Consider the following 72,089-nt stretch of genomic DNA (forward strand, 5'->3'; position numbering starts at 1 on the left):
AGCATTGCTGTAGGGATTTGTGTTCATTCAGCCATAAGAGCATTAGTGAAGTCAGACACTGATGTTGGGTGAGAATCTCTGGGCACAGTCCACATTGCAGTTCATTCCAAAGGTGTTCAGTGGGGTTGAGTTCAGGCCTCTGTGCAGGCCGCTCGAGTTCTTCCACACCAACCTTGGCAATCCATGTCTTCATGGACCTTGCTTTGTGCACGGGCCATTGTTATGCTGGAATATTTTGGGCCTCTTAGTTTCAGTGAAGGGGAATTCTAATTTTACAGCACATAAAGACATCATAAACAATTGTGCGCTTCCAACTTTGTGGCAACAGTTTGGAGAAGCCATTCATGGCTTTTAAACCCAAGCCTCATTTTTTGTCTCTTAACATGACTAATCTCTGTTCACTCTAACATCAGTGTGGAAATAATTTCTGATTCATTCAGTCAATTCTGTTGTCTTGGATAACTTTCTTATTATTAATGTCTTTTTATCAGGTCTTTTAAACTATTTTAAAACTTCATCTGTTGTCACGTGTACAAAGTGTGTAAGTGCTCTTCTCTGTTTTGAGGATGCTGTGATGGAGAAGGAGCACCACATTTTGACAGCCTGCATCTGATTACAAACTTAATCGATTAGGCTTATATCCATTTTGCTATGGCGTTACTATCCAAACCCTTGATCAAATCATGAGAAATGGACACCAAGTTGGCAAGGTTTTAGACATATTTATGCAGACTGACTGCAAACTGGCTCCATACCAGACATGAAAAGTAACCAAATAGGGTATGCAACTTCAAGGTCTTTCAAATAACAAGCTATTTCCATTGTTAATCGATTTCCAACAGTTTGTTGCACACTAGCTTATTAATGAGTAGCAGACTTTTATATATCGACATGTTTGCCAGGCCGCTCGGTTAACCGGCAGCTAGACTAACCGCTTCTCCAGTTTGCTGGATCTGATCTGCTCCCGCTCTCCTCCATAATGGATATGTTAGTGGGCTGGTGCAGTGCCAGCGGTGACTGCAGAGAGATTGATGTCCACAGCCTGTATGGTGTCGACAGCAAAGCAGGGCACGGTGTTTCTAGCCGTGACAGGCCTCAGGGGGAGTATACGAGATGGAGGGCTCCACAGGCCATGTGATCCTGTCCTTACTCTTATGGTCCAATTTTAGCCATTAGGGTGGTCAGTGCATACTAGAAAGCTCACACAAAGTGAAAGAAAGGGATACTGAGAAAAAACAGTAAGGCAAAACATGTAAAGTAAAGGGATTTAACACATTGTCTAAGAGGAGAATGGGCCAAAAATGCCCTGAATCCAAATGCAATGAAAATCTGCTACATCATTTCAGGACATTTTCTGCAGCAAATTCTAAATTATTTGCACATTAATGGCAGTGTTTAAACATTTCTGCTGGCTACCATCATCTCTCTCTCTCTCTCTCTCTCTCTCTCTTTCTTTCCCTCCCTCCCTCCCTCCTACTCCAACAGGCAGCAGACCTCAGACCTCCAGCATATTACACTGTTTCCCACTGGACTCCATTTCAGGCATTCTCTCGCCCACACACGCTCTGGTGCCCAACCTTCCACTGCTTGAAGGCCTAGGCCTCGGGTCCAGCCTGGGGCCACTTCACACTTGAGTACTGTACTGGATAAAAAAACAAGACCAGGTTCTTTTCAGGAGAATTGGAGATTTGTTGTTAAACGGGTACCCCCTGTCATTTTTCCAATGTATTAACCTGTAACCTGTATTATCCCAGTCCTCTGGTCCTCCCAGTGCTTCTTTGCTTCTATGCTCTGTCTAGGAGATATTGATAACACTAAATGAACCCCTAAATTTATCATCTCACAATGAATACTGAACTGAGCTACCATGCAATATGCATGCAGGATCATCTTTTCTCTAAATCAGAACCATGAGCTTGTTTCAAATATTCATTTATATATATATTATTATTATATATATAATTTCCACTGAATGTTGAAAGTTGAAATCTCAGCACATTAAAGTCACTACTGCTGGGTACATGAGCAATGCCCTTAACCCGTTTCTGTTTCAGGGGTCATATCATGGCAAACCCTGTGCTCTGACCCCAGCTTCCTTCCAAGCTGAGATATTCTACATACACTACCAGTCAAAAGTTTGGAGACACTTGACTGAAATGTTTCTCATGATCTTAAAAATCTTTTGATCTGAAGGTGTATGATTAAATGTTTGAAATCGGTGTTGGAGACAAAAAAAAAAACATAAATTTCTTTCATTAGAAAACTAACATAAATATATTTTTAAATGGATGACTTGGAGTGAAATGTTCCAAAAAGCAGCTAATAAGAGTCCAGCGTAGGTGGGAACTCATTTAATACTGTTAAAAAAGCATCTCAGGGAAATTCCTCAAGAAATTGGTTGAGAAAATACCAAGAATACATTTCTGGAAATTCTAAGCAAAAAAGGTGTCTACTTTGAAGATGCTAAAATATGAAATTATTTTGATTTATTTTGGATTTTAAGGGGGGGGCGGGGGGGACACTCCAGTTTTCTCCTATCTCTCAAAAACATTCCAGTGGGTGGATTGGCTACTCTAAAGTGCCTGTAGGTGTGAATGAGTGTGCAGATGGGGCCTTGTGATGGACTGGCATCCCATCCTGGGTGTATTTCCCTTCAGTGTTCCTGGGACAGACTCCAGATCTACTACAATTCTGGGGATAAAACAAAACAGGATAAAGCAGTTGTGGAACATGAATGGATGAAATAATTATTCATTAAATATAAAATGGCAGGTTGTGGTTTTTGGCAGCATAGTGCTGCAGAGGGTAGTGTTAGTGCCTCACAGGTCCATGGTCTTGGGTATAAACCTGAGCTCAAGATAAGCTGGTCATATACTTCAATCAAAAAAGATGTTTTTGAGGAAGAAAAACACAGTGGTTTCTTTTGTTCTAAAACCTCCCTCTGTCCTCAGTTGGTCCAAATATCACATGGTCACTTGCTCAAAGTGGCAGTTTAATTTTATTGTAATTTCCTTGTCTTTTGCAGCTGTAATACATTTGAGGAACACATTATTTCACCTTCCTTTTCTGACCTTTTTTGGTGTTAAATAAACCAACACTACAGCCCACATGTTTCACTGTCACATTGTCACATCTGTGCCTCTGACACCACTGCTCTTCTTTATTTGCCCGCTGTTTGACGGGGTTGCCAAATGCATTACAAAAACACAAGCCAAATCCTCAATATAAGTTAATTTCAAACACTTTACACTGATTTGAATATGTAACGGAATGGAACGAAATATTTCCCCAAATAGTTATTTTACAAAGGTCCTAAAGTGATCTTATAATTTTAGAGATACATAAAGAACAGGTATGCGAATGAGTAGACCAGTCTCACTGATGTACAACATAATACATTGATAAAGTAATGTACACAGTTAATGCTGAGGCAAAGCATTCAACCAATTGCAGCAGATGGGAGTAATCTATGTATTCTGGCAACATCATGATGTCACACATGGGCTCGGCTGTCAACGCCTTTAAAAAACTTTTGCCCCCTGGTGGTGCAGTGACCTAAAGACATCCATCCATCCATTTTCTGTACCACTTATCGTACACAGGGTCATGGGGAGCCTAAAGCCTATCCCAGGGGACTCTGGCATAAGATGGGGGACACCTGGGACACAGTGCACTCATTGCACACACACACCCACTCACACACTATGTACAATTTAGAGATACCAAATGACCTACACATGTCTTTGGACTGGGGGAGGAAACTGGAGTACCTGGAGGAAAACTCTGAAGCACAGGAAGATGCAAACTCCACGCACACAGGGTGGAGGTGGGGATCAAATCCCCAGCCCTGGAGGTGCAAAGCATACTTGCAAGTTTTAATAGCATAAAGGTTAATAAATGCTTGCTAGCGGATCTTATTTGTCAAGTTCTTTTGACATGGGTTTCCTCCATTTCTTCATTTTCCTTCTACCTACAAGAGGACTGGCTACACTAAACTGCCCCATAAAGGCTTGAATCTGTGTGACTCATCCCAACCAATGTGTATTTCTGCTGTTCTGTGAATTGGCTCCAAATATACAACAACCCTGACCAAGTTCAATCATTTCCTGAGGCTGAATGAATTTGTCATTTTTACATCCAACCAATTTTTAAGTCTCCCTACTGTTCTTAACATCGCCTACCCAAGAGTCTTTAGGGGGGCTGGCTATCTATTCCAAAGAAGAAGCTACCCAGCCCAAGTTCTCAGAATTCTCCCACATTATTACAAATCCAAAATAACTCTCTATCATTTAGTTGAGAGTGTGATCTACATTCAAAAAACAGGCTTGGGGAACTCGAAAACATTTAAATGCACACACGCACACACACACACACACACACACACACACACACACACACACACACTTGAACAAAACTAGTATGTAGAGCAGACATGCATTAATCCACTTTGACATGAGGAGCAGTGCAGGTGATGGTCAGATAACACTGCAGGTGTATCAGTAATCTTAACCTTGGCAGGAGAAGTCAGGCACCGCTAGATGGAGGAAGATTTAGTTATGCCAGAAATGTTTTGGACAGAAAAGCTGACTAATCATTTATATAGCTCATCTATAAAGGCCATAATATTTTTGTATTTTTTTTTAAAAACAAAGTTTATGTGCACTTAATCATCCATTGTCTAGTGCATTGTCTAGTGCATTGTCATCACCTTGCATCCCCATGTAATCTGAGGGGCATTGTCCGTTTTCCATTGTCCTCAGATCAATTCTCTTGAGAATGAGCAACAGTGTTTTATTCACTAGTAATCAGTCAATACCCCAGACTGAGTGATGGAAACAGACAGAGGATGGCTGCACTGAAACACAGGACGTTCTGTGTTCAGCAGAACAAGATTTGATAGTGGATCTAAAACTAGCTCAATCATGTCTGCTATCCTGCGTCCAAGGTAAAACAGCTCTTTTTAGTCTATCTTGGAAATTGCATTGTGACTGAGCAAATGCTATCATTTTAAAATAAGTCATGCTTCCATCCTGCTAAAGTACTGGCCTTCACACTGTCTCCACTGCAGTGACAGAGCTCTGGGGTGGATATCTTCCAAACTCAGTAGGATAAATCAGGGATTTGGCCCTTTCCACCATAGATAAGGCATTTCACTCTAATGACACTCCTGCCAATTCCATTGCAGTACGAAAGCTATCTTAAGACAGGCAGAATGGGCTTTTTTGTGAACACCCAGGCAATCATGAAGAAGACCCTGACTGAAATTGACATTTAGAGCCAGAGACATGATGCCTTCAGGGGAAATTAAGATATTTTTACATTCATAATACAGTTTTCTTCTTTGACTGAGACAGACTGAGTGTAAGTTAATAACAAACATTCATCAGTAATCTTAACCTTGGCAGGAGAAGTCAGGCACCGCTAGATGGAGGAAGATTTAGTTATGCCAGAAATGTTTTGGACAGAAAAGCTGACTAATCATTTATATAGCTCATCTATAAAGGCCATAATATTTTTGTATTTTTTTTTAAAACAAAGTTTATGTGCACTTAATCATCCATTGTCTAGTGATGGAACAATGCAGTAGGGAATCTGCCTCTTAATTTTATACAAAACAACAGAAATAAATTAAGGCTTGCTTTGCCTCCTTCAAGATTTAAACAGAGACACTTGTTACTTTACTCGCCCCCCCCCCCCCCCCAACTGAATGTGTGTGTGTCCATGGTGGCCTGCCATGTACTGGCATGTATTCTACTAGGTATTCATATCTGATGCCCAGTGTGCCAGGGATCCACCAGTGGGCACAGTGTCAGCAAAAAGAATTGATAAACATATTCCCATTGTAGCCTTAGATTCATGTTCCTGACTTACAAGAGTGGAACCAAATCTAATCACTGTGTGATGGTTTTCTGCTGACCAAAGTTGCAAAGATTGGTTATTTGAGTTGCAAAAGACTTCCTGTCAACTCAAACCAGTCTGGCCATTCTCCTCTGATTTGTCTCATCTACAAAGCATTTCCACAGACTGCAGACCAGTCAGTGAACACATGCTGGCCTTTTTCAGCAGGGTAATGCTCCCTGCCACACTGCAGAAACTGTTCAGGAATGGTTTGAGGAACATGACATAGAGTTCAAGGTGTTGACTTCCAAATTCCTTAGATCTCAATCCAATGCATCTGTGGGATGTGCTGGACAAACTAGTCTGATCCAAGCAGGCCCCAGATTACAACTTACAGGACTTAAAGAATCTACAACTGACGTCTTAGTGCCAGATACCACAGCACACAATCTGACGTCTTGTGGAGATCATGCCTGACAAGCCAAAGCTGGTTTGTTGGCACAGAGGGGACCTACACTATCTATATCTATCTATCTATCTATCTATCTATCTATCTATCTATATATATATACACACACACACACACACACACTCAGCAAAAAAAGAAATGTCCTCTCACATTCAGCTGCTTTTATTTCCAGAAAATTTCTTAACATGTAAATATTTGTATTAACATAAAAACATTCAACAACTGAGATATAAACTGAACGAGTTTCACAGACATTTGATGAACAGAACTGGAATGATGAGTCCCTGAACAAAGGGGGATCGATATTAAAAGTAACAGTTAGTATCTGGTGGCCACCAGCTGCTTTAAGTACTACAGTACATCTCATCCTCATGGACTGCATCAGATTTGTCAGTTCTTGCTGTGAGATGTTCCTCCACTCTTCCACCAAGACATTTGCAAGTTCTCGATCACGTCTGGGGGGACACATGGTTACATGTAATTTTCCACTGCAAGGACGATCAGCTGTCCTTCCTGTCTCCCTGTCGCACTGTCTTAGGCGTCTTACATTACAGACATTACAGTTTATTGCTCTGGACACATCTGCAGTCCTCATGCATCCCTGCAGCAGGTCTACGGCATGTTCACGCAGGTGAGCAGGAATCCTAGACATCTTTCTTCTGGTGGTTTTCAGAGTCAGTAGAAAGGTCTCTTTAGTGTCTTAAGTTATTGTAACTGTGACCTTAAATGCCTACCGCCTGTAAAATGTTTGTGTCTTAAGGACTGTTCCACAGGTGCATGTGCAATAATTGTTTATGGTTCATTGAACAAGCATGAAAAACATTGTTTAAACCCTTTCCAATAAAGATCTGTAAAGCTTATTTGGATTTCACAAAATTATCTTTAAAATACAGTCTCCTGAAAAAGGGACATTTCTTTTATTGCTGAGTATATTAGTATTTAACTCCCTTTTTTTTAATTATTGACCATTATTTATATCATCTAGTATAAATAGCACTAATGATTAGAACGAACAGAAAATGCTATACAAACCAGCATCCCGAACCTCCATCCTCCTCCTCCTCTACAATAATGCATGGACTTCACTGTGTTCATACTGTAATTAGGCTCTGCCTTGCAAAGAAGCATCATATACAGTCAGGAGTGTGTCTCTAGTCTATTTACTTTAAAGCTGGACTCAGCTAATTACTTTCACTGCACAACTAATTATGTCTCACTTCAAAGCCTCTCCTGATGTGGCTTGAGTTCCCCTGTTTACAAGGTGGACTGAATCGTGACATTTATGGATACGCGAGTAATAACCATGTTTCCTCAAGGAGAACGGGCACACAGAGCTTGATTAGTAGATGAACATAAATCTTGTGCTCTTCATTCCTCATCTTTTGTTGTTGGAACAGAAGACAGTCATAAAAGAATCATTTCCAAAAGAAGGCCAGTTTTAACACTTGCTTTATGCTGATAAATCTTAATACAATAAGGAGCCCAAAAGACATCTCACAACAGCTAGTGAGTAATCCATTTTCTCTATCTAAATATTTATTCCATCTGATCATTTTGCAGTACTAACATCAGCAGCTGCCACAGTGTTCTTTGTTACAGTTTCCAGGGCTCTATTAGCATAAAAATCAATCGTGTGTGTAGGTAAATGTGGCCCACCAGCAGAGTTTGGCAATGCAGAGGAAGCACATCAATGACAAATGAGCCCGGGCTTGCCATTTTTAATCAGAGATATGATTACAGAGACTGCATTTGAGAGCTACAACAGATGGAATAGATTTATCCTGTTTAAGTTCATGATGCCTTATCAATTTGATGCTGGTGTAATTTATAGATGGCAAAGGGGACAATCAGTGATTCAGAAGATTTAAGACAAGCTGGATGATAGAGAACTCGAGAAGCAAGGCTCATCTGTCAGTCATCTTGAGAAAACAGGTTTTGAACCATCACTGGAAACAAGCGCAGTCATTATAGCAGAAGCAATAATCCTCTTTGATCCTGCTGAAACGAATAAACTGTCTTCATTTAATGGCTTAAATTCTGTAAAGATGGTGCAAACCAAACACCTTTAAAAACATATTCTGTTGGTCTGGAACAATTTTTCATTCTGAATAACCAAACTGGGCAGGAATTAAAAGAGCACTTTTGCTAATGTGAAATTTGCAGTGGTGTTCTCTAATTCATTCATTCATTCATTTGTTCGTTCGTTCATTCAATCATTCGCTCATTTATTCTCTCATTCATTCATTCATTCATTCACTCATTCATTCATTCATTTATTCTCACATTCATTCATTCATTCTCGTTCATTCATTCATCCATTAATTTATTAATTCTCTCATTCATTTATTCTCTCATTCATTCAATTATTAATTCTCTCATTCATTCATTCTCTCATTCATTTATTCATTCATTTATTAATTCTCTTTCATTCATTCATGTTCAGTAACAGCTTTGTCCTGGTCAGGGTTGCAGTGGATCTGTAGAACACACCAGAGTCCATGTAAGTAGACAAACTAATAAAGAGCAAACACAAAACAGGTGAGCACATTCGAGGAAGAAACCAATGATAAGAAAGTGGCAGAGACAGGACCGAAACCAAGACAAAAGCACATGGAGAACAAATGCACATGGCACAGCTCCCATTATGTATATTGGGCAGAAGTAAACAAGCTGCCAATTAAACTATTGGGTTTTTATATGCACAAGTATACAATCTGCTCAGAATAAATGTCATCGCACATTTCTAATTTATAACTGTAGATCTTAGACCTCATTTACTCAGTACTTTGTGGAAATAATAATAATAATAATAATAATAATAATAATAATAATAAAAACACATTAGAGGTTTCTATTGTGTCAGTTGGATTTTTTTTAATGGAATTTCCGATTTTAATTTATAGTTTGTTGTGTGAGAATCTACTATATGGGTAAATAGTACCATGTAAATGGTCCCAATGGTTTAACAAGTGACCAGTTACTGATTGTGATGTAATTAATGGTTTTTTAAAAGGATTTAACAGATTTGGATGGTCTTAATGATGATCTGAATGCAATAGGCTTTGTGCTGTAGGCCTAATATTCAGATGTGTATTGATCCCACATTTTAGGATGGCTGCATGGGACCCATCATTGTGATCTAGACTATTACAATAATAATAATAATAATAATAATAATAATAATAATAATAAAATGACATTAATTACACACAAATCATGTTCTAGATTTCTATCTGAATGAAGAATAAATTAACCCTTTAAAGGTTTCATCTAGTGTTGCCAGGGTTTTTTTTTTTTTTTTGGTCATCTTTTGCAAAGAGTAAATCCATAGTCTATTATGTAACTATACGGGCTGTGGTTATTAATAAATGTAGTGAAATATGAGGTGAAATTAGGTATGAGAAGAATGTAGGTATGGTAACTATTTAACATTTGAAACACCAAATGAAACACCAAATCATAAAAATAATAATAATAATAATAATAATAATAATAATTTGCTATTTTATTTAATTATCCATACAGTGTGTTTTCGATTACAGACAGTACTGACAACACGTAATAATATAGGAACATTTAATAAACAAGACTTTGGTGTTTAGGGAAACTGCACAAATTTAATATTGCTTCATTTAAATATATTGTTTGATGTTGGTTTGTGAATACTGCAATATATATGGCAATGGTATTCATTATTTTGGAGCTTAACAAAGGATTTGGGAAAGTGTAAAGCTTCTCTTCAGTCTTGGGGTTCGACAAGATTATGGGAGCTACATTACCTTCTTAGAAGGGTGCTGTGCAGGTTAGCAAGCAGTCCCACAACACACTTTCTGACAGTATATTACTTATTTATTTGATACACTGAACATACAAGCCAGACACACGGTTTCTAATCACTTCATACACGAAGGGTAATAAATGTTCTCATACAACTTCAATAATTAGTACAGGCTCAGTGCAATTACACAGTACAGAGATATTTTATCCTGCTCTAGCGGACTACCTTATAACTAGTGGCAGCAGCTAATTTAGTCATTACAAAGGTCAGATTTTGAGTTTTGAGCAAAGCTGCTGTTTTGCATGGTTTTGTCATACAGACCTAGCAGCCCTGCTCTGAGAGAAAAAAAACTAAACAAAACAAAATCTCCTTTAGCTTCTAGTTATCCTGCTGAATTTCTTTTGTTCATTGCTGAGGAAAAAACCCACAGTAGCAGCATAGTGTTTTCTATACTTGGACTATTACGTAAAAGTGGAACTGTGTAATTAATTTCTGTCCACAGTTTACATCTCATACACTGCCAGTATCCATTCTGACCAGCCTGCTTAACGTGAACTCAATTAAATAGCATTGCAAATTCATGCATTTTGGGATTTGGTTCCAATTTCTGCTTCATTGCTTTATTTTATTAATAGCCTGGTACATCAGCTCATTAGCAAAACCCTGTGCAAGATTAACAAAAGGATGTGTTGGAGAAGGGAAATATACTAAAATGTGCAACTCCAGGAGCTGGACTGGGATTTACTGGCTTAGTATGAGTTGTTTACAGTGATGGTGCCATTTAGCCTTTGTACCTCTTAAGACTTAAACTAAGAAAGCATGCTTTTAACCATTTAAAAAATGTTTGAATCCAGTTTCATTTTCAAAGGGTTTCTTTGATGGCACTGGTTGCATTTTGCTCTTAAAGGTTAACCGGTTTAATTTGTTCAGCATAAAACTGGCAAATACACAAAATGTGGTTAACTAGCATCCACGCTAATGACAGAAGGGCATTCTAATGATGTAATACTATTTTTTTATTAATAATGTGCTTTAAATCTATAATTTGGGTAACATGTCATAGAATTATAGATTTAAAGTGACTTCGTCAGCCAATATCAAAATATCATGAGAATGAGAGAACTTACTTTCCTTCTTCCCAGGATCTTCAGGAAATGTGAATGATTCAACTTCCTGTTGAACGTGACTTGTGGAATATTCCAAATATTTCATAGGGGTGAAAGGGTACTCAAGAGCATTGAGTAAATGTTATGCAATATGACTGAAATGTGCCTCTTTTATTTTTTTTTATTTTTAAACCTATAGTATACAGGATGACTCATGGAAAAGGATGTTTGAAGCATGAGATGTTAAATGGATTTGAACAATATGATTTATACATTTAAGTGATTATATTTCAAGGTAAAGTGTAGTTGTTATTATGGACTGCAATGGCAAAAATAAAGGGGAAAGTGCTGTAAATGGTAATTTATTTATCTGAAATGTTTGCTGTGAAGGACACTTTAGCTGTTTCAAATGGCTTTTACTTTTCATATTCATATTTGTGTATTATATAAGTGTAATATCACTGGGACATAAATGGTACCAACATTAAAGGAATCACCCTACGGCTTGTGTGGGTTCGTCATTGGGGATGGATAGAGACTACAGGCTGAGTGGAGTTTGACAGATTAGACAGATTTCAGAGAGAATTATCTTTCACGGATATTTCATGTGTCATCTCTTCATGTAGTTTGATTAGCTGTTATAGCTGTTGTAAAAAATAAATGTCAGACTAAGCAGATCAGACTTTTCAATTATTCAGTTTTTCTTCTATGTTCTATGTCAATCTCAGTGATAATGTTAACAACTGTCAAGTAAAAAACAACAACAACAACAACAAAAAAGCCTTATAGCTGAATCCTGCTTGACCAGTAAAACTTTTTGATTTGAAATATGGCTTAAAATGGTAAAGAACAAACTCTGATTTGTTTTATGTTCTAGATTAAAAGATTGGTGTGTTATAGGTAAGTTTCAATGAGATTAAATAAACTATTTGTAGAGATATGTAAAGGCAGTGAATTGTGTATATTAATGCACTTCATACTTTAAGTGTTCAGGACGTTTATGTAACCTAAGCGATATTCATGATCTCAGTGTGAAGTAAAAAAAAAAAAAAAAAAAAAAAAAAAAAAAAGAGAGAGAGAGAGAGAAGAAGGAATTTACAGGAAAAAAGCTGGGGAAAAATCGAGAAAATGACAGCAAGGTCAGCCACCCTTTCCCTCAACAAAGTTTTCCACCACAGTTGTCATTTTGCACTAAACCCTTGTGACACCCCTATGCAATATAAGAGGGATCATACAGCTTCACCCGCTGACTTTGATCAGTGAAGCTCCCAGGCCTCTCAGAACAAAGTAAGGCCTCCTGAGTGGGCCAAGATAATTAGGGCATTTAGGCATCGTCAAAGTCATTTTGACAACACTGATGTGGGAGATTGATATTCATGCTCCACTTACCACCTTCTCCACCTGAGCGTGGCGTTTACTTCCCCATGCAATTAGTACCTGATGGTGAGGAGAGATGACAAAAGTGGAGCTGGGGCCATATTAGCATTCAGCGGCATGCGTGCTACAAGCTCCCAAACAGTATAATTCGACAGCTATTTTGGCCTGTTTGATACGGTCAATTTCATATTTTCAGAAATGAAAGATTTTTACGTTTAGCTGTATTACTTGCTATTGATAGGTATTTTGAGTTTATGAATAGCAAAATGGCCAGGCCTGCTTTACGTGCAAAGTTTAGACAACTCAAGCAAGAGTTAGCAAAACACAATGCTCATAACAATCAGAGGGCCAAGAAAAGAAGCCTGTAATCTACAAGATTGGCCTTAATGTTTTAAAGCAAGAGGTTGGTAGCTAGAAAGGTATGCAAATTTCCCCTCTTAAAAGTATGCAAATGAAATGCATAAAAAGGTATTTGCTTCTGCCTTATGAAAGCTGAATGAGGACTACAATGTATCTGAAGGAAGTCACTTACAGAACCCAATCATGTAATGTCTTTTTCTAACGGTGTAGCCACAGTGCCATCCAGTGGCAAAGACTCTGCCAAAGTAAGGTGAGATAGCGGGAATGGAAACAAATAAAAATCTTGTCACTTTATTCATTCATCTTCAATAACTGCTTTATTCTGGTCTGGGAAGACCGGACATGAGGCAGGAATATAACCTGAATATAGCCAGGAATATAACCTGATGAAATGCCAGTCCATTTCAAGGCACACATTCACACATCCATTCACACCGCAGGGCAACTCACAAAAACTGACAACTTTGTGGGAGATGGGAGAAAACCTGAGATCCTGAAGAAATCCACAGAGACACATGAGAACATGCCAATCTCCGCACCCAAGCTCAGGATCGAACTGGGGACCCTGAAGCTGTCGGGCAGCAACACTACCCACTGTGATGCCCTGTCACCATGCTCGAGAACATTAAAAGAACAAATGAAGACTCCTGTAGTTCATATGTTTAGTCAGTTTAGTCATCTTTTTTATTACCTATAAAAAAAAAAAACAAACAAACAAAAAAAAAAACACAAATCCCAACAACCATTCTGTTATCCAAAAAAAAAAAAAAAAAAAAAAAAAAAATTATAACATATAAAAAGTATCCACCCTTATTATCTACCCTTTGCTACCCAGAGACCAGCTAAATGACTGCAATGAATTTTTTCACTAAACAGTCATATCTAACAGTATTTATATAACGGCTACCATTAGAGAGCCAATGGAATGTGCCAACTGAAACTGATTCATGAATAATTTAAAATGGCTGCATCATTCAACTATATCATCATTAAGGTCCCAAATACACACTCACTCTCTCTCACACACACACACAAACATAAACAAAACAAAAGACATTACAGTGTAGACAAAGCTGTTGAAAAAAAAAAAAAAAAAAAAAAAAAAAAAACACAAACAAAACTTAAACAAATATATATATATATATATATATATATATATATATATATATATATATATATAAAGAAATGTCTGGGCAGCATTTTTTCTCTTTTGGTTTCATGAGAACAAACAACACACTTTCAGTTTCCATAACAACAGTAATTTGTGTGAGCATCTAAAGAATACAGATATATATTTACTTATATAAATATATCACAACAAAATAGGCTAAAACTGTTATAAAAACATTATTGGGTACAAAAGACATAATACCAAAAAGAAGTTTATACATATAAACCTCAATAATTTAAATGATTAAAAAAAAGGAAAAACAACAAAAATATTCTCACATTATTTTTTAAGCCCTGATCAAGCGTCTTTCCTGCTTGAACTTTTTTTTTCTGTATCAGTGAGGAAGACGCTGAGATGCTAAAGGTAATTCACCAACAAAAAGAAATATTGTATAAATACTACAAAAAAAAAAAAAAGAAATTAAAATGTACAGTACCCAGTGTGGCAACTCTACAGAATAAGTTAGGATGAAGCCATTTACAGTTATTTACAGAGTTCGTAGAACAAATGAACACTTTAGTGAGTGGAAATGAGAACTTCAGGTGGAAATGCAGGAGGTGAGTGGCAGTGAAGGTGGCAGCAAGCGCCCAGCACAGTGAAGGAGAGACAATCAAATGCATTCGTGCACACAGTCATCAAAGCAGCAGTCGCCCGCAGAGCAACTTTCTCAACACAAGGAGGAAGAAAAAGAGCTTTGGCAGCAGACAATTGAAGATCTGAGCAAGGCATGGAGAATACTAAGGCTTTACAGTCCAGTCCGCCCATGTGCTCTGTGGTCTCTGCTGTTAGTCAACGTCACTGAGATCGCTGCTCGGCTCGTCCTGCACTCGGTTCAGGTGGGTCATGGCCCGTGTGAAGGCGATCTGAACGGCTTTGCGGATGGCTGAGGTGCGGCCCTCCATCATTTTGATCTTGTCGATGGTTTTGTCGATTCCAAGAGGAACCATTTTGGATTTAGGAAGCCATTGCCTAGGCAGATGGAATTACAATATGTAGACATGGTAGTTAAGTACGTGCACATTACCATCAAATCATTATGGTGTTTGTATGGCGGTTTTGGAAAACCTATCAGACGTCGCTGTGCCTAAATTCAGCAAACTGGCATAATGAGGAAAAAAAATAAATCAGCTTTTGACCAAAACCTGTTTCTGCCTAACATACATTTATATATCGGTCTAAAGAAAACAAATATATTTCACCAAAAAAAACTTAGATTTCTAAAATTCATGTTCGGTCGATAAGGAGACAGTTTACCAAACACAGCTGTACAAACAGTCAGACTGCCCAAACCTGCTTTAAGTACCAATTTCCTAGCAAAGTGTGCTCTCCTTACAGTGTGAATCTCATGCTTTGATCAAGTTGCTGGTTTCATGCCATAGCTAAACGCGCAAAAGCCACCCCTTACACAAGGGGTTCTCAACATTTTCTTAGTTAGGGACCCCTTTAACTGTTTAAAAATAAATAAATAAATAAATAAATAAATAAAAACTAAATAGACCAAGTCAGTACAGATTTACATTATGTGCACAGAAATTTGGGCTATGTTAAGGAGCAAACTTTTTTTCTTCAATCCATAGAGCTTATACTTGTCCTTAAATTCCAGTCGACATTAGTTGTAGGCATAATAACTTTGATAACTGCAACAAAATTATAAAATCACCCCCCATGCTTCCCTGACCCCACTTTGAGAATCATGGCCTGATGCTGTTGGGGGGGGGGGGGGGGGAGTGAGTGAGTGAGTGAGTGACTGAGTGAGTAAATGAGGATTGTTCTGCCACTAAAATCACAGACATTTCAAAGCTTACCAGCTGCGTTTGTTGTCGAAGAAAAGGACGAGGTGGAGCTTCTCCTCGGACTTGTACTGCATTTGCTCTCCAATGCGGAGCACGTCCAGTGGCGGGATTGGTATGGACACCCCGTTGTGATTGCAGCCCACCCGAGGCATGTGAGGGTCGATTATCTATGAGGGGAAAAAAGATGTACAGGAGATAAATGTGATGCCTTAAAGCTGGGTATTTGTGTCCTAATGGCTTCAGTGCATTAAATCAATGAGGCTTTCCTTCTGAAGATATGTGTGTGTCTCCTGTGATGACACGATGCATTTCATCACATGATCAGTCTTAATTTAAAGCATTGATGATTCAATGAAATATATTAGCTTTGACATGTGCAATAGTATAATGACATGATATTAGTAACAGAAAAAGAGCTGGTATTGGATTTGAGTGATTTAGGGGTCAGAACTCAGCGAATCTTTATACACTTAGGATCCATTGCTATATTAAAAGGTAGAATGCTGCCATCTAGTGGATAATAAAAAGCTCAACACTTATTTGGGCAGCTAGTGTATAAAAACAAGTAATTACATGCATATTATCATCCTTTAAAACACCTGGAAACAAACACAAGTGCATTGATTTCATGAAGACACACTGTGCAAGGGTGTGTAGTAGGTTCCCCACTCATTTTGTTTCCGGGATGGAGGAAATAGTTAGCACACGGTCACACACTCACCAAGGCAGGGTAGGACGGATATCCACTACATTTCGCCCAAACTAATTTGAGAGGTTCCAGAACCACTGTTGCAGCATTAGCAGGCATCCACATACTGCTGTTCCCAACTTCTATGGAAGCAGGAATAACGACAATGTGGTTAGCAGGGATTCACTGCAAACAGAGCACAACACTTCCAAAGACATGCTTCTACATAGAGGCAGAGCACTAACAACACAGCGACATGCAAACACCACAACACACACCGGAACATGACGCAGTAACGGAATATAAAACACACTGTGAATAAATGTTGTTTTTCTTAAGTAAACATTCGCACTAAATTATAGCTGATGTTTAAGGATGCTTTCACATATTCAGCATTTTGCTCATTTGAATTGAACCCTGGTGCATTTTTACCCGAGGGCAAGGATCGTTTTAGCAGGTCAGAACACTCAGGTTCAGACAAAAACAACGGCTCCAAGAGTGTTTGAGCGATGTGGTGATGGAAGTGAGGAAGTGACATTAAGTCAACCCAATTACAGGAAGTAGATTTTAAAAAATGCTGGGTATTCTGGGTTACACTGCATTTTTCGAACATATCAACCTGCTAATCTGAGCTGCAAAGAAGAAACTGAAGCAAAGGACAGAGCTGTAGCAATGCTATGTGTTCTGGATACATGGACCAATGAATATAATGAGAAAATAATCACTCTGTAAAATATACATACATGCAAACACATATTTTATTATTTTATACATACATTTATATATATATATATATATATATATATATATATATATATATATATATATATATATATATAGAGTGATTATTTTCTCTTTTTATATGAATATATATGAATATATGTGATTTCTACACAATCTTGGCAAAGTAAAAAGTCTCCGTATTTCTTACCAATGAATGAAAAAAATTTCATGAACACATTTTTCAGCTCTACATGCCCCTCAGCGTTTTTGCTTTTGATTTGTTTTGTTTTATTATGTGCTGTGTGAAACCACACTGAACAACAAAAAAAGTATTTTGGTCTGATTCACGCTCTGCAAACAAACTAATATGTGTGTAAATTCCCTAAGAAAACTACAGGGTGTCCAAAAAGTCCACATAGACAGGGGAATTAACACTTTTTAATCAAAATGTAACTTTATTTACAAAATTGGCATTTCTTTGTAAGCACACACAAAGTCATCTCTCCCGGTCATGATTCATGATGAACTTGTGGTGTTATGTATGTAATTGTGAATCTAGTGTTCTGTATGTAATTGTATGTCTATCGCAACCTTGTGACAGCTTCCTGTTCCAGCCATGAGAATGATTTCAATAATGTTCTTCTTTTGTCAAAGGCATTCTTGAATCTGAATTAAAAAAAAAAACCCATACATACATACACACACACACACACACACACACACACACACACACACACACTATTATATATATATATATATATATATATATATATATATATATATATATATATATATATATATATATATATATATATATATTCAGAATTCAGATTCAAGAATGCCTTTGACAAAAGAAGAACATATTGAATGTAGACCATGTAGAGTGGAATCTACTATTGCCTAATGGTAATCAAACAACCTCAAACTTCTGAACAATGCTAATAGATAATTTGTACAGGGGCATCCAACCAACAGTGATCCCTTTCACTCGACTACAGCCCACACTGTAAAATAAAGATCATCACTAAGAGCTCAGTTTAGTGTTAAATAGCACAAACATACACAGCTCTCCACGTCCAGAGCTGCCTACTCACCAGCAGCGAGTCTAGCAGCTTTGGCGAAGTTCCCAGTCTCAATGCAAGCGATGAGCTCACTTTTGTCGTCCACAGTGTTCCTGCGCACAAGAGCTGGCTTCCCCTTTCCACACTTTGGAAAGCCCAGAGCGCCGCTGCTGAGAGAAAGAAAGCTTATTGTTAGATCTGTAGTTGGTGACACACACAGACCAAAGATAACTAAACTCACTAACATCACTAAAATCATGATCACAATGTGCAAAGTTTTTGCTGAGCAATGAAATGCTGATATCCCAGTTTAAGGATACAAAGACATGGCTTGTTTATTGGTTCTGAAGAAGCAAAACAAACCAGTCAAGTGGAACAAGGGTGTGTCAGTATATCTAAACATGCTAATCAGCCTTTTATCTACAAACACTTTTCAATATACAGTGCGGGAATGAGTATTGGATGCATCAACATTTTTTTCAGTAAATATATTTATAATGAGGTTATTCACATGAAATTTTCACCAGACTTTGGTATTACCTCAAGAAATCCAGACATATAAAGAAATCCAAACATTAAAGTCCATAAATGAAGTTATGTGTAATAAAGAGGAATGACACAGGAAAAAAGTACTGAACACGCTAACTGAAATGTGTTTAATACTTAGTGGAGAAGCCTTTGTTTGTTATGATAGTTTCAAGATGCTTCCTGTATGAAGAAATTACTCGTCCCAGTATTCTTTAAATCTTGTTCAATTGGATTCAATTCAGGTGATTAATTGGGCCATTCTAACACCTTGATTTTTTTTTCCTTTGAAACCAAGTGAGAGTTTTCTTTGGAAATGCTTTGGATCGTTGTCCTGCTGGAAGGTCCACCCATGTCTCATCTTCATCATCCTGGTGGATGGCAGCAGATTCTTCTCAAGTATCTCCCGGTAAAGGGCTCCATTCATCGTTCCTTCAATTATATGAAGTCTGCCAGTACCATACGATGAAAAACAGCCCCACACCATGATGCCTCCACTTCCAAACTTCACTGTTGTTGTAGTGTTCTTAAGGTGATGTGCAGTGCCATTTCTTCTCCAAACATGGTGTGTAGTGTGACAGACAAAAAATTCAATTTTGCTCTCGTCTGACCAGACTACACGCTCCCAGTATTTCAAAGCCTTGTCCAAAGGAGTTGTAGCAAACTTTAAACGAGCTTCGACATGCCTTCTCTTTAGTAATGGAGTCTTGCGGGGTGAGCGTGAGCAGTGAAGTGCATTGCCTATTGTTTTCTCTGTTACAGTGGCACCTGCTCCAAGTGTTTCTGGAGCTCTTTCCGAGTGGTCCTTGGCTCTTGGGCTACTCTTCTGACTATTCATCTGACTCCCTGGTCAGAAATCTTGTGAGGAGCTCCTGTGCGGTTGATGATGGAGTGATGTTGCTTCCACTTGTGGATAATGGCCCCAATGGTGCGTACTGGAGGATTCAGAAGTTTTGAAATATGTCTGTATCCGATTCCATCAATATGTTTCACAACAATAAGGTTGTGAAGGTCTATAATAAATATAAAATATAATTACTTTCTAACTTCTTACAGATTTCAGCTGGTTCCTTGCCTTGGAGAACTGCTTTTCGTTAGTGTGTTCAATACTTATTTCCTGTGTCATTCCACTTTATTACACATAAATTTATTTATGGACTTCAATGTTGTGAATACTTTATATTTGCGGATTTCTTGAGTTAATACTGATGTCTGGTGAAAATGTCACGTGAATAACCTCATTGGAAATATATTTACTGAAAAAAATGTTGACGCGTTCAATACTTATTTACCCCCCACTGTCATTGTAAGTACAGGAAAGCAAATTCTCTCCTTCAGTCTTACTCATATTTAGAATTTTAACTCAAACAAAATCCTTAAGGTGCAAAATGATTAGTTGTATGCACACAATGCATCTGTTCAGTGTACTAATACCAGCCTATTTCAGCCCACAGTAAAAACAGAAGCTCGATGCACCAAGGAGGGTGAAATGTCAGCTTAATTATTTGACAATACAAAAGCTATTGTTATTGTCAAAACAATTAGAAAGACATACGATGCAAAACATAATCCATTCTTTAAACAAGCAAGACACAGCAAGTCTGTGTGTGTATTGATTTTTTTTTAAAAAAGCAACATAGTACACAAAATTTAACAGGACATTTCTCAAGCACATTTCAGAGAATCAGCTGTTCAGGCAAAGTTCTTCTGAAGTTATAGTGAGTGACACCAGCTGATATTCACATTAATTCATATCATGTGAATACCAACTACTCTCATCTCCTACAGCATCATAATCACCTCGTAAGCTGATTAAATACTTTTATCTAAAACATTCCGTTTCTCTGAAGATGCTGTGTACTGTGCTGCCCCTTCACTATCTGCATTTATTATGAAAGAGAGAATACTGCATATATTATTACAGAGAGGAAAGAATTTTCAAACAGTGCTTCCGAGTTTGGAGACACTCTAATAAAACTGTTCTCATGAATGTTTTAGGAAATGCAGTGCATGTTATAAATTCTGATGATGCAAGTCACTGTCATCATAACTAATTAAATTATCTACAGTATCTCACAAAAGTGAGTACATCCCTCACATTTTTGTAAATATTTGATTATATCTTTTCATGTGACAACGCTAAAGAAATGACACTTTGCTACAATGTAAAGTAGTGAGTGTACAGCTTGTGTAACAGTGTAAATTTGCTGTCCCCTCAAAATAACTCAACAAACAGCCATTAATGTCTAAACTGCTGGCAACAAAAGTGAGTACAAATTGGGCCCAATTAGCTATTTTCCCTCCCCAGTGTCATTTGACTTGTTAGTGTTACAAGGTCTCAGGTGTGAAAGGGGAGCAGGTGTGTTAAATTTGGTGTCATCGCTCTCACACTCCCTCATACTGGTCACTGGAAGTTCAACATGGCACCTCAAGGCAAAGAACTCTCTGAGGATCTGAAAAAAAGAATTGTTGCTCTATATAAAGATGGCCTAGGCTATAAGAAGATTGCCAAGACCCGGACACTGAGGTGCAGCACGGTGGCCAAGACCATACAGAGGTTTAACAGGACAGGTTCCACTCAGAACAGGCTCCGCCATGGTCGACCAAAGAAGTTGAGTGCACGTGCTCAGCGTCATATCCAGAGGTTGTCTTTGGGAAATAGACATATGAGTGCTGCCAGCACTGCTGCAGAGGTTGAAGGGGTGGGGGGTCAGCCTATCAGTGCTCAGACCATACACCGCACTCTGCATCAAATTGGTCTGCATGGCTGTCGTCCCAGAAGGAAGCCTCTTCTAAAGATGATGCACAAGAAAGCCTGCAAACAGTTTGCTGAAGACAAGCAGACTAAGGACATGGATTACAGGAAGCATGTCCTGTGGTCTGATGAGACCAAGATAAACTTATTTGGTGCAGATGGTGTAAAGCGTGTGTGGCGGCAACCAGGTGAGGAGTACAAAGACAAGTGTGTCTTGCCTAGAGTCAAGCATGGTGGTGGGAGTGTCATGGTCTGGGGCTGCATGAGTGCTGCCGGCACTGGGGAGCTACAGTCCATTGAGGGAACCATGAATGCCAACATGTACTGTGACATATTGAAGCAGAACATGATACCCTCCCTTCGGAGACTGGGCCTCAGGACAGTATTCCAGCATGATAAGACCCCAAACACACCTCCAAGACGACCACTGCCTTGCTAAAGAAGCTAAGGGTGAAGGAGATGGACTAAACCCTATTGAGAATCTGTGGGGCATCCTCAAAAGGAAGGTGGAGGAGCACAAGGTCTCTAACATCCACCAGCTCCTTGATGTCGTCATGGAGGAGTGGAAGAGGACGCCAGTGGCAACCTGTGAAGCTCTGGCAAACTCCATGCCCAAGAGGGTTAAGGCAGTGCTGGAAAATAATGGTGGCTACACAAAATATTGACCCTTTGGGCCCAATTTGGACATTTTCACTTAGGGGTGTACTCACTTTTGTTGCCAGCGGTTTAGACATTAATGGCTGTGTGTTGAGTTATTTTGAGGGGACAGCAAATTTATACTGTTACACAAGCTGTACACTCACTACTTTACATTGTAGCAAAGTGTCATTTCTACAGTGTTGTCACATGAAAAGATATAATGAAATATTTACAAAAGTGTGAGGGGTGTACTCACTTTTGTGAGATACTGTATAATGCACTGAATTGTGCATTACTTGCAGGGCTTAGCGTTGTCTGAAATTTTCTCAACAGACCCATTTGTGTGTGTGTGTGTGTCTTTATGTCTATGCATGTGTGTGTCCGTCTGTATGAGTGTGTGTCTGTCTATGCATGTGTGTGTGTGTCTTTATGTCTATGCATGTGTGTGTCCGTCTGTATGAGTGTGTGTCTCTCTATGCATGTCTGCGTGTGTGTCTGTCTGTCTGTGCGTCTGTACGTCTATGCATGTGTGTGTGTCTGTATGTCTGTATATGAGTGTGTGTCTGTCTATGCGTGTGTGTGAGGGCACACAGCTAGGTCATGTATATCCTCAGGCTAGAGTTCAATTCATAGTAGGAAAAAACCCTCTTTTATAAGCTTCAATAAGTCTATTACTGGTAGCGAATAAGGTTGATTTAGGACAGTGGCAGTGCTGATGCAGTCTGATGCAGTTTTGATAAAAGTAGTCCTTTTATAATGATACAAGGTGTTTACAAGTATGTCTTATACAGGGCAGCTGTGACTCAGGTGATAGAGCGGGTTGGCGGTTTCCTTGGGCAAGACACTGAACACAAAATTTGCTAAGTCAAAAGTCTCTCTCAGTATGTCAGTATGTATGATGTATGGGGATTAGAGATATTTGTGCGTGTGTGTGTGTGTGTGTGTGTTTGTGTGTGTGTGTGTGTGTGTGTGTGTATGTACCTGGTGTTGCCCAGCAGACTACTGCTGGAGGAAATGCTGGATTCTGAGGCGCATCTGCGTCGAGGCTCCGACTGCCTGCTGGGATTCGATGCCTTCTGCTTCTTCAGAACAAAACCGTTCGACAGACCTGACAGATTCAGAGAAAACGAGAGAGATAGAGGGTTAACATGTCTAACTAAATCTGCACAGAGGAGAGTGGATTCTGCTTGAGGGGAAACAAACTGCAGTCTGAATTCAGAACATTTCATATTCTTTTTGCAAACAAAGACTATCCAAACAGTGCAACTCAAGTTGTCTATTGATACAGTTATGATCTAGTTGTGTCAGTGCTTCTGCACTTCTCTGGGCAGTACCAGGGCGCTTCGTAGATATCTCCTCTTCGCCCTCGCTGCCTCGGCTAGCACTACGTGTCCTCTTCCTGGTGTGAAGCAGGGTCTCCAGCCGTGGGATCACTACTGACAGGATGGTTTTGGCGCCTATTTGGGCTTCATCCCCTCCTGAGGCCTTCTGGGGGCTTGTGCTTTTGGACTTACGGAAAAGCACTGATGTGCGTCTATTTACAGGAGCCGAGCGCTCAGCAACAGTGGACGTGGCCACCACACTGACATCAGCACTGTCCATCAGTAACCGATCCCGGGAGAGTCCATTCAGTGTCTCCGTGTGCTCAGGCTTTCCCAGGTGCTGTTGCTCCGAGGTAAGCTCGACAGGGTTCAGCGTGGGTGGCTCCGACGGGCCGTCTGATTGGACGACAGGGGGATGAATATCTGACGGCTCCAGCTTTGGAGGGGCCGATTTGTCGCCTAAAAAAAAAACAAAAGGCTTAAAGGCTTAGTCCAGTTTGTAAAAGCATTGACAACATTTATTTATTTATTTAAGTTTTAAGGATCCAGATGCGAGTGTCCCTCACGTTATATATGAATTATTATTGAGGACAGCGGATCAATAAGGGCCCAGCTGGTATTTTTAGCCCCATGCCTGAAAAGTTACACGTTCAGCCATCACATTCTTTATACAACATTATATCACATTACAGCACAGCACAGTTCAATTCTCAAATCAGAAGGATTCATGATTTATAACAGCAACTGAAGGAGTTCTGGCTGTAACATAAATGATGGGCTATATTAAAGCACTCGTTTGTACATTGCGATACGTTACTGTTTATATAGAAACACTTAGACTTGTTTGGTGGACTCTCCACATAAACGAATAATAAACCAATTAAGAAAGCATTTTATTCTAAAAAAAAGAAAATTATATGCTCATTGATATGGTGCAGTGTTCTTGTTTTTGTCTTATTAACTACTAGACAGTGAGAAAAACAGATAGGCCGGGTAGGGAATGGATGTTTACAGCTGTTATAACCAGGCCTGTCATGATCATTATGCTATCGACTTATACTACGATGTATATGGACATGACCTCGATCATTTTTGCAGACCTTGATATCGCCCACTGTTTGTTTGTTTACGTAAGAATGAATGTCACTGACATTTTAGTCGTTCGCACTGTTTCTTTCCACTCGTCTGCTCTAGGGCTGTCGGATTAAAATTCAAACTTGGAATATTCATCAGATTTATAATGAAAATGCACATTAAAAATACAAAAAACGTTCATTCGTATTTTTAGATGTACAGCAAGCACTAGCACACATTTTACTTAACACATACTGTGGGAAAAATGACAAGATATTAACAATGTACAAAATATTTTGAGGAAGAAAAATCTAGAAAGAATAGTTCTAGCGTTTTAAATAATCCCGTCGTAGTCAATCATGTCGGGGATTGAGCCGCTTAAGCCGCGTGAGCTGAAGCCGAACAGTGAATGAACAGCGGTAAACTCAAGCGATTTACTAGCGGCTTAATTAACTTACCCAAAAGCATCCTATACACACATGAGATTAATAAGACATATAAAATGCCGCTATGTAAAACTGACTAAAATGAATAAATATGACATGACAAAATATTAACTCAATTTAAAGGATATTTTTTCTCAGAAGACAAAACCTATTTGTTCACATTACAATTCCAGTGTCTAAATATTCTTATGACTTAAAAGTTCATTGCTCTTTGAAATGGAGTACATGCATTATTATACTATTATATTATCATTAGATCCGTGGCATAAAACTTATTGTCTTAGATGACAATGACATCGTTTATTGCAATTATTTCTGGAACAATATTTCGTCCAACAAAAGTAGTTATTGTGACAGGCCTAGTTATAACGCAAGTGATCACAGGAAGTAACATGTCTCACAGACATTCCATAACACTAAAATGTAAATATAAAATGTTTTTTTTATATATTGATTCATTATATTTTACATTGATGACGTGAAACGTCAAATAGTATAAAAGAAATAAAACTCTTCAAGATGTGCTGTAAAATGCAGACACTCCACTTCAGGGTGGTAACAGTAACTCGGCTACACCACCCTGGTGTGGGTGATTTTTTTTTCTTTCTACAACAGCACACGTTTTATTCTTTATTTAAACCACACAGATTATTCTTAACAAATTACAGAAGGGATACTTTCACACAAACATATCAGCCTAAGAAGCTCTCAGCTGAAATGGACCCAACCATGGCGTTTCCATGGCATTAAAACCTCACCTAGAAACAAACTGTAGTTCTTTCACGTGTTCAGCTCACACCAACACACTAACCTTCCTCAGCTGGGCTGTGCTCTGCTACTGGTTCCTCTGCTGGTCTTCCGTGTTCAGAGGAGTGAGACAGCGTGCTTCTCAGATTCATTTCCATCCTCACGTCACTGATGGTCTTCTTCAGCAGCTTCAGACGTTTACTGCGTGAAGGACTCGTCTTCATGGCCGTGGTCAGATCCAGCTTCTCCAGAAGCTCCTTTAGCTGCTCCTCAAGAGACATGTGCTGCCTGTTGGCTGGGATCAGCAGCTGGTCCACTGAGGATGAAAACGAGAAGGTTGGGTTTTTATTATCGGCTGTGTATTCAGTAAACAGTGTTAACTTGGGGTGGAGGGTGCAAGCTACAGAATTTTATACCACACCACTGCTGAATTCTCAATTCTGACTGGTTAGAAGGTGTTGATTCATTTTCTATACCTGCAGCTCTGACGGGAATCTTAGACGCACGGACAATCTTGGGACATAATGTTATATCACACCACCCCACTGTTCATTACTTCTCTATAACAGCATGTCACAAAGTGTTTTATTCCTTTCTTAATAAAGCCTGCAGCAATGAAAACAGGTTTAAGTTAACTGAAAGTATGTTCAGCCTATTTACTGCTCACAGGAACTGTTATGTCAGCCGCCTGTATTCGATTACTGAAATCATTGTTCAGGTATTTGTTATGCCCTATATCCACATGAGGTCAGTGAGAAAATATAGGGGGAGGGAAAGAAAAGAGAAAAAAAAAGGAGAGATGTCACTATGTCTGACTAGCTTGTTAATCCAAGGAGATATTTTTCACTAAACCCGGCTGGAACGTTCACAAAAGTTTGAACTATTACAGTTGTTACGGCAGAGTAGGCTGAACTGACATTGTAAAAGAAAAGCTTTTGCTTTGTATTAAATATTTAGTTTATTATTTCTCTATATTGCATCTCTCAGACACAAACACCATGAGACTACCAACAAAAGGAAAGTGTAACTGCAGTGGAAAAAAATGTAAACTTTATTACACCACATTAAAGAGCTACATTTAAATAAATAAATAAATAAATATCTGTTCGCTAACTTTTGCGGATATTTGAATATATGCAATTTTTCAAGGAGCAGCACGTGTGTTACACTTTTGTAATAAATGTACAATAACCTGCAACACTTATTTTAGCTATATCTATGTGTGTGTGTGTGTGTGTGTGTGTGTGTGTGTCTGAATGAGTGTGTATGAAGTTAAATGCTAGTTACAATCTTTTTTGTGTGTGTTAAGACTGTCAGTAACACCCTGATTGGTGCTTGAAAATGAAAAGCGTATTAAATGAAACTGATGAGTCCTGGACTGAGGAGCAGGAAATGTTAGCTGGAAACGGGCAGAAATGATTTCATTACTCACCCGTCTGAACAATATCAAGGGGGGGGGGGTGCAAAAAAAAAGAAAGTTTGTGCTTACCATCTTCCCAGGAGAAAGGCGGAGGTGCCTCAACCTTGGGTGGTTCACATGTGTGCATGCCTGTGCCTGGCTCGAAGCCAACGCGTTCGACGTGGTGCCGTGCCTTCCTGAGCAAAACTCCTCCCTGATCCCTCAGTCTGGCAGCCGCACGGTAAAAATATGTGTCCTTGGCATTGTATTTCATGCAGTTTGCGACGATGAGATCAAAATCGGCCTCGAAGTCGTCCAGGTTACTGTAAGCCTGTGCATCTATACGTTTCCTCATGGTGGAGAAGTCCATGGGCTGCTTGATGTGGTCCAGGTAATCTGGTACCTGAAAAGAACATGAAGATATTCAAACGTAGTTTTATTTATGACAGCATTTCTCACTCTCATAACGACAAAAGAATAGGATATTTAGATATGTAGTGTTTATTTACCCTGGATGCTGGACAAAACATGAAATACACTAGTTACTGCAACATAAACAGCATCCTGATCTACTTCTCCACTGGGTGAATACAGACAAACTACCACCCTGGACACATAATCTGCTGACCCGGGCTGCTCTAGGGAACAAATAAATAGTCTTTTTAGAGCTTGTTGGGAATGAGCAGAGACTTATTTTCCCAGTGTTTAAGCCCGGGGTTAACTCAGCTGGTCAGTATTAAGACTTCCACCTTCCAAGAGCCTTCCATCATAATAGAAGTGCCATTCAACAATGTGCAGCCTGACTGGCCGTTAAGTTACACTAAACCCATTTCAGCCATTTCAGAGGAAACAGAAATGACAGTTTTGTTGTATTTGAACACCCTAAGATTTATCATCATCAAGGAAAACTTGAAGGAGATACTGTGAACGCTGTGAATGTTTTTTATTCACCCAGTATGACACTCACCTCCTCAATGCTAACTGGCTGTGCAAAGATCTTGGCCTGGTCTTTTTCCTGCAGCTGGTCCAACACAGCCCTCAGCAAAATGTTTAACGGGGAGAGCTGCACTTCTAAAATTGACTGCTGCAATTTCATCTGCGGAGAAACCGAGAAACGACGAACATACACAGTAAAGAGAATAATGCAAATGGTTAGCCTATGCAGCTCAAATTTACAGTGCCATATGGCTTTAAGGACACAACTGGTTCTCTGAAATTAGGAAATATATCAGGAAATTTGAGGCAATGCTTTCTATACTATCGCTAAACCTGTTCTACCCCTTTGTGTTAAAATTTTATAAACGGCATGAAACTGCATCCAGCAGGAAAAATCACCATGGTAAAACTCCCATTTTAATCTTTATTATATTTAACAGGGGCGGCTGTGGCTCAGGTGGTAGAACGGGTTCTCAACTAATCGTAGGGTTGGCGGTTCGATTCCCTGCCCACGTGACTCCACATGCCGAAGTGTCCTTGAGCAAGACACTTTTGACAACCCCAAGTTGCTCCTGATGGCAAGTTAGCGCCTTGCATGGCAGCTCTGCTACCATTGGTATGTGAGTGTATGTGTGTGTGTGTGTGAATGGGTGAATGAGAACCAGTGTAAAGAGCTTTGGATAAAGGCGCTATATAAGTGCGCCATTTTACCATTTACTTAACATGTGAGCTTCAATAGCATCCAATAGCATGTAAAGAACTTGAGTCGACACTTTTACTTTAAACTTCTTTCACTGACATGTTGGTGTATTTTCACGTTGGTTCATCGTTTCCTACATCACCCACAATGCTGTTTGACCACCTGCTAATTAGCCAAGCCGAAAGTGTGTAACTCTGTGTAACTGCGTCATATTGCTGCTTTGCTTCTGTAACTCTGAGTCCAGCGTTTGCTGTCTCCACTACTTCAATGCTGGATTCCTCATCGATATCGCTACATCAGTAGAAATTGGTGAATAACAAAAAAAAACAAACAAAAAATAACGCTCTCATTGAAATTCGTTCTCCTATTAAATGCCATTGTAACTTCTCTAGTGATGTCACCCTCTGACATCAGAATGGCACACAACTTCTAACTTCTCATAGCAATACTGATAATACAGTACTAACAAACTAACAATTTAGCACCAGCGTCACTAATATTTGAATATAAAGTGTGGTGTTTGGTTTCCTTTAGGTATTTTTGCAGTTGTGCCACTGACTCTTTATAGACTCCCTGAGTTAGTCTTCATAAACGTAACTGTGTGAAACAGCGAACCAGGTCATTACCTCCTCTCTCTTGAGCTTCTCTCTCTTCCTGATAAGCTCCAGCAATAGCCTGGCTCTCTCGAGGTCATGCCTCAAACGGTGCCACTCCTTCAGCTGCTCCTTCAGCGCCCGGCTCTCATCCTCGCTGTGCTTCTGCACAAATGAAACACAATGGTTTCAGATAACATTATTCTACCATTTCAAGCCGCTGAAGCGCAGGGTCTCGTCGGACTCACAGGCTGGGCGGTTTTCTGGGACTGGAGGCTGGAGTGCAGTCTTCTGATCAGCGGTAGCCCATTCCGTGATTGTCTCTTCAGGGTCCAGTAGTTCAAGACCAGCTCAACAAATGCCTTCTTTCTCTGGAGAGAAACTTGACTGAGGATCGAGTCCAACCTGTCGCATGTAGGAAGAGATTAGAACGTATGCGGATGATGTAAATTCACTTTGCTCTCATATTTAACTCTGGTTAAACACAAGATGCGAGGACCAAAACAAAACAAAACTTGTCATGAAGCAATCCTATTACCACAACAGTCATTTACATGCACTCAGACCTAATCCTCTTGTTTAGATGAAGCTCCACAACATTAAAGAAATGTTCCAGTGATTGCTTTTGTCTAATCTCTATCTACCACATCTGAAGAGCGTGCAATGACTTTGGAAAATTATTTGCCTGTACTGAGAGCTCGGAACTTTTATAAAGGACTTAAAACAGAAGAACTAAAGGCATGTGAAATGACTATTATGCAAAACATGTATTCGTAAATAATGTTCCAAATCTGTCAAATCTGTTATCACAGACTGGTACTAATGTTTTACACAGACACGAAAGCATGGTAGCACGTCATATACCACCTGATGCTACATGGAAACACAACATAGCTGAAATTGGTCTTTACTGCAGGGGTTCTCCAGACCCATTTAACTGTCAATTATACCATGGTCTGTCCGAATGCTCAATTCTGACTGGCTGGAAGGTGTGCGAATACACTACAGGTAGTTCTGGTCATTTTAATCACCATTCTAAATTAATACACTGCTTATAAACAACTGTAACCATAGTAACAAAGTTAAACTCACAGCTTCATTATTAGTAGAGATGCAGCACAGACGCAAGTAATCCACACACGCACAATCTCTCTCTTTCTCTCTCCCTCTCACACACAATCTCTCTCTCTCTCTAATAACTATTTACTACAATTCATTCAAATAAATGTAATCTTATCACACTATGTTATCTCTGTGTATGATTTAGAGTAGGCAGAATTCTAGATCTAATGGCATGCATATAAAATAACTCTGCTTCGCTTCATGTGGTTCTTTGCCTCCACATCGTGCATTAAAATGCCTTACATAAATCACACAAGCTCCGTCAGTGCAGATTTATTTTATGAATGTAATCAGACTACTCAAATATTAGGCTCAATTTTAATGTGTACAATAATATTTAGTTTAGAGCCATTATATTTCAGAGTTTTTCAACAACAGAATACATTAGGCCTAAGATGATGTTATTTATAGGCGACTTATCGATTTGACTTATTTGTAAGTTATTGATTGAGGTTGGATTAAAACTGTTCAATTCAAATAACCTGTCAACGAGGCTAATAACTATAATAACTATGTAATAACGATCGTTGAGGGTTGTAATTTCCACCACAGTCACTGGACAAAGTGTCTCTTCATTAAACCTATCGTTAATGAAACGATGCACGTTTACGTTAGCATCCGTGGTCAAGCCTCGGTTCTAAGTGAGTTTTGAGTCGACATCTTTTTCAGTGGTGCTGAAATTCATCTCTGTGGTATATATTACTCATACTGACTCACTATAAAGTTATTCAAGAGTATTTCTGTAATGTATCCTCAGCAATTCGCTGCACATTCACGATTCTCTCTTTCCCCTCTAAAGCTTACCTATGAGGTGGAAAACTGCAAACAGTCATAGCTGGGACTGCTGCTACAGACTCTACGCGCTTTTTGTTCTTTTTGTTCTTCTGCTTTTTTGTCAGACTCTTTTTCTTCTTCGGTGTCCGACAGATTCCGTTTTTGGTTTCATTTTTGGGGTCGTCGTATATAGTGAGGGGCCTCTTGATGCACCCGTTGGGAGTGTGAGCTCCGCAGTAGGCTGTCTTCTTCACAGTGAAGGTAGGGTCGCCCGAATCGTTAGTCTCTTTAATGGGCTCCATCTTCAGGAAAAGGCCTGCCTTCTGTGCGCAGCTGACGTGGAAAGCAGTGTAGCAGTTGGCCTTGTGGCACTGGATGCAGGCGCCGACACCTTTCTCCTTACAGAGGTAGCAGGTGAGTTTCCAGCGTGCGGGTGGAATGTTGGCTACGCCATCGATGGGCTCGATGAAGACCGTGTTGGAGAAGCCAACCTCAGGCACCCACAGCGCACAGACCACATGCCCCCAGCGGTCATCTTCAGTCTTTTTCACAGCGCCACCTTTGTTAGGGCAGAGGATGCAGTCGGCAGGCTGAGCGGGAGACTGCAGACAGTGGCGACACAGCCACTGTCCCTCAGGGATGTAAGGAACTCCGTAACACTCCTGATGCACTGCGAGATTACACATGTCGCAGAAAAGGATGGCGTTGCTGTCCTGACATTCTCCGTCCATGCAAATGCAGCACACTGCGTCCTCGTCCACTAGTGACTGTGGATCCTGCTGGCCCTGGCTCTCTAAGAATGACTCCTTCTCAAAGCGGTCCACAAGGAACTCAAAGACGTTGGGAGAGACCTGGCTGAAGCCCTCGCTTCGTCTCTTTTCGTTGACCAGCTCCAGCCAGGCGTAGTCCTCCTCGTCCATGTCATATTCGACTTCCTCGTCTAGCTCCTCTTGGGTTTTCTCTTCATACCTGTAATACGTCTGAGGTCTTCGCGGCATGGCTGGTAGGTTATACTCCACAGTGCAGAATTTCGGTTCAGGCAGGGTGTAGGATGATGCCTGAGCCCCTTGTGTGTTTACAGCAGCGTTCTTTTTCAAACGGTTGTTCTTCAGACGTGCCGACCGCAACGGGGCCTGCTGAGGTTTTTCGGTGTTCTCCTTATTGCTGGTGCATTCCATGATCTCCTGAGCCACAGGGTCGTCATCAGCGATGACATCGAGCTTGTCGAAGATGCTGATCCGGTGCATGCGGCCATCGACCTCCAGCTCCACCATGCGCTGGGCTTGTGCGTATGTAAGGGTCTCCCTGTTCGGTGACGGTTTGATGGGAGAGGGTGCCCTCTGCAGTGCAGGGATCCTGTTGTTCCGTGCTTTCTTCCCCATCGTGGACCCTCAAAAATCTGCAGGGGAAAAACAGATTTCATTAGCAGATGCAATGTCCAGCCACGGCATAACTTTGATGCTTAACTAAAACAAACAAACAGTCAGAATCAGTGACTGATGCACACGTCAAAATTTCCAAATCAAATGGTTTACTTTTGCTGCAAACAAATCATCTGAGATCAAAAGGTCTCAGTCATGGGTGTTTTGCCTTCAGAACGGAGTTGGCCTTTAGAAACATAGAAGAAAAAAAGCTTTCCGGGTGTCTGAGATGATGGGGCTACTGTTCCACTGATTTATAAATACTACTTTCACCTGACTTGAGATCTTCAAATGCCTGCAGCACATGCTGCTGTTGTGACAACTGCAGACTAAAACCTCAAATCTTTCAAGATGCACAGAGTTTGTTTGAATGAAGCAAACAAGACGGAAAATCAGCTAACTGTCAGTTTGTGAGAATGACTAACACTGAGCTGATGTGAACCCCATCAGAGTTGTACTCATCAGCTGGGCGACTTGTAGCAGCAATGTACACGGAAATGAATGGACGTCAGTGATAGCTCCTTCACATGAACCCAAACTGATGCACATATAACGTGAAACAGAACTTACCAGAACACACAAACATCCTAGAAGGGAGGAAGCGTTTCTATGGTAATTACTACTAATAGATTTTGTTGCATACCACGGTGTGGGTGTTGTGGTGGGGGCGGGGAAACACTCACGACCCCAAATCTCATTCAGCTCTCATAGCCGTACAACTGAGTGTTTTCTTGGTCTTTAGGTACGTTAGAACTAGCGGAACTGCTCCTAATAAAACACTAAAACACCAAATGGCGCCAGAGCAAACAAACCAAGCACTATACGGCCAGAGACCATTTAAATACATGTCACAACAACAAGCAGATCTCATGGACTTGTGTCTCTACGCTGATCACAACAACTACAGCCGCTCAGATCGTCAGATCGCATTCGTTCTGTAGAAAAACACCGCATCATTACCTGGGAGGCCCAATGCTTCTAGCTGGAGACAGAGGCAACGGCTGCTGAAAGCAATGGCGATACGGCCTGCTCGGCGGCTCTGATTCCGCACACAATGTTCTCATCCAAAGGGCGCAGGCTGAGCTTCCTGTTGAGGAATTTGAATTACACCAAAAAGTATCCACGCTGCCCTCCAAGACTATGCTTCCCAAAACGTGTAAAATGGCCGAAACTCAGGTTTAAAAGCCATCCATTAAATCAGCAACGTCCTCTTCCCTGTTAACGCGGATCTGCTACAAGCTTCGCCTTCCCCCCACAACAATGCGGACGGGTTTGCTACAGAAAGCACCGCCCACTACGCACGACGTGATGACGTTACACGTTCAGGGGAATCAGAAACACGTTGTCGCCATGGCTGCATGCCAAATAAATTCAAACACCGTACAGTAAGTGCGCTAGCTGTGGTACCAAATCATGGGCTTCTACGATGTAAGTAGTGCACTTATATGTCTCATAGAGGAACATTTGGAATTTGGCCAAGGGTTAGGGTACATTTTCACAACCGTTTCATCGCCCTTTGTAGAAACACATTTGTCCGCTCAAACGGACATAGGTTATTGAATTGTGGCTGTTATATTGCTGTACCCTAAACAACACATGAACGAATACAGAAGATAATTACATAGTAACTTACTATAATAATAATAATAATAATATATTTTTATTTCTATCACATACTTACAATCATATCACATCTTATAATTCTTATAACAGGAAATGCTAACATAATATTATTTATTATCATTAATAATAATAATAATAATAATAATAATAATGTTATTAATAACAATAATTATTACTATAAAATACTTTTACACGTTTATAAACAAATATTTGCACAGGGTGCTTCGGCCTTTCTGCTCCCGCCCATTCAGAGGCTCAGAAGATAAATATTAACCTATATTTAAATCCCCAAAAGAGCCCCTGTTTGCCCCACCCCTGCTGGCGCCTTGGTGCCCCTGAAAGAGACCCTCAGGTCAAGAAACCCCGTATGTTTGCCTTCCTAACCCGATAAGACCGCTTCCAACACATTTCCTTGTAAATAAAGTGCTCTGTAGAAACCCTCGTGATGGACAGTGTGTAAATGTGTTCCTTAAGGACTCACTTGGCGTTTATACACCAACGAGACCCCAGTTACCTCGACGGTCTCGCAGTATAACGCTGACGACAAGTTTTTGTTTTCTTTTCTTTATTATTGCCCCTTCCGCCGCCATGTTGAAAGCCCTGATACCCTCATGACGTCACCGAAGCACGTTCCTTCCGCTCGACGCTGAGTGGAGCTACAACTGCTGAGTGTTTAACCCGCACTGGAGACAAAGCCACGAAAATAATCACCTCGCTTTGGATCAATCAGACCTGTTTATTTACCTTATTAAATAACTCATATTGATCGAATTACGCGCCAGCAACTGAAGGTATGTGAGCTTCCCTACATTTCTCCGAGCTGAGATCTGAAACGGCCGCAATGAAAGGCGCTGTGTGGGGTTTCGGTTAGATCCAGTTTTCTGGCTGGTTCTACTACCACCAAGATCTGGTTCTGCCCCGCCAGGCAGGTTATTGCCCCCTGTGCTGTGGGCCGCGCTAGCTAGCTAAAAAGGCTTTTCTTCTGCATGGTATCTTACTAACCCTAATTCACCTGAGCCCATTTATCACTACTAATGTCATGTGGATGTGTGAAGTGTTGATTTGCTTTAGTTGCTCTGTCAGTCAGTGTGCTCTTAATCCATGTGACAGTGCGGTGGCCAACGTTAGCTTCAACCATTAGCTTGAATAGGTGAAATGTGTTCCTCTAAGCTAACAGGCTAACTTGCTGCTCAAGATTCTGATGCTGCTAATAATAATAGTAATAATAATAATTAATAATAATGATGATGATGATGATAATGATAATAATAATAATAAACAAGCACGTGGAACAGATCATATTGCTAACTTGATTTAAACCAGGAACTTAACTACAAAAACGTGAATAAATGCATATTCATCATAAAAACAAAACACGTTAGTATTGACAAAAAAATAGTTTGGTCGATTTGGGAACTAACCTAGGTATTTAAAAATAAACAAATAAATACAGTGAATATATATGATTACTATCACTGCTGCTACTTATTTATTGTCCACTGTAGATGAAGGCGTTAAAATTCGCTGAAACGGTAGTTGTTTGTTTATTTTTAGTTTTTTATATATATATTATTTAAGTTGTTTAACCATTGTCAGTGTAGACGGAGAAACAAAAGAAAACCGGGTAACCTTGTGCCTGATCGCTTTAAACAAGCAAAAAGTAGGAAAACATTGTTTGATTAGCTGCTAATCCACTCATACAAACATAAACAGCTACACGGCTAGCTAACGTTAATTCATTTTTCGGGTCTGAGGTAATTATAGCTGAAACCTTTTGTATGTGCTGTTCTACATATTTAAGCAACATTATTTTACATTTATTCCCCACATCGCTGCTCTTTGGGTTTTATTATTTAAGGTTTATTGCTTTTGTTTCTGGGTAAGTCGAGTAAAAGATGGGAGTACCACAGTTCCGGGTTAAAGTAGCCAACACTGTCAAACCCCAGTCACACCATCTGCTAGGACACAGCTCAGGATTAACAGCTCAATACTCTTTATGATATACCTTATATTTCTGTAATAGTATCTTTCCTAAATAATATGAGTTACAGTTGATAGCTGATGATATATGTGGTATAGAATCGAGTTATCTTCAGGTCGATGTAGAAACTTGTTTGAGGTACATTACATTTATATTTATTCACTTTTCTTCACAGACACTATTCTGTAAATAAAATAAAAAAACAAATAACAACTTAGCAGCTGTTGGTGAAGGACTTGACTCAAGACCTTAAAGAGTAGTTTACTGGCCTCGCAATAATCAGGAGACCGCCAGGGTTAGTTGTACTGGTTCATGGAGAGCCACTGGCATGTAAAATAAGCCCGTTTGAGCAAATCATTTTGTTTACATGTGTGTTCTTAAATTTTAATATCCAGGCATTATATAGGACAAGGGTGTTGGTGGTCCTGGGATTTGAACCTGCATCCTTCCACTAGCACTAACTTGTACTTTATGTATATTTGTACACCTCTTATACATGATCTATGACAGACCTATTGAATTTTGATTGGTCAGTAGGTGTTTATTAATGTTTTGTTTTTTTTACAGAAGTTCTGACAGTAGTGCCAACTGTAATTCAAATTCAGTTCACAGGTTCATATTAATGCGCTTGTCCTAGTATGTTGTTGTTTCTATAATAACAATTCACAGGGACTTTCATATATGGTGGATGCACTACATCATTTAAGTCTAATAGTAAATACATAAAAAAACCATACTAAACAAAGAAAAACATATAATCAATAATGGGGGTGGGCGGCAAAGTGGCTTAGTGGTTAGCACGCTTGCCTCACACTCCAATTTCCTCCCTGAGTCCAAAGACATGGCGTGTAGGCTGTTTGGCATCTCTAAATTGTCATGCGTGCGATCGTGCCCTGGGATGGGTTGGCACCTCATCTAGGGTGTCCCCTGGGATAGGCTCCAGGCTCCCCGCAGCACTGTGTAGGATAAGCAGAAAATGGATGGATATAATCATTAATAATATTAGAGTTTACCATTTTATAGAAGGAGTCTCAGGTGGCAGCCCTTTTTATTGGTCAGTAAATTTTCCACCACAGGAAAGTCTTCAGGACAGCTTTCTGTTTTCTCGGTAATATGACAAGCTGCGCTTTTGTTTTATTAACTTCAAGAAAGAAGAAAAGAGAGGCTGGAGAGGGAATTACTGTTTATAGCTGCGATAACGGGAACTAACCCATCTCATGGACATACCAGAACATTAAATGTAACTCTAAACACATAAAAAGTATGATGTGATGTTTTTTTAACTAAAAGAAAACGTAATCTTTGCCAAATCGGTGATATATAAGAGGAATAAAACACTTTAGGGCTTGTTGGTAGAGGACAAATCATCCACCAGGTGGTAACAGGACCTATGCTTCACGTCAAGCCACATTACACCACCCCATCATTGATTATTTTTCTACAACAGCACACGCTGTAGTGTTTTATACCTTAACTAGTATGTGTATACATCCCTCATGTACATTGACATGCATTACATTGCTTTCATTAGATAAATTTTAGAGCACTTTTAATTCTAAAGCTCAAAAAAGCAAATTGACAAGCATGAATAAAGTAAAGCGTACCCACATGATTTTCTCAAGTTAGAAAGATAAAATCTCGTTGTCCATTAAACTAAACCATATGCATAAAAAATGTTCAGTCTTCATGAATTAGTTTTTCAATACATCTGCTCAGTCAATGCACGAGCATTCAAATACGCCAGAAAATTCAATCCAGGTTTATATTTCTCATTGCACATGCAGGCAAGGACCCGAATAAATCTGTTCTGTTTTTACGATCAGTAAAAATAGAACATTCATGTTATATTTGTTAAGCAACACAGAAATAACTGGGCCCTGGTCTGTTTGAATAAATAGCCTATATTATACTCATCAGTTACTGAGTAACTGCCTCTATAGTGGAAACATTTCTCTTAATTCTCTCCCTTCTCTTATTTACAGATTCCACAGAAGTTTTCACTCTCCTAAATGGACGTTTCATATGTCCTCATCATCCGGATTTGAATCTAACATATTGCTGTAGCCATTCAAATTGGTGTTTGAAGAGACAGCCACACAGATGATACTGAAATACTCGACAAGCTGCTTTCATTAGAGAAAGTTTAGTTTCTTAGCAGAAATTCAGTCTGCTAACATGGATGGGGAGGAAGGCCTTTCTCAAAAGACTGATGATGTGCACTTGGAACATAACAGTTCTGTGGAAAATGACAAGAGAAAAGAGGTCAAAAGCACCTGTTTGAAAATTGAGGGGCAAGACGGTTATATCTTTAAATCATACAGCATGACCCCTCATGAGATTCCACTGGCAAAAAAGTCTCCACTTGCGTCCTCGTCCCTGCAGGGGACACTCAATAATCTATCTTCTCAGGTTGATGAACATTTAGTAGATGATCCAGAGGCAGAAACCTGCGATAAGCAGGACTGTTCAACTTCTCCAGCCATTTCAGATGATATTCAGACTACTGAAAAAGACAATTTGATAAATGACACAAGTGTACATATCAAAGAAGAACCAATTGAAACGGGTGAAAGTTCTCAGGAGGACGAGAAGTTATTCTTTGATGGGCCCGTAGGCCCCTTTGTCACTAGAAGTAATGATGATGATTATGATAACCTACTGAGTGGCTACACAAGTACTCTTTATGATGTTGCAATGGATGCGGTCACACAAAGCCTTCTGACGTCTATTAGAAACCCTCTTAATCCAAGAAAAAAATCTCCTGCATGGAACCATTTTTTCATATCTCCTCGCGATAGTACCAAAGCTATCTGTATGTATTGTATGAAAGAGTTCAGTCGGGGTAAAAATGAGAAAGACCTCAGCACTAGTTGTTTAATGAGGCATGTGCGAAGGGCTCACCCTACTGTACTTTTACAAGACATTGACTCGCCAAATACTTCATTTAATTCTGCCTCATCTTTAATACCTCCTGTCAAATCACCAAATAATGATCTGGCAGCTAGCAGCAAATCCCACTCAAACAATCACACCTCACCGTCCACCTCTACAGCAGAAGCCGCAGATGTAGCATCCAAAGAGGCATCCCAAAAAGTCAAGCCAAAAGTGGAAAAGAGTGCCAAGACTGACTCTGGTACAGCCCCATCCCCTCATTCCATTAACCACCACAGTGATGATGCCATGGACATTGGGTCTGATGGCTCAGGGTCTACCCCCAAGAGCTCAAATTCTCGAAGGCGATCAGCTGTGTGGAAACACTTTTATCTGTCTCCTGCTGATAGCTCCAAAGCAGTGTGTATTCACTGTATGAATGAGTTCAGTCGGGGTAAAAATGGGAAAGACTTGGGGACAAGTTGTCTAATTCGCCACATGTGGCGGGCCCACCGAGACATTGTCATCGAAGAAAACGGTCAGGGTTCAACAATTCCTCCACCATATACAACACCGCCAACTCTGTTATCACACCCACAGATACAGGACCCTGTAGAGATAAAAAAAGAACCCACTTGTACCTCCTCATCCCCTGAAACCATGTCCGATGAAGTGCCCATGGATGATCGTGAAAATATGGATTTAAAGGAGGAGTTAAACGATGCTTCATATCATTCTGGACAAGAGTGTTCACTGAACATGTCTTTTGGTCTAAAAAGTGAAAGTATGCAGCTGTCATCCTCCCCAGAAGATTCTGCTGAAGTCTCAAGCCTAGCTCAAGAGCCAAGCTCAGTTTTCCAACAAAACAAAAAGATAATGAAAAGAGTGAAATCTGAAGTATGGCACCACTTCATTGTCTCCCCAGTTGACCAACTCAAGGCTTTGTGTCGGTACTGTCCATGTGTCATTAGTCGTGGCAAACGTGGAGACTTCGGCACAAGCTGTTTGATGCGCCATCTGATGAGACGGCATCCTGATGTCCTAAAGAACCAAAAAAGCACAAGTGACAAAGTGACCTTACCTCAGTCACTCAATAGCACCCTCGCTGCAGAGGAGGACATGTCGTCAAATGCAACTGACTGCCCTGCTAGTGAGAAGAAACCGCACACACAAACCATTTTTAGCAAAAAGACTTCAAAGCTGTGGAATCACTTCTCTCTTTCTTCTGCAGATCCCACAAAGGTGGTCTGTTTGCACTGTAAACGCACAATAAGCAGGGGGAAAAAGACAACAAACCTGGGCACTAGTTGCTTGTTTAGGCACATGCAGAGGTTTCATGGGCATGTGCTTGAAAATAATAGTAATATCTCAGGTGATGCATCGTCTGGTGAAATTCAAGTAAAACAGAAGCTCATGGACACATCTACATATGAGGAGAGCAGTGAGAAATTTGATGATTGTCACCCGGCTGCCAAAAGGATCACTAAACTCATTGCTGAAATGCTTGCACTGGATCTTCAGCCATCAGCTGTGGTGGAAAACGTTGGTCTGAACCGATTACTGGAATACCTCCAACCACAGTATTCTCTCCCTTCTTCATCATACTTCACCAGCACTGCCATACCAGAAATGTACGAAAGTGTAAAAGAGGTTGTCCTGACACACCTCAAAGAGGCTGAGAGTGGAATTATTCATTTCACAACAAGCATATGGGTAAGCAGCCAAACACGGGAATACCTGACTCTTACAGCCCACTGGGTGACTTTTGAGTCACATGTCCGACCTCAGGGGCAGGATTTCCACTGCTCTGCTCTGCTTGGTGTCTCCCCAATTGACTGTGATTATAACATGCTTAGCATACAGAAACAACTTGAGTACCTTTGGGACACCTGGATTGTTTCTTCAGGCCTGAAGCTTGGATTCATGGTCACTGATAATCAAGCCATTGGAAATGTCCTGGAGGACAATGCTCACACCCTTATGAACTGTTTTGGTCATAACATAGATCTCATTGTTAACGAAGCCATAAAGAGCCAGAGGATGGTACAGAGCTTGTTAAGCATCGCACGGAAGATCTGTGAACGAGTGCATCGTTCAGCAAAGGCAAAGGAAAAGCTAGCAGAACTTCAAAAAGCTTATAACTTGCCTGAAAATCAGCTGATCCAGGATGTTCCCTCCAAGTGGAAGACCTCATATTTTATGCTTGAAAGGTTAGTTGAGCAAAAGAAAGCCATTGATGAAATGTCTTTAGAGTGCAATTTCAGGGAACTTATAAGCTGTGACCAGTGGGAGGTGATGCAATCAGTTTGCAATGCTCTGAAACCTTTTGAGGTGGCCTGCAGGGAAATGAGTAATCGAACGGCCACACTTGGCCAGGTCATACCACTCATTCATATTCTCAACCGCAAGATAGACATGCTTTTCGACGAGACTATGGGTATCGACAACATGCTTAAATCTCTAAAAGAGGCCATGGTGACCAGAATGTCTCCAACACTTCATGATCCACGTTATACATGGGCAACGATGCTGGACCCTAGGTACAAGACCTCCCTGTTCACCGAGGAGGAAGCAGAGAAGTGTAAGCAGGAGCTCATACGAGAGGTTCAGAGGGTATCCATGTCTGCATCTGCAGAAACTAAACCTCCATTGTCTAATGGGTGCAGTGAGGACCCAACTCCTTCCAACAGTTCAACCACAAACAAGGACAACCTATGGGCCCTGATGGATGACATAAGGCAAAAGATTAAGCAAGATGACCGGCCAAAGTCATCTGAGCTTGCCGTACTGGAGTATTTGGAGGAAGATATACTTGACCAGAGCTGTGATCCTTTAGACTATTGGAATCTCAAGTTGTTCTTGTGGCCTGAGCTTGCCAAAGTAGCCGTACGTTATGTGGGTTGCCCACCTAGCATTGTACCAGCAGATACACTGTTCAGCACATCGAGTGTGAACTGTGCCCTGAATCAGTCTCGACCATTGCTAGAAAATTTTGAAAGACTCTTATTTTTAAAGGTCAACCTTCCTTTGATATATTTTCAGTACTAAGAACATTATTTTGTGTGTTCAAGTCTTTCGTAGACCTCAGTGGACCCTGACCAAGGACCAAATCGCTCCTGAGATGGCCCTTTAAACTTAAAATATTTTACACTGAGGTTTAGATTTGGTATATAGAACATGTTAAGTTAAATAAATGTTTTGTATGCATACTACTGTCCAATGCTTGATAACTGGAGTTAGTCTTCTACCCGGTGAAAAGTGTTTTCAGGGAGCAAGTGTGGGAGGGAGGGATACTTAGATTTAGGGGTTGGAGTGTGTGTGTGTGTGTGTGTTGCTGTATACTTTTTATGGCCAGATATTTTTTTCCTTCTCTCTCCTTGTGCCTTATATGAACTACTTCAGGTCAAAATGCTGTATATATTATTTGATGTGCAACAATGGTTTTGTCTTCTGATTTAATGATTATGTAAAATGCAAACAGACGCTGAATACTGTTTTTATATATAAGAATACATGACCCAAAAAGAAATGCTGTGACTGAAAACTGTTTAAATGTCTAATTTAATTATTTCATTGTGATAATATGGATTACGGTACTGTCCATTAGAATAGTACTTTTTTTTTTACTTGATAAAATTTAACATTGAGTACAATGGTGTTGTAATTTCAGGGTGAGCAATCTGTTTTAAAAAAATTATTTCTCAGGCACAATGCTTTTTTTTCCCCCCCCGGGTATTAAATTATGGATCAATATCAAGATGATGTACATTTTATAAAATGATTTCCAAAAATAATTTGCTAAAGAGTCAGACTGAAACCATGCAGTTTTGGTGGTTATTTGTTAATAAAATGTTTACCCTTTCCTTGTTTTTAAACTTGTAAAGGTTTTCTTCCCAGCACTGGATAACTACAAACGTTCATCTGGTTTCAGTGTAGTGAAGTACATGTGAGAGCTTTCCTATTCTTACACAGGAAGCTTTATGTGCCAGTAACAGTTTGTTTTCAGTCTTTGGAAAGGGAAGTGGTGAGCAGATGACCAAGCCGTTACACAACCCAGGTGGATCTTGGTAGGCAATCAGACATTAGGCTCACACAAACCAGTTTTTCTTGAGAGTCAAGAATAGGTGCAGTGTGGTATCACAGTCTCCAAGTAAACGCCATGTTTGCTTAGTTCCGACTGTTGATAAAAACGTTCTAGGATGCTCTTTATTTAAAAAAAAGAAACACCGACATTAAAAATAGTGGTTTATTACCATATTTGGACATCTAATCTGAAAGATGGCTAATGCCACAAAGTTATCACCCATCAACTGCCAAGACAAGAGGAAAAGGAACAATGTGTAGTTTCATAGAAGAGGGGATTAAGCAGTAAACAGTAAAAAAAAAAATATATATATATATATATATATATATATATATATATATATATATATATATCTATCTTTGATTTGTAAGACTACATTGACTCACTCCATGTGCTTTGTAGAACCTGTGACGTTTCCACATGCCTGAAATGTTTCCTGTCCCCCCCCCCAAAACCCTCATACAATTTGTTGACAGAAATTTCGGTGCATCCTTAATAGATATAGTAAACTGCTCTTAATTGTATACTTGTCCACTGTTAGCTAAGTTAAACAACATTTGATGGATTTTATTTCACATTAATGGACTCCAAACATTTTTCATTCAGTTCGACAGCATGGTAGGGTGCTGAATTTTTCAAGTGGGAAAGAGCAGAGTGGGTCAAACTCTCAAGAAGCACAAGCTTATTGGTTAATTTGACACTGAGTGGAGGAAACTGGGAAGCATTGAGTAGCAAGCGTTCATAACCCTGGATGTAGATGAGGGGTTTGTGAGAACCACTAAGTAGTGATATCAGTGTTGTGTTCGCCTCCATCAGTACATGCGAGTATGTCTTCCTGAGTGGGTCTGTTGGCATCAGATCTTCTCTCTTGTCATACCTACAAAAAACAAGCTGTGTCTTCAACAACATACATGATATTTAATACCAATGTGTTGCATTTTGTTATCTTTACTCACCTCCACTTACTATTCAGCTCCAAGAAGCGCGAGATGCCCGTCTGTGCAGCAAGTACATCTATGTGCAAGTTCACTTCTTAACGAGAAACCATATAGATGTTACTAGAGTCCATAGTGTATTTTTCTTGGTAATTAAGTATTATTTGTTGCCACTGAAACAAACATACCCGAATTAGCTGGCACTAACGTGTGCAACTCCTGCATGGCTTTTCCTCCTGGGTAGTTGTGATGTGAAACGTATAACGAAACACTTGAATAAACACCATTCGCCACCAAATGGCCAATTACAGCAACAGACCCAATTTTATACAGCCATGACTTTTGATAGTTGTTTAAACTGAAACAAAAAGAACAAAATGTTTCCTCAATCATAGTCTTGTGCAGCATTTTATAATATACTCGCATTAACTAGTGCTTAAACTACAAAACAAAAACCAGAAGTCAACAGCAGAATTAAAAGTATGTGAAAATTGTACACATTCATCCTACTGAAGTGCAGCAAATAGTCAATCCAGTCATTATGGTACTTACATGATGGAACAGCCACGAGCCGCCACTACATTAAAGACAGGGAAGGTGTAAATAATGAAGCGGAGCTCCTTGTGTGGCAGGAAGGAGTACAGCAAGATGAAACCTACGACAGGTATCAGCATAACGTGCATCCGCCTGTCCAGAAGACCAAACGGAACAAAGACAATGGTGGCGCCAAGGGCACGAGGAACAGCGGAGTATAAATACCAGAGAAAAGGAGCGGTCTACCGAGAGGAGGTGGTCAAGGAAATACAGGAAACTTCACATAAGCTTGGAATTTGGCTTCGGCTTCGGGCTTGGAAAAAGCCGAATTTTCGTACATGGATTACTGAGTTAGCAAGATTTTACATGATAATGTTGTGTGTACCATGTGGTAAAATTACAAATCCTCTTCAGTAGAATTTGACTACGAGATACTAAACTGAGATCATGAATATATAACGTGCAACCATTTATCAGTCAGTACAGAATTTTTTTTGTGATTATTACGGCCAAAAATGCTTGATTTTGCCTTTTACAAAATTTGTAGTGCAACTTGCAGAGGTTTTTGGCAGTGATGTTAGGTTAGTAAATGAGTTGTAAAGTTGAACATAGTTGTACATGGTTGAAAAACTAAAGTTACCTGTCAGTAATTATTATTTGGCTAAATGTGGCATGCATCTTCTTAATTCAATTCAATGTAATTTATGTTATATAGAATCTTTAACAACAAACATCTTGAGAAAGCCACTGTACAGACATCTTTATGTAGATTTATATTTAGATCCTTAAGGAGTAAGCCAGAGGTGACAGTAACAAGAGAAAAATTTCCTGAGACGACATGAGGACGAAAGCAATAAGAGGAACCAGGCTCAAAAGGACAGATCCTCTTCTGGGTGACACCAGATTTTCGGTGTCAAAACTGTATATTGTAAAGTCTTGAATTTTTTAGGATATACACAGTAACAGTACACAGAACTGATTTTAATGACCAAAAGGATACTCCCCAGTTGGAGCTTTTGTTCAAGATGGTGTTGTACCAGAGAACCTGGCCTTCAGGCCACAGCAGCTTCCTCCAGAACACAGAGTCAACACCAATAGTTATACCTACAAACAAAAGGCAAGTTTACTGTAAAGCTGCACATAAAAACAACATGAAAATATCAAGTCCACACATTCAAAACAACTTACCCAGTGACAAAATGCCAGCTGGTACAGCAAAATAAAGCAACTTTTTAATACTGAGCTTCCTGGATTGAAGTGATCTCAGCAACATGAGTCCAAGCAGGAGGCACAGCTCTGAGCGGAACACGATGATAACAAAAGCCGAGAGCATGATGAATTGGCCGTGGCTTTGGTTCATCCAGGATGTGAATGCCAACAAAACTGTGAAATAACAGTCTGTTAGGTTCATATACAGCTTTAGCTTCATAGACCATTTGTATCCCTAACAATATACACGGAAAAGTAATGTGTAATTAGTACTACATAAACAGTAACTAGTTCTCATAATGTACAGTGCTGTGAAAAGGTATTTGCCTGATTTCATCTGTTTTTGTGTACATCTCAAACTAAATAGTTTTAGATCTTCAAATGAAATACAACATAAAACAAATGCAACCTGAGTAACACACAATACAGTTTTTATTTTTTTATTGAAGCAACCAAGCACTTCCAATAACTGGAGATCAGTCTTTCACTTACTTCTAGGACTAGGACTTACTCTGATGCTTTGGATCATTGTCTTGCTGCATAATCCAGTTGCGCTTGAGTTTCGACTTACGGACCGATGACCGGACATTCTCCTTTAGGATTTTCTGGTAGAGAGCAGAATTCATGTTTCCCTCAATTATTGCAAGTTACCCAGGCCCTGAAGCAGCAAAGCATCCCCACACCATCACACTTCCACCACCATGCTTGATTGTAGGTATGATGATCTTTTTGTGGAATTCTTTGTTTGGTTTACTCCAGATGTAACAGGACTCCTGTCGTCCAAACAGTTCCACTTTCAACTCATCAGTCCACAGAACATTCTCCCAAAAGGTTTGAGGATCATCAAGGTGTGTTTTGACAAAATTCAGATGAGTCTTAATGTTCTTCTGGGTTAGCAGTGGTTTTCACCTCACCAATCTTCCATGGATGCCATTTTTGCCCCGTGGCTTTCTGATAGTGGAGTCATGAACAGTGACCTTTATTGATGCAAGAGAGGCCTGTAGTTCCTTTGATGATGTCCTTGGGTCTTTTGTGACTTCCTGGATGAGTAGTTGCTGTGCTCTGGGAGGAATTCTAGTGTGTTACTGGATAAGACCTTTTAATCAATTTCATGCTGTGGAAAAAGTTCTATTTAAGTGTTGATTTGATTGAACAGGGTTTACAGTAATCAGGCCTGGTTGGCTCTAGTCCAGCTGAACCCCATTACGAATGCAGTTTCATAGATATGGGGAATTAGTAACTATGGGGGCAAATACATTTTCACACTGGCACAGTTGGTATTGGATAACTCTTTTCCTTCAATAAATATCATTTACAAACTGTATTTTGTGTTTACTCAGGTTGCTTTTGCTTTATCTTACATTTTAATTTAATTTCTGAAACAATTTAGTATGATATACACAAAAACAGTAGAAATCAGGATGGGCAAATACTTTTTCACAGTAATCTACACATTTCCTTGATATTATAACCACACATACTTCCAGTTAAAACACACCTATAGGCAGAGCAAATATGTTTGGCAGAGTCCTTGTGCTGTAAAACATCAGGTGAAACTGTGAAGTGCACATAAGACAAAAAAGGCCAGAGACCAGAGATCCAAAGTGTCTCCGCACCTGTTTCTGCATGTGCCATAGAGTTAGGCAGACGCACATCCCCAGAACACCACGCACTGTAGAGAACACAATATCAATCAAATGTCAGTGTGCACAAGAACACTGGACTGAAAAAGCACACATTGGGTAGTCCTTTGGAAATGACACACATACCAATAATCTGTGTGTAAAACTTTGGAGCCTCAAGGTGGGAGAGTAAAACAGCCATAGGTGTGCTGAGCGCTGAGATGAACAACGGCCCAAGGAAGGTGCGAGGAACCACACCAGGGAATTCATGATGATCATACTGAAGAGAAGAGAACACACTTAGGTGCTGTAACACACCTTAGGATGGGGGATGTTTGACCCACGGGAATCTGCAAACTTGTTAAGCTTCAGACATACAGTGAATATAAAAAGTCTACACGCCCATGTTAAAACAGCAGTTTTTTTGTGAAGTAAAAAAAAATTACATAAAATGAAGATAAATCATGTCAGATCTTATCTCATCATTAATGTGCAATTGCAAAGTATACAAATAAAGTGAAAAACAAGAAAATTTATAGGTGAAAAAAGACAGAAAAATTACAATAACCTAGTTGAAAAAGTGTGCACATCCCTAAACTAATACTAAGTTGAAGCACCTTTTGATTTTATTACAGGACTCAGTCTTTTTGGCTAAGTGTCTATCAGTGCAGCACATCCCGACTTGGTATATATTTTCCCACTCTGTCTCACAAAAGCATTCTAGATCCATCAGATTGTGAGGGTATCTCCTGTGCACAGCCTGCTTCAGGTCACCCCACAGATTTTTTCGTTCAATTCAGGTTTGGCCTCTGGCTAGGACATTCAACAACACTGATCTTTTGGTTAAGCCATTGCTTTGCTTATTTGGATGCATGCTTTGGGTCACTGTTGTAGTGAAAGGTGAAATTCCTTTTCATGTTCAGCTTACTAGCAGACACCTGAATTGTTTGCGCTAAAATCAACTGGTATTTCTAGCTATTCATGATTCCCTCCACCTGCAGTTCTGGCGGAAGAAAGCAGCCCTAAAGCATGATGGTGCCACCACCATGCTTCACCAAGGGAATGTTTTTTTTTTTTTTTTTGTGATGTGCTTTTTTGCACCAAACATACGTTTTGGAATTGGTCTCATCAGACCATAACACATTTTGCCACATGGTTTGGGGTGATTTAGATGGGCTTGGATGTTTTTCATGAGAAAGTGCTTCCACCTTGCTACCCTACCCCATAGCCCAGACATGTGAAGGATATGAGAGATTGTTGTCCCATACAGAGATTAATCAGTACTAGTCAGATATTCCTGCAGCTCCTTTAATGTTGCTCTAGGATTCTTGGCAGCTTCCCTGGTAAGTTTTTTGTCTTGTCCTTTTGTATATTTTGGACAGACGTCCTGTTGTTGATGTCACTGTGGTGCTCCATTTTCTCTATTTGGTGATGATGGCCTTTACGTTGTTCCATAGTACATCTAATGTTTTGGAAATTCTTTTATACCTCTCACCTGATCAATACCTTTCAACAAGTGCGATACTGTACATGCTTTGTAAGCTCTTTGTGCACCATGGCTTCAGCAGTGAGATAAAAGCAAGATGTGAAGAAAATCTTACAGAAACAACTGGTCTTTATTTGGGGTTAATCAGAATAATTTCATTGATGACAGCTGTATGATGTTATTTTTGAACATGTGATTGGTTCATTCTGAACACGCCATGTACCCAATTATAAAAGGGTGCGCACACTTATGCAACCAGATTATTGCACCTTTTTATTTTTCCCTAAGATGATTCTGATTGTTTTCACTTAATTTTAACACAATAATTTCACATTGAGGGTGGGAAAAGTTCCCCCATCACAAAAACTTTCTATCTTAACAGGGGTGTGTAGATTTATCCACTGTATAGACGTGTGCCCATAGCCAAAATTAAACAACCTTCAATCACACAACTAACATACAAAATTTAGAAACTAATGTGACGAATTGTAACTAAGCCAGAACCTACTCATTGACGTAACTAATATCAAAATGTTTTATTAGAACTATGAAATGCATTATTGCAGGTTCTTACCTTTTCCAAATCAAATCTGTGATAAAGAATGTCATGAATAGCTTGCAAGTTAAAACTCTCTTCGACTTTAGTGAAAGGGCACGCAAGTAAATGCAGAGAAATTATGAATATCAACAAAACAAACTGAGGAAGCTGGGGAATACGTCGCTTCCGCGCCATGCTGGAAGAGCAGGTTTAACTGCGCATGCGCACAATAAACCGGTTTGCCCGGCTAGCCATGTACGTCATCAAGTCGGAAGTAAACAGGATTTGAACCTTTTCTGCCATTACTTCTCAACATTTCTGGATAAGCTTGTGTACTGTACGGATTTGTTTGTTTAAGTGTCCCGGCTAACGCATGTAAAGGTTTTTAGACTTTAAGGTCTATTTCGGGAACTACATAACTTGAGTACTGCTTGTGCGGGGTAGTCTGGACAAATCAGTGACCTGCCTCACATCCGGGTATTAGCAGGACCGTTCGCGTGACTGAATGTTTATGGGATTTGTAGTTTTCATGAATGTGATAGACTGCTTAATAAAATCGACACATATGTTAAATTATGTTAAATGTATGATGAGCTATGTTAAAGAGTGATGTTTACGATTAAAGTGAATGTTATATAAACTGACACCATCTAACGTAATTACAAAAATACACAGGTTATGCCCATTATAATTGTATGTAAAATGTATTATGATGATGATGATAATGATGATGATGATGATGATGATTATTATTATTATTATTATTATTATTTGTTTGTCTTGTCATTTGTCTTGAGCAAATATATACTCCCTGAAAATGATTAATAAAAACAAATGTACCAAGCCTCCCGAAGATAGGGCATTCTAAAGAAAGGTTTATATTTAAATACTGGTGTTTAAAAGTCTAATATTTTCACATTTTGCATTATTTTCCTAAAGCAGACCTGTGAGCAGAAAGTGGATAAATCTATATTAATATGCAACAAATCCGACGCCTCGCACACGGTTTGAAATAGAAGGCCCGCGCGTGGCGGCATCCTATTGGTTCTTACTTTGACTGATCGGGATAGTTATCCAATCAAAAGAAGCCACAATCGTAACAAGGGAACTAATGCGGAAGTGGAACAGCGCTGGTAGCCGGCATGAGAGTTGTGAAGCTTTGCATATCCGTCAATATACATACTAGTCCACTAGCAGGTACACTTTCCTGATGATGGGACCTACTTGCTGACTGGGAGTTGATGCTATAAAACGTGTTTGTTTACTTTTCTTCCTTTGTAGTACTTTTTTTTTTATCATGATTTTTGGAGTTTGGTAATCAGCCAGCTTCTCTAAACATGCCACTGTCTGACACGGTCAGTCTGCTTTTTTGTCTTATTTTTGTTTTATCCCTTGGCTATGGCAACGCAAAGGATTTGGGAGCTCTGTGTTCCACTTGTAAACAAATAACTGATAATTTTAACAAGGTAGGTCCTGTGCTCTGGTTTCAAAGAACAAGTGATTTGGATGAGCATGAAGTGACAGTTGAGTTTAGTCACTAAAATGAACAATAAATGATCTGATTTCTTTTATCCACGTAGGGGTTTGAAAAAACTGCAAAGAAAAATTTTGGTGGTGGAAACACAGCATGGGAAGAAAGGAAACTGTCAAAGTATGAGACCAGGTGAGGCTGAGTTCAGATTGAATGAAATCTTTCTGTAAAACACACTGTATATGTTAAGTTTGCTTGCATGTAAAGTTTATGAAGGTATTCACGTGTGTGTTCTGCTGTTACTTTATTCATAGTGAACATGCATCTTTTCTATACATTGCTGACATCGTTTGTATGCTGTGACATCCTTGAGTGACACTGTCTTTGGTGTGTTTTCCAGTGAGATTCGGCTGGTGGAGATTCTGGAGGGCTTGTGTGAGAGCAGCAGTTTCGAGTGTAACCACATGGTCGAAGAATATGAGGAGCACTTTGAGACTTGGTGGTTCAAGAGGTCAGGACTTGAGATCCATCTCCCAAATAACATGTGGCATTATTTGTTTAATTAATGTTTTATTTGTGAAATGCGCACCGTCCATAGTTTGCAAAACTGTTTCAATGTAAATCCTTGTTAAATGGTTGCAGGAAAGCAAATCACCCGGATCTGCATAAATGGTTTTGTATTGAAACAATCAAAGTGTGCTGCCCTGAAGGAACATTTGGACCAGATTGTAACTGTAAGTCAGTACAATTTGCTTCTGCTTTGTGTAAAGGTATCCTTTTTGTTAAGTTACATTTTCTTGTGTTCACTTAGCCTGTGTTGGAGGATCTGACAGACCTTGCCATGGAAATGGTAAATGTGACGGTGATGGGTCGAGGGGAGGAACCGGCAAATGCACTTGTGACCGTGGATATGAAGGGGAGTTTTGCCTGGACTGTGCTGAGAGATATTTCAGTGAGGAGAGAAATGACACCTTCTCGTTGTGCAAAGGTAATCAGCACAGATCATGTAAAGATCATTAAGGACAGTGGAAACCGATAACAATAAGGTATCATGACTCTCAAAAATGACCCAGCAAGAGGCATACAGTATAAAAATTTTTGCAAAATGAAAGGTTTTATTTGTATATTTTAAAATGATGTGCATCACAGTGGTGTGACACCTCAATGTTGTAACTATGTCGTGTGCTACACACAGTAGCTTTTACATGGCGGATTAATTAGCATACACGGATGACAGACAGTCTTCAGAAGAACACGCGGGTATGTGGAAACACTGTCGGAATAGACAAAATAAAGTACAGCGAAAAGTTGAATAACTCCTCCAAGCACATTACGCAAGTTGTTTGCACACGTTTGCATGTGCACCTTATGTAGAATGTTTAGGTAACTTTTTAGTTCTGCTTCATCTCATGGGGTTAGTGTGTTGTTTTATATAGCACCATGGTCCTGGAGGAACGTTGTTTCGTAAGCCTGTGTACTGTACCAGCTGTATATGGTTGAAATGACAATAAAAAACCACTTGACTTGAAGTCATCTTGTGGCGAAAAATGCTGAGAGAAAATTAAGATGCTAACCAGACTTTATGTGTGATGTAAAGAGAAAAAAACAGCTCATTGCCAAACAATGGCTAAGATATGATGACATTTTCCGGGGTTGGGGGTTTGAATCCCGCTTCCGCCCTGTATGTGCAGAGTTTGCATGTTCTCGCTGTGCTTTGGGGGTTTCCTCCAGGTACGCCAGTTTCCTCCCACAGTCCAAAGACATGTGTTGTAGGCTGACTTACATTTCAAAATTGTCTGTAGTGTGTGATTGTGCCCTGCGATGGGTTGGCACTCCGTCCAGGGCGTCCCACGTCTTGTGTCCCGAGTTCCCTGGAATAAGCTTCAGGTTTCCTTGTGCCCTGTGTAGGATAAGCGTTACAGAAAATGAATGGATGGATGGATGATGATTTGTCAGGGCGCAAAACCTGATGTATTACCACAGACATTTTCTAAGGATAATAACCATTTCATGAACTCGTCAGTGCCTGTACTAATGCACTGAATATATGGCCAGCTAGTGAGCTACTACCACATTTTTGATGTAGTCAGTTGCTAGTAAAGCACATGTTGGAAGAGAGAGAGATGTTACGTACATTTGTCTCTGTCATGCACATGAATGTAGGCATTCTTTTTTTGTTGTTGTTGGATCACATTACCGAGTGCCGCTGATGGTGAAACTCCTGTCTCTGTGACATGATTTATGAACTCCTTTCAATGAACTTACTATGCTGAAAAGTGGCAAGTAATGTAATTTAGATGAAAAGCATAATGAGCTAATAATGTGCAGTAATGCAGTCTATAGAAAATAACCCAGCACTTGAATCCCTGAAGGGATTTTCTGTAGCCATAGTCTCATAGGTTTTGCTATACAGTTTTGCTGCACTGTGCTGCATGTTGCTCAGTTTTGTCACTGTTTCCACATCCTTGGAAATATTCTCTAGCATTTGAACAAGCTAATTAATATTCTGTCACCAACCCAAAATAAAGTTCCTACGGACACCACCAAGAAATAGATGAACCAAATTGAAAGTTTTATATTTAAGCAAACTAACAAAGAATGTTGACTTGTGTGAAGGTCAACAGGGATTAGGTGGTTGTTGGTTTTATTTTTTTCCCCTAGTGGCTGGGATGAGTGAAGTACAAACACTGGGGACAGTTATTATAACAGCCTACTCAAGCTGTTTGTCAACTGAGAAACTGTGAATGATAGTTTGAATACATGCCCGGGACTACTTGTCCCGGGCATCTGGGCTAGCGATTTTTTTCACCCCTGTTTAAACACCTTGTCCTACAATTGAATTTGAGTTTAGTTGGTGCAACTTGTTTGTGAGTTGTGATCCTGCTTGCAGAGTGTCACGCTTCTTGCACGACCTGCACTGGAGCCACTAATAAGGACTGCAAGGACTGCAGAGATGGCTGGGAAGATGATGAGGAAGAAGCATGCATTGGTGAGAAACATTTCCTTGTTGCAAATCTCTTCATTTGACTCTTTTATTCGAATCTTGTGGGTTTTGTTTTGAGCTTTATATGTGCTGACGTTCCAGGCTAGTGTCAGCATATGCATGCCCCCTTATAGGAGAATTTAGACCTTTACATGCATCCCAAAGTAACCACATCTCTTATTTTTATACATTGTTTCAGACATTGACGAGTGCTCCAAAGACCCACCTCCATGCAAAGACAAGGAATACTGCCTTAACACAGATGGCTCGTATTCCTGCAATGGTTAGTAAACACTTTATTTAAAAAAAATTACTCTTGTTATTATATACAAAGGTGCCAACAGTTATGCTTTTGATGTAAAAAATTTATGATTTTTGACTCCTTGTTACATTGATTTGGGAGAAAACTACTGAAAGTTACACTTTCGTGCCTTCGCCGCTGAAGCAGTGGTCAGACTAAATGCAAATAAAACAAAGGGGAATGGAGACATTTCTGGTAGTGGTTACTTTCACTTCTCGCCAACTTTATGTAGGTGAATTTATGACCCTCGGTATTGTGGGCGGGACTATAGTATCTTTCATTGGCAAGAACGCAGGGTAGGATTTGTTGTTATTATTTATGCTCTTGTGGTAAAAAAAAAAAAATTCTGATCTTTCTCTTTGCCTGCTAAAATTTTCTTGTTAGTAATGTTGGATATACTTTTGCATGTGTGTAGACTCACTGTGTTCACCCGTTTCTTTCTGTAACACAGTGTGTGACAGCAGATGTTCAGGCTGTAAAGGGTCAGGACCTGGGAACTGCCTGGCCTGTGCTGAAGGCTACAAGGACGAAGAGGGCACCTGCACAGGTACACATCAAGCTCTATCAGTGTGTTTGTTTAGTGCTTTATAGATTTGATAATGTTAATTGTTACCGCTTTGTACTTTCTTTCTCAGATGTGGACGAGTGCGAGCTGCCTGACGCAGTGTGTACGGAGGAACACCAGGAGTGTGTCAACACAAACGGCAGCTATAGGTGTCGGTGCGCAGGAGGCTTCGAGGAGCAAGATGGAGTGTGTGTTCAGCAAGCACAACCAGGTACCTTTTTATAATTAACCTTAAAAGATATAGCTATTTACCTGAGGCGGTTGTGTAACATGTACATTTCAGTTTTCAGTCCAGAGATAAGATTCTTACAGTTTAAGGTCCCAGGAAACTGTGAAAATGTCAAAATATTTCTATGGTTTTAGCTAGACGTGTTGTAAATATCACTCAATTCCTAAATGGAAAAAAAGATAGGAATATGATCAAAAATTGCTGATCTGACCAACCGTTCTAATCTATGCATGCTTGAATGACAAGCCATTGCCACGCCAGTCAAGTATTGCTAACCACAACAGAGCAAATGGGAAGAATCGGGATTATTCAAATGTATAAACCTTTTGTTTTATCAAATAATCACATTAGGCTATGCTTATTCTATTGTGTCTTGTTTTATCTGATGTTTGTATGGGATCATTATTTGTTTAATTATTTGTCATTTGCTTGCTGTTGGACTGTTCAAGTTTGATAAAGGTGCTATTAAAATTGAAATAATAATAATATTATTATTATTATTATTATTATTATTAGATCAGCTTTTGCTTACTTTTCTCAGCTTTTCTGAGACTAAGTTTGTCCTATTTTTTGTCCTTAGAGAACAGTCAGGAAGTACCTGCTGAGGATACTGAGGACTCCAACACAGAAAATATTTTAACCCAGCACCAAGACCTTTGAACTCTTGCTGGAGTTCTCGAGTCAGCCGCCAGGTGTCAGTAATGGCTCTGAACGTATTTTGACCACCACATGGTATTTACTGTACATACTTGACAAACTGCACTTATGTACCAGCAGGACATGGACAACTCATTATTCTGGTGGAAAATGGGACGATGTCAAATCCAAGCACTGCTGCTCAAATGAGAAAAGGCTGTTGTGTGTTTTTTAAAATATTTTTTTCCCCTTCATTTGTGAAGTAAAATAAAGTCACACATCACTGTCTCTTGTGATCATTTTGTGTAGGATTTTCTTTTCCTTGGGGCATTTGCATATACTTTGTAGGAGAGAATGAGAAATATGTAATATGGTACTAAAAAGATAAATAAAATCTATTAATGGTATGCTTTGGTCCTTTTGGTTAAACTATTTTCGCATTTAGTTCCAAAATCCTATGATGAGAATAGGGGCAGGGTTGACAGTGATGCTATGGATGGTAGCATTTTCCATGAAGAAATATCGACTGATGCGTGGTAAAGATCTGGATGCATGGTTTGCTTGGAGGGCTGGGAGTGCTAATATGAAATAAATTATATGCATGATTACTATTAAATAATTATTTGGGTGATTTATTAATTAAAAGTAAAAAAAAAATAAGTTCAATATAAATATTATTTTTATTGATGACCTGCACTTTATCAGGTTTTAAGGCGGGGTACACCCTGGACAGGGTGCCAATCCTTCGCAGGGCACAATCACATATACATTAACACACCCATTCATACACTATGGACACTTTGGACATGCCAATCAGCCTGTCTTTGGACTGGGGGAGGAAACCGGAGTACCCGGAGGAAACCCCCGCAGCATGAGGAGAACATGCGACCCTGGCGGTGTGAGGAGAACGTGTTAACCACTAAGCCACCGTGCGCCCACTGCCAAAAATATCTTAAATCAATTTTAATCAATAATCCTAATCTTTTATTAATGCAATAATTTTAGTTGACTTAAAGAAATAATTAGATATCAAATTCCACAATAACAGCTCGCTAAAATGAACAATCAAGACTATATGTTGGGTGGGGTGGGGGGGGGGGCAGAGGCTTAGTGGGTAGCACGTTTGCCTCGCACCTCTGGTGCCTGGGGGTTCGAATAACACCTCCGACCTGTGTGCATGGAGCTTGCATGTTCTCCCTGTGCTTCAGGGGTTTCCTCCCCCAGTCCAAAGACATACATTATAGGCTCATTGACCTCTCTAAATTGCCTGTAGTGTGTGAACATGTATATGATTGTGTCCTGTGATGGGTTTGCACCCTGTCCAGGGTGTCCCCTACCTCGTGCTCTGAGTTCCCTGTGAGAGGCTCCAGATAGGCTCTTAAAACATCAGGCTAATTTACCAACATAATTAGGTTAATATTACCTAGCATTGCTTAGCTTTACTTCCAATTTAAACTTGTTACTCTTACCCTGTTTCACTAACATATTTGGAGCTGTTCTCTTTTTTTTTCTCTCCAAAATGCAGGATGACATTTTTTTTTTTTACTTTGCTTCACGTAAATGCTTTGGAGATTCATATTTATATGAAAAGGGAAGTGCCTGACCATAATGACCCTCCTGACCTGAATTAAAAGATCACTCCACTGATTCTCAGCTCAGTTTCTATCCACTGCATGTGCATAGAGGTGACTGTTATCATGGAATGGGAAATGCTTCACTATACAGATTAAAGAATAGAAATTCCGTTATAATTGAAAACTAAGAGTAGTTGCTGTAAATCTGAATCTACGGCTGCTAAATTCTAATAATAAAGATGGAACAGACACTAGCAACTGTTTACCAAAGCTACTGTTGTGATATTTTATGCAAAATGCAAAATATGGACCTACACAGTAAAAAAAAGGTTTGGGATTATAGAGGGTGAAATTTTCAACGCATTAATTTCTTGTTATCTAGTAAATACTTTGGAATCTAGTTTTACAGTAAAGTGAATGATGCTGTATTTTATAGTATGCTATAATTATAACATTGTTACAGCAGTTATAAAGTGAAGTGCTCTAATACAGACTGCTAGTACTGCTGTATTTTCCCAGAATACCAGGCAGGCTACCATATCAAACTGTAGAGCTGGTCTGAACACAGTATTGTAGAAATTGCAGAAATTCTTACTAGAGGAGCCAGTAAAGTTTTTTGAGTGTTTTTTTTTTTATTAAAAGCAGGCACACTCATCCTTTGGTATTGTCAGCTGTAATCTGAATATACAGTATGTTGTGTACTAAATCCCCATTCAAGTGATTTAGAATCCATTTTTGTCCTTTTCTTAGATCCAAGGTCTCAAAGTGGGGTTTGGGGTTTATAATAATAATAATAATAATAATAATAATAATAATAATAATAATAATAGAATTGTGATTATCCAATTCATCTGTACTGAGGGGGTCCACAACTAGCTCAGCTACTCAGTTAAATAACAGCCCTTCCTGAGCTGAAGTGGCTGTATGAGAGCAGGGAAAACAGTCAAATGTGCATAAATGAGCAAACAGTAAAAAGACCAGGTCTGGGAACCTGTGGAATATGGCATTGTAGACGTTTTGTTATGTTTCAGTATGAGCTATGATATTGTTAACCAGTTGGTGGCAGTATAAAACCACATGTCGCATTGTAACAGGTAAACCTGAGGGCTGGAGGTGGTTCAGCCTTTCTTCCTCAGTGATAGCAATGTGTGGAGTGATACTCAGTTAAGGCTTATATTTATAAGATGTTAATCTGAATCAGGTGCCAGAGAGCTATGTGTTCAGTTACACTGTCTACAAATTATAAAGAACTAGCTTACTTTGCTAAAGTTTTTTTAAAAATACACAGTGATTCCTCCTTTAAAAGAAATGAGTTACTTTGTCTCTGAGAGACCTGTGTTGGAGAGAAATCTAGCGCATGCTTAGGCATGTAACAAAGCCTGCACTTTCTATTGTGTGTTTGTAGTCTCTCAATCCCCCCTTGAAGAATGAGGACTCAGTAAATATGCTCTGGACATTTCTATCCATCATTATTAAAGTCTGCAGAGGAAACAATGGCACAGTATATGCTAGTCAAATGCCTTTAAGTGGTGGTTTAAAATTGAAACATGGCTGCATACACTTTCTTTGGTGCACTGTGATTAGACTTTAACTAGACTTAAATTTAGATTAGACTTAAATAAATATAAATATTATACTTGTTGTTTTTCTTTTGTTTTCTTTCTATACGTGCATACATATCACATAGTCCACACTTAATATCTGACTATACAAAAACAAATGAGTGCCATTAACAAGTATGGAAACTTACATTTAAAGAGTAATATTGTGCAACACCGTAACTGCAAGACGTGAAGTGAATAGCATCAAGTAAGCAAGGAATAAAACACTTATGAGTGTGTTCTTATAGGAAAACAGTCTACGTGCTGAGTCACATTTACCATCCTGAGGTTGATTTTTTTTTTTTTCACAGCACATCCTGAAGTATTTTATTACTCTTATACCACAGCAACAATTAAAATCTTATAATGTATATAATGTATAATATAATGTAATATAATGTATTATATTATGTGATTTTTTTTTTTCTTTAAAATGAAGAGGGAAGGTTCTAACCTCAATGACTCTCCTGACCTAAATTAAACTCTCCTGGAGAAAACTATGTTACCAAAACAGTAATACTCTCTCCTGCTGTCTCTCACACATACAGAATAGGAAGCAGCTGTAACATGTGCTTTTGCTTAGACCCTCTTTTCCGAGGCGAACCTCTGATCCGTGCCTCTCAGATGTGGTTGCCGTACTTCCTACACTCAGCTGGAGCTGAAGCCACCATCAATAAGATGAACAAATTTTGCCCACATGGCACAGTTTAGCTCAGACGCTTGGCCTCTTATGAACCTGATAGAGGCAGCAAAGGGAACAAGGAGGAGGGAGGAGCAAGCTCACTGTGATATCAGACATACTGTGCTATGTGGGAGAAAAAGTTGACTGCAGCACCGAGTCTGATTCATACCCAAGCTGGTCATTTGGGTTGGTACTGTAGGATTATGCTGTTTGTCAGTGAGAAAATTTATACTTTTTTTTTTTCACTACAATTCGCCTCCCATTTAACAATCCTATTTTGTTCAATAAAAGCACTGGATGTTTCATTGACATCCTGCAATAGACTGGCGTACAATTACTTGTATCTCAGGAACACCTGTACAGTTTATTCATGCAATTATCCATTTGGCAGCAGCACAATGAATAAAATCATGCGGTTACAAGTCAAGAGCTTCAGTTAATGTTCACATCAAACATCAGAATGGGGATCAAGTGTGATCTCTGTGACTTTGATCGTGGCAGGGTCGTTGGTGCCAGGTGAGCTGTTTTGAGTATTGCAGAAACTGCTAATCTCTTGGGATTTTTTAACGCACTCTACACAGAATGGTGCAAAAAAACAAGAAACAAACTCCTCGTGAATGAGAGAGGACTCATCTTATGCACTGCACTGCAGTCACATGATTGCCCGCTTGGATAATAGCATAAATGAGCAGGTGCACAGGTATTCCTGTGAAGTAGCAGGTAAATGTATTTGTTCCTCATGCTCAGTGTTCTGGAAACAGGCTCTGGATCTCTGCTAGTTTATAGACAGCCAACTGATTTAAAATTTTTTTTGAAAATACCTAGTATACTGTAGATTCTCTCCACACACAGTATGCTATTAGCAATATCAACAATCTTTATTGAAGTAGACAAAAACAGCCTGGGGATTTCTTTCAATACAGGTGTGTTTGTTTTACATCATACTGTAAACATCATATTTATAACACCAGCCATTTGAAACATTTATTTCATCTTGTTCTTCTGCCTTCTGTCAATGTCTTCAGAAAGGAAGACGTTTCGGGACTACCCAACTGTCATCATATGAGGATGTTACAACGATATGTACACAAAGTGTTTGGGAGAAATTGTGGTGTCATCATATGAGTCTCAGGAGGGTAAACATAACCCTGTAATATTAATATTATTTAATTTAATAATTGTAATAGTTGTAGCTTAGACTTTTCACATGTATTGTTAGAATTCAGCAAATGCCCTTAGATTTATAAGTTTGTCATAAGTAAACAGATTTTCTGTGCTTTTCTCATTATGGACAGAAGTTCTTTTCCATGATAATAGCACACGGTGGACTGATGTAGTAAACAGAGATTAGGTCAAAAAAAACAAAACAAAACATAGAGTGTCTTTTTGACTTTTTGACATAAGAGTATTTTAAAGCTGAACACTGTGTAGTGGTTTTATTTGATTCAGCCTATTGACTCCCTTTGCACGAAACTCCTTAATTTGCTCTGTATATTCTTGAAGGCTTAACAGGTAGATCTCACACTCACTTCTGTCACCGTGTTTATGTTCTGAGAGAGTCTGGATGGAGGGCTGTTGGCACAGCTATCGTCAGAGATTTGGCAGATAAGAGAGATGGAGTAATGCACGGCTCTGCCTCCCTTTGATCTGCGTCCCAGTGCGTGCATCTGTGTTCTGATCTCTCATTCACCTCACACTTTAAACACCCAAACAGCTGTGATCTGAGTGAGCACTTTGTCTGGGGGCTTTTACCTCAAGAACGGGCACTGACGTGGTTTGTGGTCTGTGACTTGAAGTTCTGGGCTCCTCTGTTCCAGCTGTGGTGTCTGGATGGTCCTGTTTTGGATGCTAGCAAATTATGTGGTGACATGGTGCACATGGGACCTAAGAAGAAAACAAAGTGTTTTTCATTAGACATTAATCCATCCATCTATCCATTTTCTGTACCGTTTATCCTACAGGGAGTCTGGAGCCTATCCCAGGGGACTCGGGGCATGAGGTGGGATGCACCCTGGATGGGTGACACACACTATGGACAATTTAGAGATGCCAAGCAGCCTGTATATAATGCATGTCTTTGGATTTGGGGAGGAAACTGGAGTTCCCAGAGGAAACCCCCAAAGCACAAGGAGAACATGCAAACTCCACACACAAGGCGGAAGTATGATTTGAACCCCCAGCCTTGAAAGTGCAAAGCAAACATGCTAACCACTAACCCACCGTGCCCCCTAGACTTAAGTCAAATGACCTTTTTACTGTGTGCTATTGAGACAAGGTGTATCTTATCCCCTTGTCAGGATGAAATCTCTTTTAATGAGGGAGATTGTTTCATGTGAAATTAGAAGTACTGGGCTACCTACAGTAGTTTGGAGTGTTGTGGTTTGAAATGTTGAGAGTATGATAACCTAGTTTAAAAATAGCACAGTATGACACAGGAGGGGGTTGCAAAATCCAACTCACATTTTTTGTGACAAATACTGGACTAAGGAATTTGGTCAGGTGGAAAAAAACCTACTAAACTGGTAGACAGAAATAGATGAAAATAAAACAAACATTTTAATCAGTATTTTAAGTCAACAGTGAGGTAACTATCTGATCATACACTGTGACTAACCATGATACTGTGACATTGTGAGAACCTTATACCTAGCAGATTAGCTACATAGTCTGTGGGCCATTTCCTTCTTTTATCAAACTGCCCTGTAAAATTCAAGAGAAAAAACTGGTAGTTTTCATCCACCATCTTTGTTTTATACTCATATTCATAGTTTAGTCATGTATTTTAATCTTTTTGATCAGGTTGATCATGGTAGAGACAGCGTTTGCGATTTATTCAGACATTTTGTTGACTGTGGTAGAGTAAGCACAGTGAATTAATCTGTATTAGAGGAAGCTTGGTTCTGTGATTTACAATCCCAGATGAGGAGTCTGGTTCCTGTCAAGGTTTCTTCCTCGTGTCATCTCAGGGAGATTTTCCTTACCACTGTCACCTCTAGCTTGCTCAATAGGGATCAAAATCTACATCTGGATTTTTGTTGAGACAGTGTCTATTGTTAAGAGAGGTATACAAATAAAAATGAGTAGATGATATCATCTGTCTGCAACTTACAACTTTAAAGGCCTTAATGAAGGGCTCATGGGGTTATACAGATTAGCTTACCTTATTAATGTAGAACAGAAAGCTTTGGCAAGCAAACACTAAAACAAACCTGCCAACTCAATTACAGGCCAGACGTCTGATAAAACCATTTGATATTTATAAAATCAACAGTCAGTTATTTGCCTTTAGTCCTGGGCTTTCCCCTTTCAGGAGAAGGATAACTGGGCAAATTAGTCTTTGCCTCTTCACAAGTCTGTTTACTATAAGCCGTGTGGCCACATGAAAGGACGGGCCAGCCGCAGACTTCTTGGTTGTGCTTATTAAAAAGGACCTAATGTGGACCAGACCTCTCTTCTATTACTCTATCATGTCACTTTCATTTCCTGAGCAATATTAATTCATATGGTTTTGTTTTATCTAGATGCCGACTAGAGAAGAGGCTCGAGAGTGAGATTGCTCCCGTCTGAGAACTCAGCGAGGCTCAGCTGTGGAATTCACACTGCCCTTGTGACTTGGGCCGACCGGTGCCTGTTGTGTAACAGAGCACTTTTCTGGGAGATCACAGCCACTGAGGCAGATCTTTGTAAAGCTATTGTTATTCCTCAGAGCTTCCTGAGGGAAGGTCTTTGTGAAGGTCAAGGGAGATTTGTTATCTTTGTGATTTTCTCACAGATGCAGGTGGTGCAACAGGACCGTGTACAAATACAGATGTTATTTCCTAATAGGTATTGATGAGTGCTGTTAAATTCTCAAATCAGATTGGTCAAAAGGTGTTGATTAATATTCTATAACAGCAGTTCTGGCCATAGCATAAGCTGGAATTCAAATTATATGTTTATATTAATTCAGTCACTGTAAAATTCATAAAACTGATTAAGAGGGACTTGTATAGTGAACCCACCACAAAATATAAGATTAATAATTGAGTTGTTATTTAACAAAGAGATAAAGACAGAAAGAGGGGTGGGGGACAGTTAGAGAGAGAAAAGAGAGAGAGAGAGACAGACAGGGAGGCATGCAGACAGAGAGACAGAGGGTGGAAGAGAGAGAAGCTGAGAGAGAGGGATAGAGACAGTCAGAGAGAGAGAGAGAAAAGAGAGAGATAGACAGAGAGGGATGGAGAGAGATAGAGATAGAGAGAGAGAGAGAGAGAGAGAGAGAGAGAGATGATTCTGCAGTCCTGCTGGGTGGAGCAGTGCTGTGTCAGCACCAGGCTCGCTCACTGGTGGGTTGTGATAGGTCAGCATTTCAAGATATCACACACACACACACACACACACACACACACACACACACACACACACACACACCTGGGTATTTGGGCTGTGACAGTGGGTTCATTCCCCTTTGGCTAGTGCCACTGAGGTTCCATTGATTTGTAACACATTAACTTGATACTCAAACTGATTTACTGGATGTTCACTGTCAACCTAGATGCTATTATGATAAATATGAAACGTTTCAAATGCTGTCCAAGCTTGACAATGAGAAATATCATGCCATGGAGACACATTTTAAAATGATCTTTGGCCTCATCAACTGATTATCATGAAGTTGTCACCAGGAATATCTGATTCTACATATTAGCAAAATGACTGGGATTCTACTAAATCCTACTTTATTTATTTCATCAGCTGAACTTCTATATACATGGCTCTCAAGGAGGTCTTTTTTTTCTTTTTCTTTCTTTGTTTTTTTACAGTGCTGGAGAACATAATCAACCATTATGAAAGTGGTTATAATTATTATTGAGTTATTTGAATGGAATGGGTTTAAGTCAATTAATTAAATTACATTAAAGTCCACACTAACTGTACTACAATAAGTAGAAATATTATCACCTTGAATCTAATTGCAGTTAGGTGAAGTATTCACATACATTCACACACTGAATGATACCTAGGAACAATTTAGAGTTGCCAATTCACCCTGTCTGGAAGCTTGGAGGAAACTGGAGGAAACCCACATGGATATGGACATGGATAAATAAACACAAGTCCTTATTGGCCTAATGTGCCTAATATATGGATAGTTGGATTATGTTCATAAAATAAATCATAAAGGAATCATTGTAAATAACTCATTTCCAGACAGTGAGCATGAATTCTACAGTCTGGATTTTGCTGTACATTTTACTGCAAGAATCAGCAAGTTGTAGAACAATTTACCAAATGTAATCGGTTTATTTTGCCCTTATCATTATGCTGTAAAGAATTACAAAGGCATGCTAGTATTTACCACTAGATGGAAGCCTTGCCAAAATCCACTATGCGAATGATAAATTGGTTAACAGCACGTAAAACACCTGGAAGCATCCTAATTACCATGTAAAGCCATGTCAGGATCCTAGTGTTCTCCAGTGGGTCACTTCCTAAACTGAGTGTTCAAAGGAGGCCACTGCTGCTTTTTGTTTGTCCTAAAGGGAGAAAATTAATCCACTTTATGAGCGGCTGCTTTATTGATCTGAGAAACTTATATGGCCGGAGAGATCAAGAGATAATGAAAGAAACAGATGAGGGCATGGCTGAAAAGAAATGCCCCACACTTCCTTACTCCTATATATCCCAGCGTTTCTAGATGCTCTTTGGTTTGAACTCATTCTTCCTGCTCCAGCTCAAAGGAGATGGAGTAAATCCAGGTGAGCCACCTGCAAAGAGAGGAAAGTACAGTTTGTGCTGGAATGCACAGACACGCAGTGACAAGACAGGCATGCTATGTAAAACAGGCTCAATTAACAGGGAAAATAACAAGCCGTGAATGTGGGCCAGGCCAGTGGAAGTCAGTCTGCATCTCCCACTGGTATGAGTGGCATTTAAAGCCCACTCAAAAGAACATCTGAGCATCTTACACCAAGTGAAATAATTGGGACAGTTTGCATTTTTGCTTACTGAACATGTGAGTGTTCTTTAAATCTCCTTACCTTGTTTTCCTTTTAGCTTAGCTGCTTAAACCCCACTGACCCTTCTGTGTGTGCTTAAGACGAAGCAGGTGAAGGGCAAATCCTGCTTATCTCTTTCCTCCCACTCTCATTGGTTGTGAATGGACTGTCGGAATGGCAGAAGCACTGATTTTCTGTTAATGATGAGAGATTAATGAGAGCGAATGTGTGCTTCCTGCCAGTTCGCGTTTTTGGCAGCGCCTCAATGTCAGGAGTGAGTGAACAGTACAATCACAGCCCGGAGGAGCTACATGAACGGCTATCTGGGAACAATGTGGCTCTTTTTCTGCCCACTTGTTTTCCTGTTTCTGCCCACACACATTCACACATACACACATACTCATACACTTTCACACACATTTACACATGCTGCAAAATACAAGCCAAGATACTAAGGCCCAGATGGCTGCTCTTAGAACGCACATTATGTAACAACCTGGTATAAATGTACGTCAGTGCCACACACTGAATCAAACTAAGTTGCAACAAATTGTTCAAACAGAATAACCCGTAGTAAACCTCCTTCGCTCTGAAGAGAACTATTTCAGTTTCATTTTATAAGAACTCTTGGCAGCACTTACTTTAAAGCTGTTACTCATTCAGTCGGAACTGTGCATTGATTTCTTCATACATTTTCAATAATGTCTATGACTAACTAAATATTACACCATGCTTTCAACCTAATCTCCATATGTCTGCAACATATTGTGTGTATAATTACCATGAACAATCATTTTGACACTGTGAAAAGAAATGAAAACCTGTTCACTCAAAAAGTACTTACAGTGTAAGTCTAAGGGTAGTTGTTTTTGCAGTCAAGTATTTTCCGTTCTTTTCTCACTTCTTTTAACTACCTAAACTTCTACAAAGGTGGCATGGTGCAGTGGGTAGCATGGCTATTATTAGGGTTTGATTATGTCAATATGCCCTGGATCCACGGTGACCCTGATCATGATAAAGTGCTTACTGTAGATGAAAGAATCAATAAACTCCAAGAATCTGTGGATGGTTCCACACTTTCCCTCCTTACCCATAACATAATATACAGTAAAATATGTAGTGTAGTAATTTTACCTTCTTTTCCATGTACAGTCTTAGTAAAAAAAATAAATAATAAAATGCATCATTGCATTGGGAGAACCATTAAAGGTTTTAGTATGCAGAACCCATGTAGAAAACTGAAGGTTTCTTATTTGGACCACCCTGAAAAACCCTTTAAAGAAGCAAAGACTATCCTAAAAACGTTTTAGTAACACATTTAAAAATGTAGTTTGTGGATGATAACGGATAGGCACTGGATATGAAAAGATGCAAAAAAGTTTAATTCCATAATGATTTCAGTGCAGGTACAGAGCATGATACAAATCTACAGTTAAATAAAACATAAAATTATTTTTCTCACCATTTGTTAACAAACAAGAAAAAAATAGACAATTCAAACATATGGTGAACAATGACACTTACATGTTTATAAGGGCAGCACGGTGGCACAGCAGGCAGTGCTGAGAGGGCAATGAGGTTGGTGTCACAGCTGTGCCTGACAGTCCATCAGGTGCAGACTACAAGACTACAGTTCCCATCATCCTCATGGCCCCCAGTCAAGCACCTACCCTCAAGTATATAAAGCTGCAGCCCGGTGAACCAGTGGGCATGACAAGTATAATAGGTAGAGACACTGTCAATCACTGGCCAATCAAAAGATTTTCATTGTCACTGGCCAATCAAAAATGTGGATTACATTTCCACCAATTTATGCATTAGTCAATGGTTTTACATTTAAATTTACATTTACATTACGGCATTTGGCAGACTCCCATATCCAGAGCGAGTGCATTGAAGTCTCTCTATCAATAGATACATCCTGATACTGGTTCACTGGTCACAGACATCCATCAGTCTAAAAACTCTGTTGGGGAGGTAATATAGTTTATATATATATATATATATATATATATATATATATATATATATATATATATATATATATATATATAGTTTTTTTTATATTATTATTATACCAATTTAATTTACTAGACTAGATACCAATGTTTTACTAATACCAATGTTTTACCAATTTAAGTTACTAGACTAGACAGTGCGATTTTTGCCGTAACTTTGCTGTTGCAGCAAAAAATTGCACATCATAAAATAATTCTTTGTTTGCGAGTTGAAATTGGTGGTCTTAGAATACATAATGTGGCATGCTCACACTTTGAAGAATATTCCTGATTATGTGACTCCATTTTCTGCACGGATCAAAATAGAGGATCTTCATCATAAAATCTGACACATGTTACTTTACAGTCTGTTATGTAATATGGCTAAGACTTTACTGAGATCAGCTCTTACAATGTGATAAGTAATAATCTAATGCCTGAGTAATGTTTTCTGTTTATTAAACAGTTTCAATTAAACTAGAAAACTTGCACTTGTGCCAGTCTGTCCACTGCATAACAGTTTAATTTAATTGAATTTCAAACAATACCAACTGCCCTTGTCCTTACCTAACCCTGTCCTTAACTATAACCTTAATTATTTGTCATTTTTCCAAACAAATTTAAAATGTTGATCTGTACATCCATCCATTTTCCATACCACTTATCCTACACAGAGTTGTAGCCTATCCCATGGGACTCCGGGGGTACAAGGCAGGGGATACCCTTGACAGAGTGCCAACCCATTGCGGGGCGAAATCGCACAAACATTTACACACTGCAGACATTTTATGGAAATGCCAATAAACCTACAATGCATGTCTTTAGACTGGGGGAGGAAACTGGAGTACCCAGAGGAAACCCCCTTAGCACACAGAGAACATGCAAACTCCACACACACAGGGTGGAGGCATGATTCAACCCCCCAACTCTGGAGGTGTGAAACAAACATGAGCTGACTCAAAACACACTCCCATTCACACAGACATGGTGCACTCTGTTGTCTTACTCCTCAGCATAGTCAGAACATTACCGTTTCTTGTCAGGAGACAGAAGAGAGCATGGAAAAGAGAGAGAGAGATGGATAGAGGTAAAGACAGAGTGATGACGAGATGGAGAAAATGGAAGGAGGCTGCTTGTTTTGAAATGTAACCTTGGCCCCCATGGGCAGTGTAACTAGAAGCAGCTGCAATGGATCGTACCACACACAGCTCTGGGCAGCCAGACAACAGGCTCTCTGTGGGCGCTGCCGTCACCTCGCTGCCTGCCAGAACACTGGAGCTCTGTGAGGGAGGCCCTGCTTTTTTCACCACACTCCAGTCCTGCTCACAGGCCCAACAAAGAGCCAAGTTAGGATCCAGGGCAAACAGCAACTCACATACAGCCAAGCACACATATAGCTTTGCACTGAGCAAACCCTGTAACCCCCTAAGATCGAGATATACATGACACCAAACTTAGATTCAAATACAGCTGAAACCATCTTCACTGCTGGCCTAATATTACTTAAAGAAAATGATGCATATTCTCCTACTCCCAATGTTGTTTTGTCAATAGAAAAATGGTTAGGGTTATCTTCCCAAGAAGTGTGGTGGCCTGGGAAAACACTTCACATGGTCATTTTTTGTTTGTTTGTTTGTTTTTTTACATTTTCTGTTCTAGTTCTAAAAACTATAGACTTTCCTGAACTAACATACAGTATGTTTCTCTTTTGCATGTATCTCAGCCACCTATATATTTATAACCTACATATACCTCTACATTTATAGCCCAATCTACTTACTGAAAAATAAAGCCATTACTGCCAATCTTTTAAAGAATTTAAATGAAAGAGTTTATAATAAGAAAGGTAATTTTCACTTTGATTATCAGCATCATCAACATCAGTCTCTCATCAGGTAAAACTCACTCATGATATTTGATAAACCAGAGCTGCCTTTATATTTCATGGCATGGATTTTGTATAAGCAAGGCCATCTAATATTATTTTTTAAAATTCCTTAAAGTAGCCAATTCATACTAAATTATCAGTATTAGCCAATATCCACCTTGAAACAATAAATACGGTATGTTTATACTGAAATATTTCCGATGTGTTAAGTGATTCTTGTGCTAATTCATTGGTTTGTGCTATATTTTCATTATTCCTGTAATAAATAAAGAAATGTAGGTGTTTTTTATAATCCCAAATCTTTGAGCACACATGCTAAATGGTTTCATTGATGTTGGAAAGCAGTATATTGTCCCATTAGCTAATAATCCACTTCTCTCGGCTCCACATTGTTTTTCTGGGTGTGTTTTGTTGTGTCCCGCTGAAAGCACGGTAGACATGCACTTTGCAGTTTTTTCCCCTGGGTTCATGAAGGGCAGAGACCTTAACAGCTGCTCAAACAGCAGGTAAGCTGCCTGGGACAAAGTGGCAAAGTGCAGTCGTGCATGTTTAATAGACTTATATAAGATTGTATGGTGTTTGTAATGTGCAGATGTTGGTGAGAGGACACAAATTGTGTGTTTGTTGTAGTGTTTACTGAGACAAATACAAAGTAGAGGGGAAAAGATTTTGTGTTAAGGTGTACCTAAAGTAAAAAAAAAATAAAAAATCCACCCTAAATATTCATCTGTCTAATTAACATGCAATCTTCAATGGTGTCCAAGGTTTATTTTGTAATGAAAATTGATCATGTTGGTCTATATTCACTTATGTTAATATTTTTCTACACTACCCACAATGCCACTTGACTACCCACTGATAGCTGTGCCAGTAGAATTTTGCCCTTGCTTCAACTCTACTCTTTACCTAACAGGAGTGATGCAGCAGCGCTTTAGTCTTTTAGGCTGTCAGGCTCTCTTCAACTGTACAGGCTCTCTTCAACTCTTCAATTTTCAATTGTACACTGCTCAAACAGGTTCCAAAGCTTCAAATTTCATACTAATGCCACCATAATTGTCATCCTGCTCATCATCTTGTTGATTGCTAACTAGCCAGGCCAAGTCTGTGCCCTAACTCATGCTAACATAGTGCAACTACTTGTATGTTGGATTTCTCATTAAAATGACATTGAATGTTGCTAGAAATGGTGAGTGAGAAAAGAAGCTCTGACCATAATCCATTATGTTTAAGATTGCTGAAATGTTTTCTCCTGTTAAATACCATAGTAGTTGTGTTAGCAATATCCCCTTGTAATTTGAGTGCAACACAACCAATGACAATGGCTATGTCACGCTTGTCCACTTTCCCATTCTGTTCTTGCTGAGGAGTTGAGGAAGTGGGTTCAAGATGCTGCATATAGTGATCTAATACTTTGGTTTGGGCTAAACTTTTTTATAGTTTATGTTAAAATCTGCACTGTTAAATAGAGTTTGTTGATGTGCACTGTGGACAGTAACAATATTTGACTCATTAACACTTTAATGGTAGTAATTGAGCAAGACAACTAAGTAATGGAAGCCTATGTGCCCCCAAAATAAAAATAATAAGATGACATTTAGTGTTAGTCTGTGACATCCTAAGGGGAAAAAAAGGTTTTGGGCATGTCCTCCATTTCTTTGTTAGTAAAATTCAAGAAGGCATAATTTGCTCTGTCCAAAACAAACCACAAAATATCTCTTAGCTAGTGAGTTATGTTTGGGTTAAGAGGAAAATTGTATTCTTGGCAAAATTATTACTTTAACCAGAGTGTGAAATAATTTTATTGGCCAGGTAAGACTTCACTTAGAAGGATTACATTTAAGGACTAAATTAGTCAGTAATTTTAGTCAGAAATATACATAACAAATATTAAAATGTGGATGTAGTGGGCTTCTTACTGTGTCTTGGACACTGCTTGAAAAAGACATAATCTTCATGGGTGTAGTTCAGCATTTAGTTTAGTTTACATTGTATAGTGTCACTGGAGCAGAAATGTTGCAAAACATTTTAATAAGCTCTTCCCACATCAAGGTTTGCAGTTTGTGAGAGTTTAGGGAATCCCCATGATCTAAAGTAAAAGATCACGAGGCATAGATGATGACAGAGTTGTGTGGTAAGATACTAACTAGCTTTGATGACTCACAACCCCTGACTCCCAAAAAACATAACCATCACACTGTGAGCACAGAGAAAATGTCAAGCACTGATGCACTGCTTCTTAACACACACAATAACACAATAACACAAGCTGGTCATTCTGTAGACACTGGGCAATGGGTCAGCTAACTATTTCAAATTGGTTCATAGGTAACACCAGACTGCTAGCATCATGACTGAAAAGCTTAGCACACTGACAAATACTAAAACACTCACTTTAATGGTGTGATGATGTACTGACATAACAATATTCCACGATAAAGACATTTCAATTAGTTATGTATGTCATTAATATTCCTACAATGCACT

General features: G+C 39.4%; 4 protein-coding genes across 7 annotated transcripts; 2 read left to right on the plus strand and 2 right to left on the minus strand.

The window, feature by feature from the left end:
• Positions 1-14,113: 14,113 nt before the first annotated feature.
• On the minus strand, positions 14,114-34,135 carry brd1a (bromodomain containing 1a). Of its 2 annotated transcripts, none has more exons than XM_053650255.1 (13): positions 33,778-34,135; positions 31,427-32,795; positions 29,749-29,905; positions 29,534-29,665; positions 28,239-28,367; positions 27,362-27,674; positions 25,937-26,188; positions 23,618-24,064; positions 23,265-23,391; positions 18,398-18,531; positions 16,614-16,723; positions 15,905-16,059; positions 14,114-15,068 (listed from the first exon to the last, which is right to left on the minus strand). In XM_053650255.1, the coding sequence occupies exons 2-13, from the start codon at positions 32,776-32,778 to the stop codon at positions 14,885-14,887; spliced, it is 3,492 nt and encodes a 1,163-aa protein (XP_053506230.1). In that variant the 5' UTR covers positions 32,779-32,795; positions 33,778-34,135; the 3' UTR covers positions 14,114-14,884. The 2 variants fall into 2 exon arrangements, with proteins under 2 accessions (XP_053506230.1, XP_053506228.1); XM_053650253.1 differs by having other exon boundaries at positions 18,398-18,534.
• A 5-nt stretch (positions 34,136-34,140) lies between these two features.
• zbed4 (zinc finger, BED-type containing 4) lies at positions 34,141-43,154 on the plus strand. Of its 2 annotated transcripts, XM_053650251.1 has the most exons (3): positions 34,186-34,245; positions 35,039-35,231; positions 38,404-43,154. In XM_053650251.1, the coding sequence occupies exon 3, from the start codon at positions 38,597-38,599 to the stop codon at positions 42,338-42,340; it is 3,744 nt and encodes a 1,247-aa protein (XP_053506226.1). In that variant the 5' UTR covers positions 34,186-34,245; positions 35,039-35,231; positions 38,404-38,596; the 3' UTR covers positions 42,341-43,154. The 2 variants fall into 2 exon arrangements, with proteins under 2 accessions (XP_053506227.1, XP_053506226.1); XM_053650252.1 differs by lacking the exon at positions 35,039-35,231 and having other exon boundaries at positions 34,141-34,245.
• Positions 43,155-43,735: 581 nt separating this feature from the next.
• alg12 (ALG12 alpha-1,6-mannosyltransferase) lies at positions 43,736-49,985 on the minus strand. Of its 2 annotated transcripts, none has more exons than XM_053650697.1 (9): positions 49,737-49,985; positions 47,824-47,956; positions 47,553-47,726; positions 46,034-46,228; positions 45,846-45,949; positions 44,864-45,087; positions 44,500-44,669; positions 44,333-44,405; positions 43,736-44,253 (listed from the first exon to the last, which is right to left on the minus strand). In XM_053650697.1, the coding sequence occupies exons 1-9, from the start codon at positions 49,893-49,895 to the stop codon at positions 43,944-43,946; spliced, it is 1,542 nt and encodes a 513-aa protein (XP_053506672.1). In that variant the 5' UTR covers positions 49,896-49,985; the 3' UTR covers positions 43,736-43,943. The 2 variants fall into 2 exon arrangements, with proteins under 2 accessions (XP_053506672.1, XP_053506671.1); XM_053650696.1 differs by having other exon boundaries at positions 44,333-44,408.
• Positions 49,986-50,282: 297 nt separating this feature from the next.
• creld2 (cysteine-rich with EGF-like domains 2) lies at positions 50,283-56,508 on the plus strand. Its single transcript, XM_053650698.1, has 10 exons — positions 50,283-51,166; positions 51,281-51,363; positions 51,572-51,682; positions 51,814-51,905; positions 51,983-52,159; positions 54,062-54,160; positions 54,354-54,437; positions 54,907-55,002; positions 55,091-55,231; positions 55,830-56,508. Exons 1-10 carry the CDS (start codon positions 51,038-51,040, stop codon positions 55,907-55,909), a joined length of 1,092 nt encoding a protein of 363 aa, XP_053506673.1. The 5' UTR covers positions 50,283-51,037; the 3' UTR covers positions 55,910-56,508.
• Positions 56,509-72,089: the final 15,581 nt, after the last annotated feature.

This window comes from Ictalurus furcatus, chromosome 19 (assembly GCF_023375685.1).
Source record: "Ictalurus furcatus strain D&B chromosome 19, Billie_1.0, whole genome shotgun sequence".
In the NCBI taxonomy this organism is placed as follows: Eukaryota; Metazoa; Chordata; class Actinopteri; order Siluriformes; family Ictaluridae; genus Ictalurus; species Ictalurus furcatus.

What these genes read in the sequence shown, in the direction of transcription:
- brd1a (XM_053650253.1), bottom strand. Translation starts at nt 32,778, where the DNA reads ATGGGGAAGAAAGCACGGAACAACAGGATCCCTGCACTGCAGAGGGCA. An exon ending in GATATCTACGAAGCGCCCTG is followed by an intron (nt 23,392 to 23,617) that starts GTACTGCCCAGA and finishes TGAATCTGTCAG; the next exon opens with GTCTGTCGAACGGTTTTGTT. An exon ending in ATCCGTCCTACCCTGCCTTG is followed by an intron (nt 16,060 to 16,613) that starts GTGAGTGTGTGA and finishes TTCCCCTCATAG; the next exon opens with ATAATCGACCCTCACATGCC.
- alg12 (XM_053650696.1), bottom strand. Translation starts at nt 49,895, where the DNA reads ATGGCGCGGAAGCGACGTATTCCCCAGCTTCCTCAGTTTGTTTTGTTG. An exon ending in GTTAGTGCCAGCTAATTCGG is followed by an intron (nt 44,409 to 44,499) that starts GTATGTTTGTTT and finishes TTTCTCGTTAAG; the next exon opens with AAGTGAACTTGCACATAGAT. An exon ending in GAGCTGAATAGTAAGTGGAG is followed by an intron (nt 44,254 to 44,332) that starts GTGAGTAAAGAT and finishes TGTTTTTTGTAG; the next exon opens with GTATGACAAGAGAGAAGATC.
- creld2 (XM_053650698.1), top strand. Translation starts at nt 51,038, where the DNA reads ATGCCACTGTCTGACACGGTCAGTCTGCTTTTTTGTCTTATTTTTGTT. An exon ending in GAGACTTGGTGGTTCAAGAG is followed by an intron (nt 51,683 to 51,813) that starts GTCAGGACTTGA and finishes AAATGGTTGCAG; the next exon opens with GAAAGCAAATCACCCGGATC. An exon ending in TGTTCAGCAAGCACAACCAG is followed by an intron (nt 55,232 to 55,829) that starts GTACCTTTTTAT and finishes TTTTGTCCTTAG; the next exon opens with AGAACAGTCAGGAAGTACCT.
- zbed4 (XM_053650252.1), top strand. Translation starts at nt 38,597, where the DNA reads ATGGATGGGGAGGAAGGCCTTTCTCAAAAGACTGATGATGTGCACTTG.